The sequence below is a fragment of the Simochromis diagramma genome, unplaced genomic scaffold (assembly GCF_900408965.1).
Source record: "Simochromis diagramma unplaced genomic scaffold, fSimDia1.1 OVJJ01000433.1, whole genome shotgun sequence".
Lineage (NCBI taxonomy): Eukaryota > Metazoa > Chordata > Actinopteri > Cichliformes > Cichlidae > Simochromis > Simochromis diagramma.
The window spans coordinates 946,585-1,018,673 of record NW_024387031.1 but is presented as its reverse complement, the minus strand read 5'-3'; the positions used below and the strand labels follow the sequence as shown (position 1 = coordinate 1,018,673).

The 72,089-nt window shown below is 41.2% G+C and overlaps 1 long non-coding RNA gene across 1 annotated transcript; it reads left to right on the top strand.

Annotated features, from left to right (window-relative positions):
- Positions 1–44,806: 44,806 nt before the first annotated feature.
- LOC120740634 lies at positions 44,807–46,991 on the top strand. The gene is made up of 3 exons (XR_005697419.1): positions 44,807–44,841; positions 45,648–45,651; positions 46,797–46,991. It is a non-coding gene; the product is annotated as an uncharacterized LOC120740634 (long non-coding RNA).
- The last annotated feature ends 25,098 nt before the right edge of the window (positions 46,992–72,089 follow it).

The following is a 72,089-nucleotide window of genomic DNA, read 5'->3' as shown; positions in this document are numbered from 1 at the left end:
TTGTTAGTAACTGGTAGTATTCTGGCTTTGTTGTTAAATGAAGGTGCCTATGTTGTTCTGCATCTAAATCAGTGTCCTGCTTCAACTACAACATCATTAAAAGTGGATGAATATGCTAGGAGGTTCTGGCTGAATGTAACTAATCAATGTAGTTTTTTTTTTTTTTTATGTGAATTTCTGTGTAATGAGATGGTAACGGATTGGCAACAGATGGTAATAGATTTGTGATTTCACCAATTTATCACAGTTAATCGCTGTATAATCACAAATAGATTGCATATAATTGCCAACTTGACCCCATTCAATCACAAACTGAAAGCACACTGACTCCATCTTATAGCTGTCTTATCACCATACTCATGTTCTCTGTCTTCAAAGCAACCATTTCAAAGGCAATGAGACTGCAGTTTCATTGCACACAGTGGCAATAATTTTGGTTGTGCCACATGCATCCCACAGTTTTTTTGGAGCATTATGTTTAAATAAAGGGCTGCACTAAGCGCCAGTATAACCATATGTATTATTTTGAACTGTAAATCATGATATGCTACTTTGGCAAAGTTTAAGAAATCAAATATGTTGATGAAAATAAGGAATATACATCAACTTGAAGTACCATGTTTGAGTAGTATAGTAGTAATAGCAGTGTTGTTTTTCTGTTGACACCTTGCATTAGTCTCTCACACTGCAGTCTGTTCCTGTAAGGAGAAATCAGCGATTGTAGTGAGGCCATTTTAACGGCTAAATTTAAAAAATGCAGGATCAGAGCTACAAAATGATGAATGCTGCATTTTCACCAAAGGATAAATGAAAGTGGAATGAGTGAATGTTTTTCTTTAGTACAATTTTAATCAGCATATTTCATATTCCTTGAGGAGGGCTGTTCAGTTTTAAAGTCACAGCAGATTGATTTCTCTGTTTTAGGACCTCTGTCATGTATTGATTGGGGGCCACTGAAGTCTCTTACCCAGAGTTTTCATCACAGCGAGCAGAAGTCAGCTCTGAAAAATGCCTGAATCTCAGACAAAATGCAGTTAGGTCTCAGAGAGCCGAGCTGTGCATGTATACAGAGTGGTCCACTCATTTTTCAGTAAGCTCAATACAAGTTAAAACCCTATTTGGAGAGAGCTTGTCCTATTGATTATGCATCAGACCGGTAACATGGGCTCTCTGTTGCACTGGAGTCATGAATAGCTATAGTCAGCATGTGAAGCAGTGACAGGATGAGAGAGACACCAGGCCAGATTTTGAAAAGCAGGGGCCTATGATGATTTAGTCATTGGTTTGTCTAGATTTATCACCATCAACTTCTTTTCAGAGGCTTTTATTTATATATATTTTTTTATTAAAGTCACTGCTGTGAACCACAGCCCACAATTTTAGTCATGTTCAAGTCATGTGTTTGCTTTCTTTTTGTGACCAAAGACAAGCGTGTCAACTGATTCATGAAAATGAAGAATAGAATAGTGTCAGAATGATAATTGTTTTTATTAAAATTTGAGCTAAATGTGGCAGGAATTGATGTCCCTCTCCATCTTATGAATTTTCTTCATAAATGCATTTTTTGATATGCTAGGACTGCTTGCTTACTATGAGTTATGTTTTAATCATTTTTCAGAGGTATGAGGTATTGTCTCTCCCACATTAAACAAATAACCAAGATGTCCATCGTTCACGAATGTAACATTTTCAAATGAAGGAACATATTGTGAGTGTTGCTAAAAAGCTAATCCATGCATTTGCCCCTCTGGGATGGACTGTTGTAACTCTTTATTATTAGACTTTTCTAGAATCTCCATAAAAGATTTCAGTTGATTAAAAAAGCCACAGCAGGAGTACAAAAAGGCACCAAAAAAGAAAGATAAAATTTCTTCCATATTTGTTTAAAGGGTAGTTCTTCCTTCCCACTATTGTCAAGTGCTTGTTAATAGCAAACGGTCTAAATGTTGGGCCTCTCTGTCTAATAGTGTGGGGTCTTTAAGTAAAAGTAAAGGTTAGGTATAAAGTGCTTTTCATAGACAAGTAGTCACAAAGTTGTGCATAAAAAAATAGAGTAAAGAAAATAAAAATTGCTGTACAAATGTGACAGATAAAGTACAGTTACTGATAGTGGGAACAGCTACTGTATCTGAGCCTGTAATTGATTATCACTGTGTTTAATAGAGGATGGGATAAATAGTCTAGCTTGTCTGTTTAGTGGTCTGTATGTAAATACAAGAATTTTAAATCAAAAAAGTATTGGGAGCCAGTGTCATGTGAGCCTTCTTAGTAGTGTGGCGGAGGTGTGGTACCTGGCTCGGCTGCAGGGGAGGGGTGGTGCAGTGAGCTGGTGGTGTGCCCGGCGGCTGCTCAGTGGCCCTCCTCCAGTGAGCAGGAACGGGTGCAGGCCCCTGCCAGGCACCAACCACCCAAGGAGTGGGGACAGGTGCGGGAACAGTCCGGACCTCAATTCCCGTGCAGTCACAGGTGGGGGTGGCATCGGCGTCCAACACAAACTGACCCGAGCTGCCAGACTTTCAATCAGCTGCATCCAGTGCTCGGATCGGTCCTGCAGCTCTTCCCACACCACAACACAACTACCACAAAAGCTATATTGTTTGCCAAATAATTCTATTAAAATTGCTCCAAAAGGCACCAAAGCCCCAAACATTGTCGATAGGTCCATTTCAGTGAACAAGAGATTCATCACAGTGGATGAGTTTTAAAAGAAAATGAGCCTCAGTAGAGTTGCTGAGAAAGGAAGAAATTAGCTATAGAGACCAAAACTATTTTTTATAGCAGGCTGTAATCAACCTGGAAGTGGTTCCAAGTTGATGGAGGGATTCACTTACTCAGCAGGGAGCAGTCAGACTGACACTGATATTTATCCAGTACAGCAGATGATATCTGTAAAGCCAATATTAGCTTTTTAGTGTCAGTATAACCTAATCTCTGTCTCCATCTTCATCTGTTTGCGCCTCTATTTTCTTTCACCACACATTAAACTAATCCTCTTAATGGCTACTTGGTGGGGCTATCGTGAAGCCTGATCCAGCCACCCACACAAGTTAATGATCCTCATGCTCATTTCCTCTCCACACATTCTCTGTCCCATCTGTTTACCTAATTGGCTGTAATTAATTATGTCACACCAAATTAGCAACCTGGTTAGTCATTCAATAAAAAGAACAATTTAAAGTGGCCATACGTATTTATCAACTTCAGTCCGAATCTTAATCTGTGTCTGATGGTGCATGACTTTATCTATGTGTGTGTACGTGTCTGTGTGTGTGCTCGTCCACAGTAGCACGGTTGATTTGACAATATGTTTAACGCAGGGTGAGCAGTGTTTTAGATTTAGGTTTAATGGAAATAAGCAGCTCAGAGCTCAGTGCCTGTCCTCCCTCTTTACTACGCTTCAGCTAAACTTAATCAGTAGTCGGGACCTTTCATTAATTACTCAGGAGCTAAGAGGGAAAAATGTTTTGTGATTGTTTCATGAATTAAAATGAAGTGAATCGTTAAAACAAGCCAATTTGCAAAGCTTACAAGTCAGCTTTAGGCTCTTCATTTTGTTTTTCTATTCTTCTGACTTGCTAACGTCTTTTTCAATGCATTTAAAATGAAAGCATAAAACTACACTTGAAATAAAATGCAGAAAGAGATGCAGAAATTTAAGAAAACATAGCCAATATTAGACAAAACTATAAAACAATATATCAGCTGAACACATTTTATCTTCTAATCTTTGTTTTTTTATGTTAACACAAAGTTGGACAGATGTATTTTGACTCTGACAAGCAGTGTTTGGGTGTAAACACTACACTCTGAGAATAAAAGGAGGCCAGAACCTTTCATAATGATTCAAAGGAAGTAAATAGAGCAGAATTATATAACTGCTGCTGTATATTTTGTGAACAAGGTTGAAGTGAAGTGAACTGAAAATTGATAAGTCTCTGGAACTCGAAACACAATTTATCAAAAAAATATTTCCTCATTTTTGATAATATAGGACCCAAACTCCCAAACCACACCAGCTAAGCAAACCTGACCTCTTAAACAGAGGAACCAAGTCACCTAATAATATGGGTCAAGGGCTCAAGACCTCAATACTCAAGTAAGAGAAACCGTAAAAAAAAAAGGTTTAAGTCACAGAATAATTTCTTTAAGGGGAAAACTGGAAGATATTCCCCTTGGTTTTCTCACTCAAATCTGTCACTACAATAAACAAACGATCAGCTCCCAGTGTAATACAAACTGAACTAAAAAAAGTGCTATTTTCCATCTCTCCACACTGTTCGTTCTGTCACCTCAGTCATTCTCATCCCTTGATTCAGGCAGATGGGTCTCCCTGATCGCGCGAATGGTTCTCCCTGTTATAAGATAGGCAATGGTAGGATGGATGAACTATCTACCAGTTCTAGGTATTTAACTATGAGATGGTGCAATATAAAAAAACATCAAATAATTAAGCTCATAATCACGATAGAGAAGAATCCTTATAAAAGAAACAAAGGTTGTAACTACACTGACCATATATTATCAGGACTCTTTCTTTGTTGGTCAGAACACTCAACTAAAACAACACTTTGACAGCTGTGCATTATTGAATACAACAATTTAAATTAATTATTGTTCGACAATCATTCCTTGTCCTTTACTATTCCTTGACTCATACACACAAGCTCACAATGTTGTTGAAGAAGATGAATGCACCATGAGACAGGAAAAACCCCCGAGTAGAAAAACTGACTCTTACATATTCTGACATTTATAAAGGAGGCTTCACACTGTCATGATTTAATCATAGCTACAGCACACACACACACACCTACACACACACACATAAACAAACACCCCCTGTTATTTAATTATCACCAGTGTACACACACGGGTGGAATCAACACAAACACTAACATTGCTTCATCATGGCTCACTTTAATTTACGGTCTTGCATACTCATGCACACAAAAACACATCATGGAAATAGATATTAAGTTACTCTGAAAACACAGCAGAAATAAACACACGCATCTGAACCAATATGCAATTCACTATTCTAAAGTCCTTGGGGATCTGACTTGAAAATACGTCATCACAGAGGAAGTATCAGAACTTCAGTCTAAGGAGCTTGGAAAGAAAAGCGTCTGGACCGTCTGTCTTCTCTGTCCAAATTGTGAACATTGGCATCCTCGAAAGACTGACCTTTGTCCTTTAGATGCAGATGGACAGCCGAATCTTTGTCTAAAGGACAAAGGTCACTCTTTCGAGGATGCCGTTGTTCACTTTTTGGACAGAGAAGACAGATGTTTGAAAGAGGAGTGAAAAAAGCCACCACTGCGAATGACCATCTTTGAACAGAGGCGGTGGCTTATGACACCAGCTATCTGCCATCTATAATCCAGTTTTGAGATCCTTCCCAACGCCTTAACGCCCACTCACATCCTGGGCCTTTTGACCTCAGGAAATCACATGATAGTGTGGGGCTAGGTTTCACAACCCAGAACTGTTTACACACCTTGGCTCATGTGATTAGGTAGAGGATCAATAAGGGGGTCCATGACCCCCTTGGGGGACACTTCCATAGGGCATAAAATCTGGGACTCTCCACCATTTGCTCTTAGAACTGAAGAAGCATCTCGGATGAGAGGTGAATTGTCTTCAAGAAAATTAAAGAAGTCCAGATGCTTTTCTTTCAAAGCTCCTTACTCCTTACTCTACGATGACCTAGATGACTGAGAACCTTCACAGATATATAAGAACTTCACTCACAGAAAATCCAGATCTGCTTAGAATATCTGCACACAGATGGAGGCTATAATGCATGAAATTATTAAAGAAGGTTACATTATAGTGTATTTAGTATTTAGTGCTAAATTTACAGTATTACACGGTTGCTCTCCTTCATGTAATACTACAAAAATATAAAGCAGCGGTCTCCAACCTTTTTTGCGCCATGGACTGGTTTATGCCCGACAATATTTTCAATACAACAAAATAAAACTAGTACCGGTACCAAAAAAAAGAAGATTTATTCATAACACACGTGAAAAGACCCAGGAAAACCGAGTTAACGATCAAAACGATAACAAAATAATGCTGAAACCGATAAAAACCCTGAAAACCATACATTTCACACCTGAGCCTCAACTCTCGTGGCCCGGTACCAAACGACTCACGGACCGGTACCGGTCCGAGGCCCGGGGGTTGGGGACCGCTGATATAAAGGACATGGCATGTTTTATAACAAAAATGTGATTGTTATAGTACAAATTAATGTATTGATTTGGATGATGGTTTAATTTCAAGTCCCTTGGTTTGCCTGTTGAAATGTTATTGGAAAGGATAGTGGACTGACTGCATGAGTGTAAAAGTACTTTACAGAGTCAATGTTACTAGAGCAACACTATAAAATTACTACTCCATTAACCATTTACCAAAAGCTGATGAATTGTTTATCTGGAGGTTTTCAGTCTATAGGTTAGTTGGGCACCCTCTAGTGGTTGTCAAAAAAAAGGTAAATGTTCAATAAATAAAATAAAATCAATTTTTTTGGTAAGCATTGTCTTTTATTATCAGTAGTCAGAATGATCAATAATTAAGGTTCTTTACTATGACTTTTTATCAACCTGCACTCATTCTAATTCTTCATTTTCCACTTCTTAAGTAAGTAAGTAAAGTTTATTTATATAGCACCTTTCACAGACATATGTCACAAAGTGCTTTACAAGGTAAAAATATAATACAGTCATAAAATACACCATGACAACCCTGGTCTAATTAAAAGCTTTTTGAAATAAAAATGTCTTTAGCTGCTTTTTGAAGGTCTCCACTGAGTCCAAACCTCGTAGAAATAGGGGAAGTGCATTCCACAATCTGGGTGCAACAGCTTGGAAAGATCGGTCCCCTCGGGTTTTAAAACGAGTGTGGGGGACCACTAAAAGGTTTTGGTTTGCTGACCTCAGGTTACGAGTGGAGGTATGTGTATGAATCAGATCAGCAATGGGGGGGGGGCTGTCTCTGTAATGCTCTAAAAGTTAAAACTAGAATTTTAAAATGGAACCTGAATCTGATTGGTAGCCAGTGCAGTGACTTTAAAACAGGGGTCATATGAGCACCCTTGTTCGAGCGGATCAGTAGCCTCGCTGCAGAGTTTTGAACAACCTGTAGGCGGGCCCGTTCATGTTTAGACAAGTAAACAGGCTGTTACAGTAGTCAAGTCTTGTAGAGATAAAAGCATGTATTATCATCTCGAGTTCACTTGTTGACACGATGGCACTAAGTTTAGAAATGTTCCTCAAGTGAAAAAAGCAGGTTCTTACTGTCTGATTTAAATGTCCCTCCAAAGAAAAAGCTTCATCAAAAATGACACCCAAGTTTCTAAGGTTATGTTTCTGTGAGGAACCTAAGTCACCCAGTCGCCGTTTAATATCAGGTATTGCACTGCCTGGTGCAATAATCAAAGTTTCTGTTTTGGCCGGGTTTAGCTCTAAGCAGAGTAGGTAAACCAAGCTATTTGTGAACCAAGCAAATAGTGGCTTGTCTTAATTGGAGAAGTTGGCTTTGTAACATGCTTAATGTTGTGTCCCTTAGAGATATAGTGCCAAATATTCATCATTTCATTTCACAGTGTTTATTTGATCAGTGTAGGTCAAATTATGAAAACCACTGAAATTCAGAACCGCCATTCATCTGGATTCTGTCTTTAATTGCCCCATCAGAGAACTACACAATTAAGCAACAAGTAACAAGATGCGAGTTACAGGGAGGAGGAGAAGACTTGACTGTATTCTCTAGTTGTAGTTATCACTTTGTCGTTAGTTTAGTTGTTTAAATAAAGCAGCTACCGGTTCAGGAGTTAGCAAGATGTTGTTATGTCTTAGTATAATGATCATGATGATCTGCTATGCTTAATTTTAATTCAGTAAGGATTGGAAAGGGCCATGTGCAACACAATGATAAAACACCTATTTATATGACTCAACCATCCTCATTTATCCAGGCTTGGGATTGGCACTAGGGGTACATGGCATGTGGACAGCAATGTTCACAGATGGCATTGTGATCTGTAGTGAGAGTAGGGAGTGGGTAGAGTGGTGGAGGTACGCATTGGAGAGAAGAGGAATAAGAATCAATAGACCCAAGACAGAATACATGTACAATGAGAGGGGAAAAAGTTGAAAAGGTGAACATACAAGGAGTAGCAATAGTGAAGGTAGATATGCTTAAACACTTCAGCTCAACCATCCAAAAAAACAAACAGTGCACAAGAGAGGTGAAGATGGGGGAGTGCAGGTAGGGTGGAGTTTCAGTTTCACTAAACTTACTCAGGCCTCATTACTGGGAGATCTGTTGAATCAAAAAATAGACTGGCAAGACAAAAGTTAAACTTTTTGTGTGTCCAATTACATCTCACGTAAACGCAACACACTTTTAAGGAAAATGAACATCATACCATCAGTAAAATATGTGTGATGGTCTGGAGCTGTTTAGCTGCCTCAAGACCTGGAAGACTTGCTATGGTAAATGTAACCATGAATTCTGCTGTCTACCAAAACATCCTGAAGGCCATCTGTTCATGGCCTCAAGCTGAAGCACACTTGGGTTCTGCAGCAGGATAATAATCCAAACTACACCAGCATGTCCACCTCTGAATGACTTAAGAATAACTGAAGACTTTGAAGTGGCCTAGTCAAAGTCCTGACTGAATCTGATTGAGATGCTGTGGCATGACCTTAAAAAGGCGGTCCATGTTCAAAGCCTCCAATGTGGCTGAATTACAACAATTCTGCAAAGAAGAGTCAAAATTCCTCTACGGCTGTAAAAGACTCACTGACAGTTATTGCAGATGCTTGATTGCAATTGTTGCTGTTTAATGACTTTTTCACACAGGGAAGGGCCATGTAGGTTTGGTTTTTGTCCCCACTACAGGGAGTGCAGAATTATTAGGCAAGTTGTATTTTTGAGGAATGATTTTATTATTGAACAACAACCATGTACTCAATGAACCCAAAAAACACATTAATATCAAAGCTGAATGTTTTTGGAACTAGTTTTTAGTTTGTTTTTAGTTTTAGCTATTTTAGGGGGATAACTGTGTGTGCAGGTGACTATTACTGTGCATAATTATTAGGCAACTTAACAAAAAACAAATATATACCCATTTCAATTATTTATTTTTACCAGTGAAACCAATATAACATCTCCACATTCACAAATATACATTTCTGACATTCAGAAACAAAACAAAAACAAATCAGCGACCAATATAGCCACCTTTCTTTGCAAGGACACTCAAAAGCCTGCCATCCATGGATTCTGTCAGTGTTTTGATCTGTTCACCATCAACATTGCATGCAGCAGCAACCACAGCCTCCCAGACACTGTTCAGAGAGGTGTACTGTTTTCCCTCCTTGTAAATCTCACATTTGATGATGGACCACAGGTTCTCAATGGGGTTCAGATCAGGTGAACAAGGTGGCCATGTCATTAGTTTTTCTTCTTTTATACCCTTTCTTGCCAGCCACGCTGTGGAGTACTTGGACGCGTGTGATGGAGCATTGTCCTGCATGAAAATCATGTTTTTCTTGAAGGATGCAGACTTCTTCCTGTACCACTGCTTGAAGAAGGTGTCTTCCAGAAACTGGCAGTAGGACTGGGAGTTGAGCTTGACTCCATCCTCAACCCGAAAAGGCCCCACAAGCTCATCTTTGATGATACCAGCCCAAACCAGTACTCCACCTCCACCTTGCTGGCGTCTGAGTCGGACTGGAGCTCTCTGCCCTTTACCAATCCAGCCACGGGCCCATCCATCTGGCCCATCAAGACTCACTCTCATTTCATCAGTCCATAAAACCTTAGAAAAACCAGTCTTGAGATATTTCTTGGCCCATTCTTGACGTTTCAGCTTGTGTGTCTTGTTCAGTGGTGGTCGTCTTTCAGCCTTTCTTACCTTGGCCATGTCTCTGAGTATTGCACACCTTGTGCTTTTGGGCACTCCAGTGATGTTGCAGCTCTGAAATATGGCCAAACTGGTGGCAAGTGGCATCTTGGCAGCTGCACGCTTGACTTTTCTCAGTTCATGGGTAGTTATTTTGCGCCTTGGTTTTTCCACACGCTTCTTGCGACCCTGTTGACTATTTTGAATGAAACGCTTGATTGTTCGATGATCACGCTTCAGAAGCTTTGCAATTTTGAGACTGCTGCATCCCTCTGCAAGATATCTCACTATTTTTGACTTTTCTGAGCCTGTCAAGTCCTTCTTTTGACCCGTTTTGCCAAAGGAAAGGACGTTGCCTAATAATTATGCACACCTGATATAGGGTGTTGATGTCATTAGACCACACCCCTTCTCATTACAGAGATGCACATCACCTAATATGCTTAATTGGTAGTAGGCTTTCGAGCCTATACAGCTTGGAGTAAGACAACATGCATGAAGAGGATGATGTGGACACAATACTCATTTGCCTAATAATTCTGCACTCCCTGTATGAAACAGAGACTGGAACTCCTCAATTTAACAGTGGTGATTATGGCTGTTTAATTGCATGATATTTCATGGTGTTTCTGTCTCTGACTATTAAAGGAAGAGGAAATAAACACAAGAATGCCAAATAATGTGAAACAATGCTCCAGTTTGGATTTAAATTTTACATGTCCAAAGGCACTTCACTCTAAAGGTGTAAATTGATTTTAAGAGTGTCTCAGACTAAGTTGCCATTTTCTTCTCAAATATAAGCCCAACAGCATATGACATCATCTTCATGTTCCCAGATGATGTCACTTTCCTCTCTCTTAATGGCTATGAATGTGAGCAACATCCATCCTAAAACTCAACTGTTATCCAGGTGAACAGTTGTTGGAAGGAAAACACACACCTTCTGATGGACACTGCTGGGATATAATTGCTGTCGCAGTGGTTCACAACTTGTTAAAGTTCAAAAACGTAACTGGCATGCCCTAAAAACTGTTTGTGTGTGTTGCAACAAGTGTGTTTCAGCCATGTTCATCGCTTTATTTTTTTACTGTGTTCAGATATGATGACTGACTTAAGTCAATGAGTAACTAAAGCTGCAATCCTGTTGTAATGTTTAATTTCTTTGTTGTATTTTACAATGAACATTCACCATTAAACCCACCAATCTGCAATACTGTTGTACATTTACTGGTAACAAAGTCCTGCACACTGCAAACATGAATCTGCATGTAACAATTTGTGTAAATGTATGAGCTGGTTTTACCATGTAAGACAGTAAAACATAGTAAACAGATCTTCCTCTCTGGAGACTTACTGACTCCTACATGCAGCCCACCAAACTGTGCCATCTGACCTGTAATTAGTGGGATAAATCACACTCTGCCAGTGCAATCTTTCTGTTGATCAAAACAAGATTTGAAACAATGTATCAGGTCATGAAAAGACATTAAAATAAATGCACTGTGCTTCTTCAGAAAGATAATTTTCTCATGTGCAAATGTGTTTACTTGAGGAGAGAGATGATGAAGAATGATGAAACAAAAGGGAAGGAATTAAGCAGTAGTGAAGCCGGGACGTGGGGGGGGGGCACAAAAGGAAGAAAGAATGAAAAAATGGAGGAGTAGTGTGTCACAGAAGTGAAGGATGAGCAGAGGAGGAGACAGAAAGGCTGCAGACAGGCATTAAATAGTTTGATGGGTGCCAGCGTCAGAACAGACATGTCACGGCTTAGTCATCCCAGGACACACAGCAGGCCAGTGTGGTATACACGCACTCACAGCCACAATTAAGACTTCCTGTCACCCAAGGCATGCTTGTGACTTCATCTGATTTCACAATGACAAACACACTGAGTTCAACTCAGATAGCTGTGTGTGTGAGTGTGTCTATGTCTGTATGTATGCATCAGGGCATGTGAGTTCATCACAAGAGCTGGCACTTATACCTCAGCATGTCCTCCTTCACTCACTTCATTGTAGTCTTTCCTCAACCTGAAATTTTTGAAGTGTGAAAGAGCACTTTTCCCTGCAGGAGGGGTCATAGGGCATCTGGTTGGAAGATGTTTAGATGGGTTCTGGTGCCAAAGTAACATCCACATAAATGCCAGAAGCCAAGGTTTTCCAGCAGAGCATTTTATTGTAATCATTTGATCAGTGTTATTTGCTTCACCTGTCTCATTTTAATGTTGTCTGATTGGTTTACATTGTGTATTGTGTAATTTGAGAAATCCATTATAAAATCAATGCAGATATAACCCTGAGAGTACTGACTAATCTAATTTGGTTTTGGAGGCCAGTATTTCCTGATTTCAATGAGGAAAAACAGTGCAACATTAAACACAACATTACGCAACACTGCAGAGAGTGCTGTGGTTTAAGTAGTTCTTGCATATTATATCATTATTTGCTGTCAGCATTTTGCAGTGTTGAATTTCATCATAAGAAAGTTCAGGTTCAAATTCTGTTAGTGCAGTTTCATTGTTCCAAAAATAACTGTCTCCCCCTCCCTCCCAGGCTTTGTAAAGTTCATCCCTGTGTACTATTTTAGTATTCATTGGGCCACTTAACATAGGGAAATATTGATCAATGTGCTTTTCTCTAACTGGGACATACACTGTACACTCTCCTCCTCCCTTTAACTCCCCTCAACTGACTGCCTCCCATCTTCCCCAGGCCACCACCTTCCTTCTTGCATCCCCTTTTCATTCCTCATCATGACAGAATACTGCAGGCCATAAGAGAGTAAGTAGACAGAAAAAAAAATAGTGTGTGTGTGTGATAGAGAGAGAGAGAGAGAGAGAGAGAGAGAGAACGATAATGAGTTGATGTCCTGTAAGGTGCTTTTATAAAAACCATCTATCCAGAATAACGTAATAACTGTAATAATCAAGATAGGGTGAAAACAGCACTTTTCGTGAAAGAGTTATAGAGGCGCACCCATGCACTTTGTCACTTTTTAGCACTGCAGAGAGAGAAAATGAGTTCAGAAAATCAACCTTTGGATTTACCTACATTTATGTTTAAACATGCTGTAAAATATGCTCAGACCTTCACTTAAGGAAAAGTTATAAACAAAGACAATCAATTTGAAGTACTTATACATATAATGATTATCCATTCGCAAGTGAACAGTGTAGGATGGGAAGTATGTAAGCCGCTAGTTACTGAAGTTGGAGTCCTTTCAATGAAACATGATTAAAGCTATTTACATGCCCTCATTTTAGGTTTGCTGTTCAGAAGAGGTATTACTTGATATTAAGCACATTATATATGGGGTGACCGTGGCTCAGGGGGTTGGAAATCGCATCTGTAACCGGAAGGTCGCCGGTTCGATCCCTGGACTCTCTGTCCTGGTCGTTGTGTCCTTGGGCAAGACACTTTACCCTACTTGCCTACTGGTGTTGGCCAGAGGGGCCGATGGCACGATATGGCAGCCTCGCTTCTGTCAGTCTGCCCCAGGGCAGCTGTGGCTACAACTGTAGCTGCCTCCACCAGTGTCTGAATGTGAGAGTGAATGAATAGTGGTATTGTAAAGCGCTTTGGGTGCCTTGAAAAGTGCTATATAAATCCAATCCATTATCATTATTATTATATTTGTACTGATCTGGAAGTTTACTTAGCAATTTCAGAGGGTTACCCACTCAATCCACAGTTAGACAACAAATTATTCATTACAAGTCCATACCATCAAATGGGATATCTGTTCATAGATATCTTTGGGATGCAGAGAGAAGACAGATAGTACTGTGACTAGTTTACCTAGAAGTTGGCATACAGCTAAAATAATTCCAAATGTGTACCGTAGACAGCCGATGGAATGAAAAACTAAAAGCAAAAATGAAATCTGAAGACTTACATGCAGTCACCATGACCGTAACCTGTGCTATTTAATTAGCAATTTTTGACTTTTACTGAAATAGTTCTCGAAATTCATGGCAATTAGGAGTCAAAGAATGTAGTCATTCAAAGGTGTACAAAAAACTGTTTTCTTTTTCCAAAAAGTATTTTTGTTGTTCTTTAAAAAAAGTTGGGGGAAAATGTTAGGATTCAGAGCAAGAGCTGGGATCATCACCACTGATGACTTCAAGAACTCTTTTAGCTGATTATATTCATTTTGTTTTTTCAGATGACGTCCTTGGACCATGATGTACAGGTGTGGCAGGTGTGATAGCACTCTGCCTTGGCCAGCCCCTGCTGTGACTTCCCTTGGCTGTCCCTCTCTGTTGTCTTGCAGGCTCCTGATAGATGGGGTTAAATAATGCATCTGGGAGCTCTGGCTTAACCCTAGTTATTTTATGATTTACCCTACACAACACTACATACCTAACATTTGATCACTGACACACTGACTTATAGACCTCATGAAGTTAATTGTGGTTTTTGTTTTATCTCGTTAATAAATTTATAAACTTTGGTTGAAGTTGTGTCTCTTCCATTCACACTGAATTTAAAGGTACTGATATCCTGTTTTTTTTTCCTGTTTTGATGCAATATATAATGTACAGTGGGGCAAAAAAGTATTTAGTCAGCCACCGATTGTGCAAGTTCCCCCACTTAAAATGATGACAGAGGTCAGTAATTTGCACCAGAGGTACACTTCAACTGTGAGAGACAGAATGTGAAAAAAAAATCCATGAATTCACATGGTAGGATTTGTAAAGAATTTATTCGTAAATTAGGGTGGAAAATAAGTATTTGGTCACCTCAAACAAGGAAAATCTCTGGCTCTCACAGACCTATAATGTCTTCTGTAAGAAGCTTTTCTGTCCCCCACTCGTTACCTGTATGAATGGCACCTGTTTGAACTCATCATCTGTATAAACGACACCTGTCCACAGCCTCAAACAGTCAGACTCCAAACTCCGCCATGGCCAAGACCAAAGAGCTTTCGAAGGACACCAGGAAAAGTATTGTAGACCTGCACCAGACTGGGCAGAGTGAATCTACAATAGGCAAGCAACTTGGTGTGAAAAAATCAACTGTGGGAGCAATCATCAGAAAATGGAAGACATACAAGACCACTGATAATCTCCCTCGATCTGGGGCTCCACGCAAGATCTCATCCCGTGGGGTCAAAATGATCATGAGAACGGTGAGCAAAGATCCCAGAACCACACAGGGGGACCTGGTGAATGACCTGCAGAGAGCTGGGACCAAAGTAACAAAGGTCACCATCAGTAACACACTACAACGGCAGGGAATCAAATCCCGCAGTGCCAGACGTGTTCCGCTGCTGAAGCCAGTGCATGTCCAGGCCCGTCTGAAGTTTGCCAAAGAGCACATGGATGATACAGCAGAGGATTGGGAGAATGTCATGTGGTCAGATGAAACCAAAGTAGAACTTTTTGGTATAAACTCAACTCGTCGTGTTTGGAGGAAGAAGAATACTGAGTTGTATCCCAAGAACACCATACCTACTGTGAAGCATGGGGGTGGAAACATCATGCTATGGGGCTGTTTTTCTGCCAAGGGGACAGGACGACTGATCCGTGTTAAGGACAGAATGAATGGGGCCATGTATCGTGAGATTTTGAGCCAAAACCTCCTTCCATCAGTGAGAACCTTGAAGATGAAATGAGGCTGGGTCTTCCAACATGACAATGATCCAGAACACACCGCCCGGGCAACAAAGGAGTGGCTCCGTAACAAGCATTTGAAAGTCCTGGAGTGGCCGAGCCAGTCTCCAGACCTCAACCCCATAGAAAATCTGTGGTGGGAGTTGAAAGTCCGTGTTGCTCGGCGACAGCCCCAAAACATCACTGCTCTCGAGAAGATCTGCATGGAGGAATGGGCCAAAATACCAGCTACTGTGTGTGCAAACCTGGTAAAGACCTATAGTAAACGTTTGACCTCTGTTATTGCCAACAAAGGTTATGTTACAAAGTATTGAGTTGTATTTTTGTTATTGACCAAATACTTATTTTCCACCCTGATTTACGAATAAATTCTTTACAAATCCTACCATGTGGATTCATGGATTTTTTTTTCACATTCTGTCTCTCACAGTTGAAGTGTACCTCTGGTGCAAATTACTGACCTCTGTCATCATTTTAGGTGGGGGAACTTGCACAATCGGTGGCTGACTAAATACTTTTTTGCCCCACTGTATATCAGTAAAATGTTCAGCAGGTCACACACATCTACATAACTAAATGTTCCAATGGCTGATTTTTAACAAGCGGATAATCTGGTGTAACTAACACAGTGGCTTACGAACACAATGTTTAAGCCTTGTCTTTTTGTTTAAGTGTAAAGTTTACATGAGAGCTGAGTGTTACTCCTCTGTGGCAGTCTAATTAGACATTATTTTAACTACCCAAAGAGACTTCCATGCCAGGACCATTCACTAATTCATTCACAGAGGCTATTTCAAGTCTCAGATCAAACTGTTTTAAGTACATGTAAGTGTTGCAATGTTCCCAATACATCAAAGACTGGGTCTGACATGATCTGAATAAATCTTTTGTCTTTAAGGTGAAATGCACCATGAATAATGAATAAAGGAAGAAGCTATCTTACTGTGAAAATTAAAAAAGAAAAATCAACTCAAGCCAGAATTTTAATGCATATGTATAAAACAAGCATCAAATATGGTAGGTTAAATACAATGTAATAAGAAATGGCTATTCTACATCTTAAAGTATACTGAAAAAACATGGACCTTAAGTTAAATTAATGTCATTAACTATAAGTAGTTATGACTAACTTGTGGTATCTGAGACAAACCCATTTCAAATCCATTATAGACACCCAAAAACCCCCAGTTTGCTTTAGTTATCTATTCTTTCCTTAGGTTTAGAAAAAAAATGTGAAACATCCAGAAAATTCTCTGATGACTAGTATTTCCTAAGGTGATTTGGTAGAAAAGCAGAGCCTATCTAACAGCACTTGAAGATCAAATACAAAAATCTCTGTCAGAGCCTTCCAAAAAGTGATGAAATCATGATGAAATGACACAGGAAGGCAGTGGAAGTGATTAAACAGCCACAGACCCTAGGCGAGTTCTGCAGTATAGGCTGAGCCTCCCATGACAGAGAATAACATGAGCAGAACTCGGCTTCTTATTTAAAACAGCAGGCTAAGTATTGCCCATAAATGTCTTATTCCAATGCATACATTAAGAGTTCCCATGGAAGTCTAATATTCATGTTTAATGGAGCTTTGTCCTACCACCAGGCTCTGTAGGGGCTATCAGTTTATTGCAGCCATAAATCTGCTTGGCCTCTGACAGGTGACACCATTCTATAACTCTGACCTGACTAACCTTTTACGAAGCCATCAACTGTTAGCAGAGTTTGCAGCTTGACCAGAACTTTTATCTGAATTGCATACATATTTATTTATTCTTAACATAGTTTCTGTAAAGCATTTAACACAGCCTTCAACCTATTTTTAAAGGCTCTTTCTTAAAGATGGATAGATAGAAGATAGATTAGGTTAAGTTTTCTACTGAACTGTAAGATCAGTTAACCCACTATTAGCTCAAACTTCCACTGCAAATGGCTGGAAGGTTGGGTTTTCCAGGTGGATGAATTGCATGCTGCTCTTCCTCTCCACCTCTGGAGTGGAGCACCTCCATCGCACATTTGGGCATCATCTACTCATCTGAGGGATGTGTATTTAGTCTTGGCTGTGACTCCACCAGATAATCACATCATACTTGATGGTAAAGTGCCTCTCCTCATTTTTTCTGTCTCTCATACTTCCATGGATTCCACTCCACATCTGCAGTCACCTCTGATATAATTATATCTGGCCTGTGAACCTTGAGTTTGACATGTCTGCTCTAAAGCTAACTTGATGGTTACTAATTCCCGGTTTCCCCCATTATAGTTCCTTTCAGCAAGAGTTCATAAAATATAAGCTGAGGTTAGATGCCGGTTAGGTGTAGAGCAATCTGACTGTAGTTTTACTCATTTCTAAATTACTGCTCAAAATTAGCAAAGCCAAGAAAGCACTGCAGCTGCTTTCTTGTGGACAGTGTGTAGGCCAGTCTAAGATGGCTTTGACTTTCTCTGGGTCAGTCTTCACTTTGCCCATTCTTGAGACAGAAACCGAAAAGGTTACATACTTTTTACATACAAACTTTGAATTACTTCCCATAGGATGTTTGTCAACATCCCTGGAGAAAATTATAATGTTGTCTAGATAGACAAACACAAAAAAGATTCAAAAAATGGCTGAAACACTGCTGGGGCGTTTGTGAGGCCGAGAGGCATGACCAGGTATTCAAAGTTGCCAAGGGGGTGTTGAAGGCTCTTTTCCATTCATCCCTCTCTCTAATACAAAAGTGATATGTTTTACGGAGGTGAGGTTTAGCTTAACCTCCTAAGACCCGAACTCTTCCACGGCATGCATTTTTAATTTCTCTTTGATATTTGGGCTGGTTGGGACGCAATGAATGTAAAAACAAAGAATTACCAGATTTTTTTTTACCAGATTTTTTGTTTCTGAGAAAAATGAGAGTGACATAAGAGGATATTCGTTTAAAATTTCAATAGAACAATAGCAGTATAATGTCCTCGTAAGTGGATATCAGGCCCTTGTAGAGCAAAATTGAGTATTTTGGTCTAAATAACCCAAAATGTGATGTCCACATATGTGGACGCCAGGTCCTAGGAGGTTAATACAGGGGTTCAAAGGCAGAAGAGGACATTTATTATTCACAGTGATTGTGTTGACACCCCTGCAATCAATACATGGGTGGGGTGTTTTGTCTTTTTTGTCAACAAAACAGAACCCAACACCTACTGGGGATGAGGAGGGATGGTTGATGTCAGTGTCAAGGGACTCGTTTATACACTTTGCCATTTATTGGCACTCAGGACCAAAGAGATTGTAAAGGTGGCTGGCGTCAAGAGGCTCTCCTGGGAGAAGATTGCAGCTCCACTTACAGTAACAGAGCTCAGAGCAAACTTTAGGTCCACTGCTTCACTTCTGAGTCCAGTTCAGATGGAACAGTTGAGGATTTACTATACTGTACTATTTTAAAGCAAGTAATAAATAGGGCGGGGTATTGATTTTGGTTTCTAGAACTGAGTCAGGAATTTCAGACACAAAAGACAGTTGAGCTCACAATCCTGGAGTGTAGGACAAAACTGAATCAAGGTGATGTCCACTGTCATACAGAAATTGCAAGACAAGAGCCCATCAAAGTATTCCCCAGTAAGGCAGGTGGCCTTTTTTGGACAGGATGTACTCTGCACCAATTTTGTTGTATTACTGTGGCACCAGTCTGGGTCAGAGGGATCTGCAAAACCAACACTTATCAGGAGGTATCTCTGCTGGTAGACGAAAAAACAGCTGTAATTTACATTAAAAATATGACAAAAATAACTTTATTGATAAATGTAAAGGAAATATGGTTTATACACAGAATCTGGTTTATGGAAATAATTAATTATAGTGATATGTATATTTTTTTCTGGTTATGTAATTATTGACCACTTTAGTAAGGTCTCATCTGTTGAAGAGGTAAAACCATTCAGGCCCAGACAGCAGGCTGAAAGTAATTCTTTGCTGTCAGGAGCTGCTTCTCCTCTCCCATGGGAAAACAGCAGTGGAGAGAGGAATCTCTGTCAGCCAAGAGGTGGAAATCTGCAGTGCAGAGAGACACAATGATTACCCAGCAACTAGTCTGGGATTACATCAGCATTTGTGGGCGAGTCCTCAAAGTCCGTATCTCAAACGTGCTCCTTTCTTCTCCTGCCTGGTCCAGACACAGAGTGCATATAAATGTGTGAAAGAGGAGGGGAAAAGTGTCCACCAGTCTATACAGAGATTCTGATCAGCTTGTTGAGGAGAAGAAGCTGAAGGGAAAAACAGAACCTTGATGCCCATTTCAAAGGTCACAGGTCATCACATGATCAAACACACTGAGGAAGAGATACAAAGAAAAATGTGTGAATTAGAACTGAAGTGGAAGCAGAGCTGGATGCTAGTGGTGGGAGCAGTCGCAGCACAGTTCACTTGTATGTTCCGTTCACAGCCTCTTGTTTTTAATTTACACATTCACTGAAATTTCAATTCCTTATTTTACCTAAATTCAGTTTACAGAAGTTGCTCAATTCAATTTTCAATTCAATTCAATTTTATTTATATAGCGCCAAATCACAACAACAGTCGCATCAAGGCGCTTTATATTGTAAGGTAGATCCTACAAGAATACTTACAAAGAAAAAACCCAACAATCATATGACCCCCTATGAGCAAGCACTTTGGCGACAATAACCTTTGTCGCCAAGACCTTTTAACAGGAAGAAACCTCCGGCAAAACCAGGCTCAGGGAGTGGCGGCCATCTGCTGTGACCGGTTGGGGTGAGAGAAGGAAGACAAGATAAAGACATGCTGTGGAAGAGTGACAGAGATTAATAGAAGGTACGATTCAGTGCAGTGCAGTACTTCTGACTGACTGGTGTCATGGCAGGGTGTATGTCAACCAGATGTGGGCCAGGTCTGGCAATGATGGCACCATTTATGTTCCTATTTTCCTATTTTAGTTAGAAGACACAAATGCCATGTTGGAATACTATACTGCTATGGTAGCCAACGTTTCAAATGCAGGTTTAACAGATTTGTGACTGTACACTTTATCCGAAACCTAGTGAGGGTTTACTCATGTATGCCACTGGGTGGCTGTAGCACATCATCTACTGATTGCAAGGTTAGTGGTTCGATCCCTGGTTCCACCACTTTGCACCTCCAGAGTCTGAATGCGTATGAATGTAGTTAGGAAGCACTCAGCTTGGAGAAAGTGTGTGACTGGGTGAAGATGGCATGTTGTATAGAGCACTTTGAGTAATCTTAGAGAGTAGAAAAGTGCTATATAAGAATCAGTCTGAACAGAGTTTACTGTTGCACTATTATGTTCTGGCACATGTTGTTATTACATGGTTTGATTAAGGTACACATTAGGCTGACATCTGGGGCCAGAGCTGAAACTGTTCTGGGCCAGCACAGGACCACCAGTGTGTCTGCAACTGGCCTTGTGCTGGCCCATGTGTCGGCAACCTCTGGCAAACCCCTTTGGGCCACTAAAGGGCCGTCATTCTTTGCGGTAGGTGGGCCATGTGTAAGCACATTGTGTGGGCCAGATCCGGGGCATAGTAATTTTGCTATGTGGGTTCAGGGCTACGTGATCCAGCCCTAACTATATGCTTTAGCAAAAAGGAACGTTTTAAGCCTAATCTTAAAAGTAGAGATAGTAGCTGTGTCCCAAAACATCGGCTGCATCCTTCGGAGGCCGCATTTGAAGGCCGATTACGTCACAGCCAGGCGACGAAGGCTGTCCCAATTCGTCGACTCCTTCAAATGCGGCCAACAAATGCGTCCTTCATTTCCCCGAATTTGAAGGATGGGTTGGGTGTGTCCTTCGTGGCCCACCATATCCCAGAATTCGTAGTTTTAAAATTACTCTTATCAATCTTTCTGGGTCACAAAATAAACTTTTAACATATTTTCAGGCGAGAAAGTAGCTGTATAAACTTCAAACATCTGCTTGGTTTATCAAGACATCGCATATTTACATAACTGCGCCGACGTTTTCGGAGATGTCTGAGCTGGCGAGAGCAGAGGACTCCCGGCTTCATCGTTTTCAGAGCCCCGCTGTCTTTTGCTACTCAGGTTAAACATGATATATAAGTCACTTGGATAACTTAAAAATGTAGTTGTTTGGCTTTTTTCTGTGTTTTATTTGTTCCGGAGCAAATCGGTTTGGCTAAGATCAAAGTTATTAGATTATTAGATTAAATAAAACTTTATTAATCCAGCGGATGGGTTCCTCCAGGATTTTCACACAGCTGAATAAATGTCAAACAGAAGACTGATTAAACAGAAGTGTGAGACAGTCGAGAATTTACGGCAGTGTCCTGTTATATTTTAGATGGCAAGGAGCACACGGCTGAGTTTATTCAACTCCACCGAGACAGCGGTGACGCAAATCTGAAGGCTAGACTGTCCCATTTCACAGCCTCGCACTTCTGGCCTTCTCAGTCTTCGGAGGACCCGGCATCCGAAGGATGCAGCCTACGTTTTGGGACACAGATAGTGTCTGTCTCCCGAATCCAAACTAGGAGCTGAAAACTGAAGGCTCTCCCTCTCACTCTACTTTTAAATACTCTAGGTACAACAAGTAAGCCTGCAGTGCGAGAGCAAAGTGCTCTAATGGGGTGATATGGTACTATAAGGTCATTAAGATATGATGGGGCCTGATTAGTCAAGACCTTGTATGTGAGGAGCAGGAGTTTGAATTAGATTTTGGATTTAACAGGGAGCCAATGAAGGGAAGCCAATATATGAGAAATCTGCCCTCTCTTTCTAGTCCCTGTCAGTACTCTTGCTGCAGCATTTTGAATTAACTGAAGGCTTTTCAGGGAGTTTTTAGGACATCCTGATAATAATGAATTACAGTAGTCCACCCTAAAAGTAATAAATGCAATAATGAAATAATGATACAATAAATTATCAACGACCCCTCACATTCTTCACCCCTCATTTCAATGGCTCCCCTCTGGGCGACGCCTCCGTTGCATTTCCTGCAGGACTGAGAGGAGGAGAGCCACCTTTGTCCCCAAAGCAACTCTGCTTTTTAACACCAGCAGATAAGACCATTTCCCACACCAGAAACATAAACTACTCTACACTCTTTTTATACTACCAACACTTTATTCACTTTTAGTCACTTACAGTTATTTATTCTGTATATTCTGTGTATTTATTATCTCACTGTTATTGCCTGTTCTTATTGTCCTTATCTTCAATGTTATGCTGATCTATTGTATGTTAATTGCCCCTTGGGGATAAATCAAGTCTTTCTGATTCTGATTCTGAAATAATGATAATGAAGCATACATTAAGCACCATTAATTATTCTATTCTCAAACATATTTCTGTAATCTCATCTCATGAAAGCATGTTATAAAGAGAATTTAGCTCAGCTATTTGTTTGTACTAATTGAAAATAGATGTAAACAGCCAAAAAAAAATCAGACAATTGGGTTAAGTCGTACACTGTGTAGTAAGATGCAAACTAGAAGTTATCAGATAGCTGCACAATACTGCTGTCGGTTTTCTCTGATAATTTGCGCTAATCAATCGGCAATCAAACCCAAAGATGCTTTCCTAGAATCCAGGCTCTGAACTCTGTGCTTTAACGTTCACTCTGTTCTTGAAACATTTCTAGTAAAAATGGAAGACGACAAGCAGAGGATTCCTACTGCCACATACATTTAGCCCAGTAATGATTCAGTTCAAGCTCCTTTCTGTGCACAACTTCACCTCCCTGTGTCTTCTGAATGAAAAGGTCATTAGATATAACCAGACACAGAATGTGTAACATACTCTCTCTAAACAACTGCTGTCAAAGTGCCCTTGAGCAAGCACTAAAGGTCCATCTGCTCTGACAGGTTTGCTGAGTGTAGACAACAGTTGTGCATTCTGTTGTGCATTCAGCCATAAATGTACGATATATGAACATTTTTGTAACCTTTAATAAATAATGCTTACATGCAAACAGAAAGGAGATTGTGATGGGTAGCGGGTGCAGGACAGTTCTGAGTATGAATTTGAATTTGTACTAAAAGATTACTACTTTTTGTATTATTACTACTTTCATATTCTGTGTCACCGGAAGGTTGCACCTTATCACTCAGTGAGCAATATCGATGTGGTTTCCTAATGTAAGCTCATTTTTGATCTGACTCGTTGTCCTTTAGATAAATTGATCCTGTTTCCACAAAGTGTTTCAGACCTCAATGCTCTGCTTCCTTAGAAATCTTAAGTCAATCAACCAGTGAAAGCCCATCCCTGCCTGAACAATTGGACACTCTGGTTTCAGAAGAGTTCTCCCATATCCTATATCCATTTACATATTTATTTAAATTCCTAAAAGTCTAAATATTATGTGCTCAATAATAATAGTAGATTAACTAGCAAAACTTTCAACAATTTTCACCTAGTCAGGTACACTAATTCTAACTTCCCTACCTTGACTACTCCAATCTTCACCTTTCTACCTGTGTCCCATTCATTCACACACATGTATTCTGTTTTGCTTCTATTGGCTTATATTCCTTTTTTCTCCAGTGCATGGCTCCATTGCTCCATGCTCCCTTCCAACTGCCCCCTACTCTCACTTAAGATCACAGTGTTGTCTGCAAGGATCATAGTCCACTGAGAGTCCTGCCTGACCTCATCTGTCTATCTGTCCTCACCATTGCAAACAAGGATTGGCTCAGAGTTAAATCTTGATATAATCCGACTTGTGCTTTGAACCCATCTGTCACTCCGACTGCACTGTCTCCCTGTCCTAATCATGTTCTACACCACTGCTCTTGGCACCCTATTGTTGCTTTAATTAGATCCACAAAGAGACCTTGCATGTACTTCTGGCCTTCTCTGGACTTCTCCATCAACACTCTCAAAGCAAACATCACAGCCGTAGTGCTCTTTTCTACTGCTAACTCATTGTGTCCGCTCTCTAATGTCTTCTTAAAAAAAATCTAGCTTCCACAACTCTTTCCCATTTCTTTGTTGTATGGCTAATTCACCAACTTTCCACCATCAGTCCTCCCCTCTATGTTCCTCAAAGAACTTCTTCCACCTTCTTGGCATATTCTCTTCATTTATTAGAACATTTTCTAGTCATGAAGGTGATGAAGGTGATCCTTCATCACCCTAACCTGCTGCACATACTTTCAATCTCAAAATCTCTGCTTACCCAGTAAATACAAGTCCTTTTGTCTTAGTGTCCTACTTCACATACAAGTCCTCGCTGTATACCTAACATACCAATATTCTCGTCTTTCTGCATCTCCCGAACTATCCCACCTATTCTTTGCAAGCCTCTTCCTTTCAATACTTTCCTGTACTTCCCAATTCCACTTTCAAGTTTCCTTGTCCTTTCTCCTCTGTCCTCTGAGGATACACCAAACACCTTCTTTGTAGTTTTCCTTTGTACTACAGCTGCACCTTTCTAGTCATCTGATAACTCTTCCCTACCAACCAGCACCTGTCTCAACTCCTCCCTAAATTCTGAGCAGTTTTTTAATCTTTCCACCATTTAATCCTTCTTAATAGCTCTACCTTGAGTGTGTCTTCTTCTTGATTTCAAAGCTCATCCTATGGACTACCATCTGATGGTGCCTAGCTAAATTGTCCCCTGAAGAAGTTGCAGTCTCCTGTGTCTTTCAAACTGCACCATCTGAATAAGATAAAGTCACCACTGTGTACCTTTAATTTAGATCATCTTATGTTCTTCCCTCTTTTTCAAATATATGTTTACCACAACTATTTCTAGCATCTTTTTTTGTGAAAAATTTATTTTCTGCTTGTTTGTGACACTGCACTATCTTGTGCTGTTGTTGTGAGATCGAATGAGCCATCACTGAAATGAACCAGCTTACTGTATCTGTGGATATAACAGTTTATTTGATAGATCACCCATTACTACTCCATCCAACTTTTTCCTCCACATTAATTTGCTCTGCTTTAAATCTTCTGACGTTATTCACCAGCACCAGCAATATGGCAAACTAACAGCTGTTGTCAATCATGCACTGATACACCTTGTCAGCTTCTGCCAAACAACACACGCACCAAAATAGGCAGTTGGGAAGAAAAGGAGGGTTTCTTTTATTTTGGCATATGAGTAAACTGTATTTACTTTGAGCAAATAAAGACTTTATTAGGTATTCTACCTACATAAAATAAAAAGAATAAAGTCAGTATTTCTTTTGCTGTATAAAAGCTGAAGGCATATGATGACAATGAGGCTACCCAAACTCACCACAAAACACTAAAACACTTCTTCATGCCTGGAGGAAACTGCTAGGTGGGAAGAGTCTTTCAGAGCATCTTAGCATCAAAACATGTCATGCACAGCTGGAGACTTAGTGCTTCAGCTTTACATGTTATGACAATGACACACACACACACACGCACACACACACCATTGCATTCTGAAAACCCACTAAGACATTGTATATATCTATGCATGGTTGAGTACACGACCATCCGTACTAATATTATTATGCAACAGAATGCGACAGATTTTTTTTTTTACATCTTGAGGGAGTCCTGGCTTGAATTTGGGGCTATTTTCTAATCTCCTTTCTTATTTGTTGCTTATATGTAACATATTAACATCTACTACAGCAGTTATGCTTAAAGTTAAAAACTATGATAAATGTACTGATTTGTTAGCATACAAAAAAAGCCACATTATGTTGTAACAAACAGTTTGTAAGCTGTTCGGGGTCTTCTAAAAACCTGGGACCAAACTGGGGTCTGTCTGTTGATAAAAAACTGACTTTTGTGAAAGGACTGTCAAAAATAACTTCTTTCCAAATATTATGACAGTTTTATCTTCAAAACTGCACTTGGGTCATCAGCGAAAATGCCACACATTTGCAGGTTTCTTCATTTATCAGAAAGAGTTCTGGACAAATGTATTTTCTAAAACTGTCAGCTGCTTCCATCCACTCTGCTTTGCTTTTAGCTGGAATACCCTGCATTACCCACAGTCTAGGACATGAGAAGTTCAACCATTCTGTGTTGGAACTACAGTCATTCAAATTAGATAGTGACTGTAATGTAGTTAAATGCTCACAGTAAATTCTGGAAAGCCATTGTTTTTAGTTTTTAGTAAAAAGGTCATGGCTTGAAAAGAAGGCAGAGAAACTTTTTTTAAGGTTTTTAAAAATGCTTCACCTCTCATCCAAGAGGTGCCTTCAGTTCTAAAACCAAAAGGTGGAGAGCCCCAGGTATATACATTACTGTTCAATCAACACCTATGCCCTGCTGTTCATCAGATAGGATGATAAGCTGCCCAAAGACATCAAGACAATGACGCTCCTTACCATGCACAGAAGGTTTGACACTCACTATTACTCTGCCCCCATCCGTCCACTCAGTGCATGGTCTCAGGGTGCTGCACTTGGGGTAAAACCCTGAAATGCTGTATCTATGAAGTCCAAGATCTTTGTCTAGAAGAGCGTGTGTAGATACATAGCAAGCATATTTCACACACATTCTGCTCTCTTCACTCTTTCTCTTTCTATTTGAGTACTTAAAGCGCGTTCCTACTGCAAGCCTCATTCACTCACACACACTTGGGCAGGATGGCTGCTGTGTTTGCTTCGGATTACTCCTCACCTCCCCACCCGACCCTGTGGCTTGTCACATGTTCCATACTGTTGTGCTGTGGACATTTATGCGCTTTTTTGTGCAGAGGAGTTTTTTTGTTTCCTGTTCTCATGCTGTCCTCCCAGGAGCCCAGCATGAGTAGAGGTCTCTTTTTTTCCTCTTGTACTTTCCCATTGTAGTGTATATTTCAGTGTTTTTTTTTTCTGTAACGCTACCAATCTCCCCATGTGATGTCTGTGTTGTGTGTGTAAGGTCGGGGGGTGGGGGGGTGTCCTATTTCACTGCAGGGCAACCTGCATGTGGCGAATAAAGCCTTGATTGATTGATTGGTTGATTGATTGAAGGACATGCAGTCACAGCTATGTATCAAAATGTTTCTATGAATGTGCCTTAAATTGCTGCTGAAGAATAAAATATCTGCTGTCAGGAAATGCTAATGGTAACCTAAAAATTAAATATTATGCTGCTGTGATCAGACAGGTCGTCTTCATATGCAGTGTTACTTTAGAAAATGTGGCAACAGCCGTGTACTGTGTTCCATTTCTGCCAGCTTTGCCCAGCCTTCTGTCAAACATCTTTGTGTGTTTCCAAACCTGATGCAACTGTAAACATGCAGCTTTGCATTTGTGATCTGTTGTACTATGAGAATTTTCAGATGTGTGAATGGCTGTGAGAGAAAAGTGTGAGAGTGTGCTTGGTGGCCTTTGGTGGTCTGTGCTTGCTCAGCTCTCTTTGCTCCCAGGCGAGGTGAAGCTGCGGTCAGCAAGGTCTACTCACCCTGAGGACAGTGAAGAGCCCAGTGAGAGATTCAACTAACACCACTGCAGCAAGAGAGGGGGATTTGTGGAAGAGAGCCACACAATCCTACGCACATAGATGCCTGTACTCACACACTCAGGGTCACTGGTTGTAACAATGTTGCACTAATGTAATCGGTAGAAAATGGGCTTCCAGCAGGCTTAGTGTCACATTTACTCCCAAAACATGAGCAAAATAAAATATCTCTAAACAAATTTAAATGAAGTCAAATGTGTTGTCTGTCTTTGGTATTAATATTATTTAGCATTAATAAAAATTTAGCTGTAAATGAATTTCAGTATATTTCACTTTATGTTACTTTTTGTTTTGTTTGTGAAACTCATTAAGCTAACAAAACACAAGAAATGGCAGATGGTTGCACTGGCTCATTTGAAGGGAAGTGGCAGAAAATGGATGAAAGGAAAGATGGATGGCATCTCAGTATACATTGTTCTCTGAAAAACTGTTGTTAATATATGTCATTATATAGTTGCAGTTATTTGTGTCTCATGTAGGATATTCTGTCTGTGGCATTGATGGTGCCTGTCTAAAAATGTGTATTTGGGTATTTTGCCTTGTGTCATTTTGAAGTAATGTCAATTGGACATAGTTTGATATTGCTGGTGGACAAATTGTCATCGCTTAGTGAAGGCTTTTTGTGTTTGTGACCTTGTTTGTTAAAGCATGGTTAAAGCTTGTAATAATCAGGCCAGTGGGAGTAGCTTTATTTTGAAGTGGATTTTTTAATATTCAGGTTAATGCTGCAATGCTGGACCTGTGTCACTATTGAATTGTGTAGCTATGAGCCATTAGCCATTAGTTTCACTTCTGTTAGCCTTTTGTGGAAATGTATTGTTAGCGTGCACACAGGTTAATAAATAAAGTTGTGTATAAATTTGTTTTTAATTTCAGTAACTTGTCCTGTTCATTTCTGGGTTAATCCTTTTGAAGAGAATATTAGAGAATTGGAGACTATCCCCTAAAAGAGCCAATCAACAGTCAAAATGGGAAATATTAGCCACTCGTGCTATATTGGCACATATTGACATTTAATAAAGTGCACAGTTTAGTTTCATCAATGTGTCATGGCAGGCATCTCTGTATTTACTATCAAAGCACAGCTATAAAACACTGTTCTTTTGATTGTTTTTTTGGTGTGTGCGTAACCCCTATAGACATGGTTACTAGTATTTTCTTGTTTTTTACCTTGTATTATTATTTCTGACACCCCTTGAACACACTTTGATTTTCCGTAGTTCAGTGAATGCAACAGAAGCACGTTGCTGCATTAAGCTAGGCAAAACGGAGCAAGACACCCGAGAGGAAATAACAAGCTACACAAGGCCTTTATGTGTTTTACTCTCGACCAAAACCAGGCAGAGCGTGCATTTGTTTCTTAGGAATTCCAACTGGTTTTTTGTGATACTGGATCTGAAGTGGTTCTGGATATGGATGGCGAGCCAGACCCTGTGAAAACTCTTGGCGAATCCAAAAGATGTGTGGCCAGCTGTTCTGGATGCAGGAGTAGAGCTACAGTCTGAATTACTTTGAATCGCAGGATTTCAGATAAGCAAGAGCAAAAACTGCTTACTTCATACGGATTGTTACTCTGGGAAACTATTGAACTCCCAATATCCTGCTCATCAGGAGTCAGGTCTAAAGAGACTACTTATTTTATTTTATTTTATTTTGTTGTTATTTTCATAAGAGCGCTCTTCTCTGTTGATCTTCTGTTAATTTTCTATGCTGTTTACATTGGGTTATTGCACCACTTTAACATTGTAATAAATCTGCCGGCTGTTCAACACTCAATTCTCTCAAATTTATTTTACTCCTCTCGAATCTAGTCTATAAGTTTAACCCTACTATACTAAGCAGGTGTTACATAAAAGTGGCGAGCCAGCCAGGAGGAGTTTGGCTATTTAATGCCTTTAATCCAATCATTGGTACACAGTTGGCAGTTTTATGACAATTTTTGCACATTTTTCCAATGAAGTAACATGGATGTCATTGAACGTGAACGTATCAAGGTACCAAATGCTGTACTAATCAGTGGGTTTTCTGGTACAGAGACTGATGAAGAAGTTGTTAAGTTTTTGCAACACTATGGTTCTATTGCACGAACAGTGGAAATTGCTAGTTCGGACCCTGACTTTAAAGATACAGTTATAGTTGAGTTTGAGTATGGCACAGCCATTGAGTCGATTCAGGATGAACTACCCTGTCAAAGAACAACATCTGACTCAAATGTAGTTCACAGCATCCAACTCTTATCCCCAATTTACAGTGCTAAGCTAACGGCTAGTACTACAGAGTCTTACCTTTCTAATTTAAAGGGTATTGCTAAGGTGAGTGGGGTAGATTATGAGAAAATGCTACTCAGTAAACTTAACAAACTTCAGGCCTCTGCTGGGGAAAGGGAGGGTACAGCCCCCTCTAAGGTCATTTCAGTAGATGACCCAGTCCCTTTAATACCTGGTTCCGTTTTGAGATGACCAAGCAGTGAAACTATCCCACCCACTCTAACCACTAATACCATCAATCCTTCCCTTACTGGCAGACCAGCTCCTATTTTGAACCCTGAACACTTGACCACACCTGAAGTCCAGAGGGTCATTGTGGAGCACATTGTCAAAAGTACTGACATGTCCCAATCCTATCCAAGCTCTGCAAAATTCAGGTCCTTTTCTGGAAAAACTCCATGCCCTAATACAGAGGTTGACTATGACACTTGGCGAAGTCATGTTGAGTTTTATCTTGCAGATTCTTCTGTTCCTGAAAGACAAGTAGTACGGAAGATCATTGACAGCCTCTTACCACCAGCTGCAAACATTGTTAAACAATTGGGTCCCTTGTCCAGCCCCAAAGACTTTTTGAGCTTTCTTGATTCTGCATATGGAACTGTAGATGATGTTGATGAGCTGTTCGCAAAATTCTTGAGTACAAACCAAAATGCTGCCGAAAAACCTTCAGCCTATGTGCAGAGGCTGCAGACTACCCTTGACAAAGTTGTAAAAGGGGGAGGAGTCCCAGTTAGTGATTTCGATCGGCAGCTTTTGAAGCAGTTCTGTAGGGGATGCTGGGATGATAACCTAATCGCTAGCCTCCATCTAGAGCAAAAGAAATCCAGTCCACCCTCCTTTTCTGAGCTGCTTTTACTCTTGCGAACAGAGGAAGATAAGCAGGCAGCCAAGTCAACTCGCATGAAGCAGCATTTGGGAATTTCAAAAGTAAAGGTGCAGTCCAATCCTTTAAATGTTTACCCAAACACTGAGTTTCAAGCTTCTGCTGCTGACAGCTCAGGTAAGCATCTGCCAAGAAACTGCAAAAGCAAATTGCTCAGCTGCAAGAACAGTTAACTTCCTTAAAAGCTTCAATGGAAACCATGTTTGCAAAGAAACCTCAGGCAAAGTTCCCAAAAGCTGTAAAGAAACAGCAACTAAAGCAGGCACAAACACAGAACTCTCCGTTGAAAAGTGAAGGCTTTGGCAAAAACAAAAAGCCTCGCCCATGGTTCTGCTTTAACTGTGGCGAGGATGGCCATATAGCTCCCTCTTGTGACAATGAGCCGAATCCCAGTACTGTTGAAGCCAAGCAGAAAGAGCTAAGGGCAAAACAAAAAGCTTGGGAAAACCAATGTGACTCTGATTTAAACTAGTTCCTGTTTCAGTTGAGGGACAAACTGGAACTAGAAGTGACAAAAGTCCCACTCAAAACCCCCAACAAAACAGTCTTGTGCACAAGCAAGTATGCGTCATCCCAGCTTTCCAAAGGGCTTAATTGGCAAGAAGTGCACAGCCAATGTCAACATAGCTGGAGTGTGTTGCAATTCTTTGTTAGACTCTGGGTCGCAAGTAACGACTATTTCACACTCATTTTACCAGAGACATTTGTCTGATCTTCCCATCCAGCCAATCAGTGACTTAGATGTTGAGGGTGCAAATGGACAAGTTGTACCTTATCTAGAGTATGTAGAAGTTCCAACTGGCTTTCCAAAAGAGTTTGTTGAGTCTGAGCCCCAAATTTCTACATTAGCTCTCATTGTCCCTGATTTACGTTCCAGCACAGACTTACCAGTTTTAATTGGTACAAATGCCCTTGATGTTTTATATGAAGAACACTGTAGGGATATTCCCATTTCATCAGCTGTCTATGGCTATAGTCAGATTTTAAAAATCCTTGAACATAGACATGAAACAAAAAGCACAGGAAAGCTTGGACTAATGACACTGAGGGGCAACACACCTTACGTAATACCAGCTCATGAAAGGGTTTGCCTAGAGAGTTACGCCCACCTAAATTCACCACCCACTGACAGATGGGCAGTTGTAGAGCAGCCAACTTCCTCAGCCCTTCCAGGAGGAATCTTTGTAGATTGCTGCCTTATCACAGTGCCACGTCAAAGTCCTTACAAGCATCCTATTTGGATCAGAAACGAAACCGATCATGACATCATCCTTCCTGGCAACTGCGTTCTTGCTGAACTACACATTGCAGACCAAGTTCTTGAAACTCAAACCACATCGAGTGCAAACACTGCAGGCTGTTGCAGCCTGTCTGCAGACTCATGTTCATTACCCAGTGACCAGTTGACCTTTGATTTTGGCGATTCACCTCTGCCCAAGGAATGGAAAAGTTGGGTCACACAGAGCCTTAGTGCCTACCGTGACGTTTTTGCATGCCACAATCTCGACTTTGGCCATGCCACTAAAGTTAAGCATAAGATCAAGCTTAAAGACGAAACGCCTATAAAACAGAGATCGCGGCCCATTCATCCAAATGACTACGAAGCAGTCAGGAAACACCTTAAAATGCTTCTCGATGCTGGGGTAATAAGACAGTCAGAATCTCCCTTCTCATTCCCCATCATTGTAATCAAGAAAAAGAATGGTGAGGTACGCCTCTGTGTGGATTACCGTAAGCTTAATGTGCAAACGGTAAAAGATGCTTACGCGTTGCCAAACCTCGAAGAGACCTTCTCCGCCCTATCTGGTTCAAACTGGTTCTCTGTCATGGACTTTAAGTCAGGCTATTACCAGATAGAGATGGAGGAGGAGGATAAAGCCAAAATAGCCTTCGTATGCCCACTGGGGTTTTATGAGTTCAATCGAATGTCCCAAGGCATCACAAATGCTCCCAGCACCTTTCAGAGGTTAATGGAGAGGTGTATGGGAGACATTAATCTCAAGGAGGTACTCATCTTCCTAGACGATTTGATTGTTTTCTCAGACTCCCTCGAGCAACATGAACAGAGGCTAAAGCATGTTTTGGACCGTCTTCGTGAATATGGCTTAAAGTTCTCCCCGAAAAAATGTCGCTTTTTCCAGACATCAGTTAAATATTTGGGCCATATTGTCTCCAAAAATGGTGTGCAGACCGATCCTGAAAAGGTTGCTGCTATCAAGACCTGGCCAGTGCCACAAAACTTGAAACAGCTGAAGTCATTTTTAGGGTTCACAGGCTATTATCGCCGATTTGTTAAGGACTATTCAAAGATAGTCCGGCCCTTAAACGATCTCACATGTGGCTATCCACCTCTCAGAAAAGGCCAGAAGCAAACAGGCACTTCCAAATATCTCAATCCTCGAGAACCCTTTGCAGACAGATGGACACGTGTTTGTCAGTCAGCCTTTGAATGCATTAAGAAGAAGTTAACATCATCCCCTGTACTGGGGTTTGCAGATCCAAAGCTCCAATATGTTCTGCACACTGATGCTAGTACCACGGGCCTGGGTGCCGCTCTTTATCAGGAGCAGGATGGTAAAATGCACGTCATTGCCTATGCTAGTAGGGGATTGACACCAAGCGAGACCAGATATCCAGTTCATAAGTTAGAATTTCTAGCTCTGAAATGGTCCATTGTCGAAAAATTCCATGATTACCTTTACGGTAACGAGTTCATCGTTGTAACGGATAACAATTCGCTTGCATATATTCTGACCACGGCAAAAATTTACGCAGCGAGTTATCGCTGGTTAGCAGCGTTGTCTACCTTCAACTTCCAAATCAAATACAGAGCTGGGAAGACTAACCAGGATGCCAACGGCCTATCACGGAGGCCTCATCAAACTCTGGCTGCAGACAGTGTGACATTGGAAGAGGAAAACAGGATTCAACAACTCACCTCACGTCTTCTCGGATCCCTTTCAAGCTCTAACTGTGTATGCCCTGATACTGTAGCAGCTATATGTAATAAGCATCTTCTCAATGAGAAAAGTGAAAACTCACCTTATGTCACTTTGGTTGAGTCCTTGGCTATGAGTGCTGATGCCATTCCTGATGCATACAGTGATGCTGAAACATCTGGTCAAGTAGCTGCTCCCTTGTTTTCTGAGCATGAGCTTAAAGAACACCAAAGATCTGACCCAAGCATAAACCACGTCATTCAGTTACTAGAATCTGGTGCTGATGTTCCACGTGAAAACAGGTCTGAAACATTTGACATAAAACTGATGCTCAGAGAATGGAAACGTTTTGAAATGAGAAATGGCCTTCTGTATAGGAAACGACAGTGTGACTCAGTTACAACTTACCAGCTTGTACTCCCTGTCTCTCTTAGGTCTACTGTTCTCAAGCTGCTCCATGATGATATGGGTCATATGGGGTGGGAGAGGACTCATGATCTAGTGAGGGCAAGATTTTATTGGCCTAAGATGGGTGCTGATATTGAGACCAGAATAAAGAACTGTGGTCATTGTGTTAGAAGGAAGTCCTTGTCTGAAAAAGCAGCACCACTGGTTAACATCAAAACCACACGCCCAATGGATTGGTGTGTATGGACTTTCTTTCTATTGAACCCGACAGTAAGAGTACCAAAGATGTGTTGGTCATCACAGATCATTTCACGAGATATGCAGTGGCCTTGCCCACCCGAGACCAAAAGGCAACCACTGTGGCCAAAAAGCTTTGGGAAAACTTTTTAGTTCACTATGGGTTCCCCAAACGCCTCCATGGTGACCAGGGGAGGGATTTTGAGTCACATGTGATTAGGGAATTGTGCTCAACCACAGGCATTAAAAAAGTAAGGACCAGTCCTTATCACCCGAGAGGTAACCCCGTTGAGCGATTCAATCGCACCCTGCTTGGTATGCTGGGCACTCTGAAGGATGAGCAAAAGATTCATTGACGTGATTTTGTCAAGCCTCTTACCCACGCCTACAACTGTTCAAAGAGTGAGGTTACCGGTTTTATCCCTTACGAGCTAATGTTTGGTCGAAAACCCAAGCTACCAGTCGACCTTGCCTTTGGGTTGCCAGTTACAGGGGACTCACCAACATCCCATTCCCAGTATGTGCGCAATCTGAAAGCTAGGCTTGAGGAAAGTTACCAGATTGCACTCGAAAACTCCAAGAGAGTTGCTGAGCAAAACAAGAACAGGTTTGATAAAAAAGTCAGAGAGTCCACACTTCAAGCTGGGGACAGAGTCTTAGTCAAGAACGTTCGCTTGCGCAGTAAACACAAACTTGGCGATAAATGGGAACACATGGTGTACTGTGTTGTTAAGAAACTGGAAAATGTTCCTGTGTATGTGGTCCAACCACAGAAGGGTGGTGGTCCGAGCAGGACTCTTCATCGAGACCTTTTACTTGCATGTGGTGATCTCTCAGACATTGAGGATGAGGTTGAGACAAAGCCCAAAACTCCACGTCAACCTAAGACTTGGCAGAGCCCTTCTGAACCTAAAGATACAGAAATGTCAGAGTCTGAGGAGGAGTGTGAATGCATTTCAGGTCATCCCTCAATCCAAACCGAGACATTTATCAGGATTTGTGACCAAACTCAAAACCATTCCAATGTGCAAAATGAGACAACAAGCTCCGAAATTCAAAATGATCCATGTACGCTCAAAAGTGACAACTCTTTGCTTCAACCAATAGAGACAATCTCGGACGAGACTGACCATGGACAGGGAAATCAAACTGAACCTGAACTGCTGAATGAGGAATCTCACTCCAACATCATGGGAGAGAATCATATTGTCCAAGTTCAAGGAGAACCAGATGTTGAGATAGAAAACACAGAGCAGAGTGAAAATATCACTGAGCAACATGCTGAACAAACACCTGAAATAACTCCTTGATTGTTTTTTTGGTGTGTGCGTAACCCCTATAGACATGGTTACTAGTATTTTCTTGTTTTTTACCTTGTATTATTATTTCTGACACCCCTTGAACACACTTTGATTTTCCGTAGTTCAGTGAATGCAACAGAAGCACGTTGCTGCATTAAGCTAGGCAAAATGGAGCAAGACACCCGAGAGCAATTAACAAGCTACACAAGGCCTTTATGTGTTTTACTCTCGACCAAAACCAGGCAGAGCGTGCATTTGTTTCTTAGGAATTCCAACTGGTTTTTTGTGATACTGGATCTGAAGTGGTTCTGGATATGGATGGCGAGCCAGACCCTGTGAAAACTCTTGGCGAATCCAAAAGATGTGTGGCCAGCTGTTCTGGATGCAGGAGTAGAGCTACAGTCTGAATTACTTTGAATCGCAGGATTTCAGATAAGCAAGAGCAAAAACTGCTTACTTCATACGGATTGTTTCTCTGGGAAACTACTGAACTCCCAATATCCTGCTCATCAGGAGTCAGGTCTAAAGAGACAACTTATTTTATTTTATTTTATTTTGTTGTTATTTTCAAAAGAGCGCTCTTCTCTGTTGATCTTCTGTTAATTTTCTATGCTGTTTACATTGGGTTATTGCACCACTGTAACAATGTAATAAATCTGCCGGCTGTTCAACACTCAATTCTCTCAAATTTATTTTACTCCTCTCGAATCTAGTCTATAAGTTTAACCCTACTATACTAAGCAGGTGTTACATGTGTAAAACATGAATTAAAATAGGACCTGTTTAGTGCTATTGTGGAATGAGCAATTAAACTAATCATAATCACACTCGGGATCATACAGTTAATAAAGACAGTTTTGGGAAGGTTACTTTTAAAATGTATTCCACTACAGAATACATGGCCCAAAATGTAGTTTTTAACGTAATCTATTAAATTTCAATTTAACTTATTCTGAATACATTGGATTACTTAATATATTGTCATGCTTTTTACAACCACGTGAATGTGCTATTGCTGTGGAATTTATTTCTATTACTAAAGACTACTCGCCACCAAGCTAACATTCGTAGCTGGCATTAGCTGAGGTTAGTTCATAGACTGCTTTCAGAACTGCACATGATTATTTGCACCTAGCAGGTTGTTAATCCTATCCATCAAATCTAACAGTCTGCAGTCTATGAACTAATCTCAGCTAAAGCCAGCTACCAATGTTAGCTCAGTGGCGAGTAGCCTTCAGTAATAGTAATAAATCACACAGCAATAGTGCATTGAACATACTGAAGTGGCACATAAGGTAGCTACCACAATTAAAACAAGGTAGTTGCAGTAGGTAGGCTAACATTAGTTTTTAGAAAATAACTTACTTCCAGATGTTTCTTTAGGTTGGAGGTGGAATCTTTTGACGCTGAGAGCAGCTTGGTTGCTGGCAAACAGTTTGCATTGCACGGTCAGATTTTGCCCCTCCCTTTCTTCTTTAAATGTCAAGTGGTGTTTGAATTTCCAAGTAAGAAATGCATTCCTGCCCGTGCACTGCTGGCTCTGTTGTGCTGGCTCCGGGTTCATTGTGTAACTGACGCCACCAACATTAACAGGACGCTTACATTAGAGCCTCTTTTTGTGTGATTTGTTTGGGTTTCCGGCAATGGTGGAAATACCAAAATTAAAGAGGAGACAGAGAGGGGATAGCCCAACATATGAAACAGGAAAAGACAGTAACTTTTTTTTTTTAATTATTATTTTCATGATCATCATTACAATTACAATTTATTCCAAAATGTCAGTAACTGTAATGAGATCAAATTAAGTATGATTTATGATAGTAGCCCTACAGATCTCAACTGATGTGCTCAGTGAACAACAAATTCTGTATATGTTGGTAAATACGGGGCGCCGTTTGTAACGTGAAACATGCTGAAATTAAAGGCAACATTTTTCCACATTTAGCTCAAAACCTTACAAAAACATGTTTTTTCAGAGTCTTTTTTTAAAAAAAATTCAATTCAATTCAATTTTATTTATATAGCGCCAAATCACAACAACAGTTGCCTCAAGGTACAGTAGATCTTACAATAATAGATACAGAGAAAAACCCAACAATCATATGACCCCCTATGAGCAAGCACTTTGGCGACAGTGGGAAGGAAAAACTTCCTTTTAACAGGAAGAAACCTCTGGCAGAACCAGGTTCAGGGAGGGGCGGCCATCTGCTGCGACCGGTTGGGGTGAGAGAAGGAAGACTGGATAAAAGACATGCTGTGGAAGAGAGACAGAGATTAATAGAAGGTACGATTCATTGCAGATAGGTCTATTAACACATAGTGAGTGAGAAAGGTGACCAGAAAGGAAAAACTCAATGCATCATGGGAATCCCCCAGCAGCCTATGACTGTTGCAGCATAACTAAGGGGGGATTCAGGGTCACCAACCCTAACTATATGCTTTGGTAAAAAAAGAAAAGCTGTTTACAACATTTAGTAAAATATTTGTAACCTATTTATATTTAAAACACAATTTTAAATATTAAATCTAAATGTTAAATATTAAATCTAAATGTTAAATCTACATATTATATTTAAATCTAAATGTTAAATCTAAATATTACAGGAAACAAAATATTTAGCTAATACTTAGCTTGTATGGATCAATGGAAACACCAAAACAAAAGCTTTACGAATCCTCCGGCGCGAAAGTGTGCTGGTGGTCAGGTTGTGTCTGCTCTCCCCTGACAGTCCCTTCTCTGGGCATGCTGGTAAACTGAAGCAGCTCATGGCGGTGAGAAGCTGAAAACATCGGAAGATCCGTTTTGTTGGCCATCCAAAGATTCAGCAGTAGTGCACCCTCAGCAGCTGCAATCTCCACTTCACAATCGTCGCACCCCATGGCCGACAAAACGGATCTTCAGATGTTGAGCCGTACAAGCTAAGCAAATAAATTTGCATGTTAGCTAAATATTTAGTTTCCTGTAACATTTAGATTTAACATTTAACATTTAGATTTAAATATAATATTTAGATTTAACATTTAGATTTAGATTAAATATAATATTTAGATTTAACATTTAACATTTAAATGTAACATTTAAAATTGTTTTTTAAATATAAAAAGTTACAAATATTTTACTAAATGTTTTGAAAAATGACTCAAAAAAACATTTTGGTAAGGTTTTGAGCTAAATGTGGAAAAATATTGCCGTTAATTTCAGCATGTTTCACTTTACAAACGGCACCCCATAGTTAAATGTACTGATTCTTATATAGCGCTTTTCTACTTTCCCGGCACACTCAAAGCGCTTTATACAACATGCCACATTCACACAAGAACTTTCTACTATACTTTAAGTGTTTTCTAGCTAACATTCACATGGATGCATCTGAGTGTTAGTATGCCCAAGGGTATTTGGCATGTAAATATGGGGGAGCCAAGGGATCGGACCACCAATCCAAGTAAATTTGAAGTAAACTTATGAAGATGTGGCCAAATTTGGTTTTCACATTCCTATGATTTATTAGCTTGTTGCCACTTAAAAATTGCATTCTCATAGATTCTTAACTCGTGGCCATGAGTTATTAAATTTGTGGCACCGCACAACAAACAAAAAACCTCCCCACTGGGATGGTGCCTAATATGCCAGATTACCAGCCCAGCCCTGGCTACAGTAATGCTGATGCTAAAGAGCCTTTTCCAGCTGCGTTATGATCTTACACTATACCTGTCAATGAAGGTGGAAAACACCAACATTATACAACCCACCAGCCTTTGTACTTCAGAAGAATGGAGTGTGTACCAAACAGCATGCCATATCTTTTTCCCAGCTGTTTTAATGTTAAGCCCTTTTAAAAAAGCACCTATTGCACAAACAAAGTCACATTCACTGATCAAACAAGCTGTGAGTAAAACAGACAACAACTGTCCAAGACTAAAACTGAATTAACATCATGCACTAAATTTTAAACCTGTAATCTGATCTACATACATACAGGTTAGTTATTCAAGAAGCAGTTATAAGTAACCTGTGCATGAAGGTTCTGATATAGCTGACCCTTTTGTGCTGTATTTGCTCTGCAGTACTGCTTAAAATGTCCCTCAAATCTGTAGCACTTACAACATGCACATTTATTATTTAAGACAGATAAACATTTTGCTTTCTTCCTCTCCTGTCCTGAAAAACCCTCACTTTCATTCATGCTGTCTGCATTTGATCACCTAATCAATGTCCCAGTGGGAATTTTGCAAGAACATTGCTCTGGGATAATTATTGTTCTTACTTTAAAGTTTCAACTGTCCAAAGATAAAATAGAAGCAGTTGGATTGAGATAGGTGCTCTGTAGTTTGAGCCGTAACAGACAAGCAACCATGATGATGAGATGATTAGTGATGCGTGTGATGTTGATGGACTCTGGACCTCTACTGTGAGACACAAGCTATAAGCTAGATGACAGTGGCTGGCTGAGAGTGAAATGGCTATCATCCTGTTAGTAAAGTGATGGCTCACCCATGCCGTCTGACAGAAAGTATTATTTCAGTTCAGTTCAATACAGTTTTATTTATATAACACCAATTCACTACAACAGTTGCCTCAAGGTGCTTTATATTGTAAGACCTTACAATATTAGAAAGAAGCCCCAACAATCACACTATGAGCAAGCACTGGCGACAGTGGGAAGGAAAAACTTCCTTTTAACTGGCAGACCATGCTCAGGCAGGGGTGTGACCAGTTGGGGGAGAGGGAATAGGATTATGCAAGAAAGTAATTAAAAAAAGGTAAAAAGTGAATAATAGACACCAGAAACCAGCTCCTATGCCAAAGCATATGAGTTTTAGTATACAGGCCTGAATTTAATGATAACGTACAAATACTGAACAGCTCTTTTTCACCAGCTATAATTAAATATTAGACAGAGGCCACATCATTGTCCCAAGACACGATATTCAGCTGGGTGACTGCTGACAAGTGCTGGGACTAACGCATTATTAAGTAACGCGTTACAGTAACTACGTTACTATTGTAGTAATGAGCACGGTAACTAGTTATTATGCCAAAATCAGGAACACGTTAATCATTACTGGGATTTAGATAGCGTCGTTATTTGTTACTTCGTGTGGCGGCTATCGCGGACCTTCCACTGAGTCAGTAACATTAGCAAGTAGTGGAGGCCAGCAGGTGGATGAGGGAAAGGGGAGGCAGGAGGAGGAGAGACCCGAGGCGGCTGCCGTCCGAGTGTCAGGTGAACTGAACTTCAGGTAAGAAGTTATGACCTGCAGTCTATCTGGGTCAGATATAAAACAAGTTTAGGTCGAGTTTATTTTCGTTGTGCTGACTTTTTCGTACTGGGTACTCGCTAGCATGATGTTCAGAAGGTTAATTATTAAAAAACGGAATCGTCTCGTATTCAGAGAAAATATTTCAGATTGAAGTGTAAAGGAACACAGTTTGTCCCGTACTTCAGCTACAATGGAAAAAGACACAAAGCTGGAGTTATTCTGTGTCTTCTTCTCTCATTCTCTCCCCCTCCCTCTCCTGTTGCTACTTCAATCATGAAACTGATCAATGATCAGCTGATCGGCTTTTCTCTCTTGTTTGTTTATCGCCCACTTTGCGCCAGAAAGAAGAAATCAGCGGATGTCGCGTTAAACAAGAGCAACACGTTTAAGCTTGATAAACTGTTGGTAGAATTTATTTAATATTAATCTAGTATCAGCTGATGTTTGCTGGAGCCACGGCTGTAAAAATTGCTGGTCATGATATCGGTTTGGATATGTGGTGAGAGGGAAACATGAAGATGAAACCAGGAGATGTCCTTACTGAACCACCAGAGCTGAACAGGTGATGGAGAAACAGGTTTACCTTTTAGGTGACATGAATGAGTTGAAGGGAAGTTATGAACTGTTTCTGAGAGGCAAATAACACCAGGATCCTTTTCTAAGTAGCTGACAGCTGGTAACTGTGCAGGGGCGGGTCTAGCAAAGTTTTGCCATGGGGGCAGGTAGGGCATTAACAGGGAAAGGAGGGCACAAAGAAATACTTTTCTTTCTTATTCTCATTTAAAATGTCTAGCTTTTAATAAATAATTATCTTACAACCAAAGTTTGTATCTGATGTAAAATGTATAGAAATCATACATATACCAACAAGACAGTGTACATCACTGTCACAACAGCGTCTGTTTTCATTCAAAGGCTATATGGCTTTTCCTATACCTATATATCCAATACCTGGTGAGCCGGTCTGTAGTCAAAATGCCCCGGCTGATTTTTTGTCACAGTCCAGCCCTGTATGCAGCTCATCTGCAGTCCGGTGTTAACTACATCTTCCTACTCGGAAGGCAGAATTTCCGAGTTCTGAGTACAATCGAAAGCACCACGACTGCAGTTTTTGTGTTGGATGTAAAAAGCGCACATGACGCTGTGACATAGGCTAGAATCATGGCGGCGGTCAACGATGGTCCAGGCGTGGGATTTCTCTTCTGGAAATATGCACATTATTTTTTCCTTTCTATTGGTAGGTGGCACAGTGCGCTTGTGGCAAGTAAGCAAGCTAGAAGACTGGCAGTCTTGCTGGGTATCCAGTTATGGAAGCAACACATTAACAAGAGAATTCTGAGTAAAACCAAAGTTACTTTCCTGAGTAACTAGTTACTTTGAAAGTAACGAGTAACTTGAAGTAACTGAATTACTTTTGATAGGAGTAACTAGTAATGTAACTAAGTTACTAATTTAAAGTAAATTACCCAACACTGCTGCTGACTCATGCAGGTGCAATCCTAAATACAGAGCAAAATAAAGCAGTGCAAGAGTCAAACGCTGTTTAGCAGCAGCAACAAGATATACGTATGTTCAGTATACTGTTTTGATACATGAATACAGTGATGACAGAAACTCAGTAAATGATTACATACCAGTCAGCAACAACATTAAAAACCAACTACCTAATATTGTGCACTTATCCCTGTCAGCGGTCCCCGACCCCCGGGCCTCGGACCGGTACCGGTCCGTGAGTCGTTTAGTACCGGGTCGCGAGAGTTGAGGCTCAGGTGTGAAATGTATGGTTTTCAGGGTTTTTATCGGTTTTCAGCGTTATTTTGTTATTGTTTTTATCATTAACTCGGTTTTCCTGGGTCTTTTCACGTGTGTTATGAATAAATATTTTTTTTCGGCACCAGTACTAGTTTTATTTTGTTGTATTCATCCGCGACATCTTAAAGGCCGGCCTGTGAAAATATTGTCGGGCATAAACCAGTCCGTGGCACAAATAAGGTTGGAGACTGCTGCCTTATGTGACCAAGACAGTTATGTGTGATAGGCCACATTATACAGGGAGTGCAGAATTATTAGGCAAGTTGTATTTTTGAGGAATAATTTTACTATTGAACAACAACCATGTTCTCAATGAACCCAAAAAACTCATTAATATCAAAGCTGAATGTTTTTGGAAGTAGTTTTTAGTTTGTTTTTAGTTTTAGCTATTTTAGGGGGATATCTGTGTGTGCAGGTGACTATTACTGTGCATAATTATTAGGCAACTTAACAAAAAACAAATATATACCCATTTCAATTATTTATTTTTACCAGTGAAACCAATATAACATCTCCACATTCACAAATATACATTTCTGACATTCAAAAACAAAACAAAAACAAATCAGTGACCAATATAGCCACCTTTCTTTGCAAGGACACTCAAAAGCCTGCCATCCATGGATTCTGTCAGTGTTTTGATCTGTTCACCATCAACATTGCGTGCAGCAGCAACCACAGCCTCCCAGACACTGTTCAGAGAGGTGTACTGTTTTCCCTCCTTGTAAATCTCACATTTGATGATGGACCACAGGTTCTCAATGGGGTTCAGATCAAGTGAACAAGGTGGCTATGTCATTAGTTTTTCTTCTTTTATACCCTTTCTTGCCAGCCACGCTGTGGAGTACTTGGACGCATGTGATGGAGCATTGTCCTGCATGAAAATCATGTTTTTCTTGAAGGATGCAGACTTCTTCCTGTACCACTGCTTGAAGAAGGTGTCTTCCAGAAACTGGCAGTAGGACTGGGAGTTGAGCTTGACTCCATCCTCAACCCGAAAAGGCCCCACAAGCTCATCTTTGATGATACCAGCCCAAACCAGTACTCCACCTCCACCTTGCTGGTGTCTGAGTCGGACTGGAGCTCTCTGCCCTTTACCAATCCAGCCACGGGCCCATCCATCTGGCCCATCAAGACTCACTCTCATTTCATCAGTCCATAAAACCTTAGAAAAATCAGTCTTGAGATATTTCTTGGCCCAGTCTTGACGTTTCAGCTTGTGTGTCTTGTTCAGTGGTGGTCGTCTTTCAGCCTTTCTTACCTTGGCCATGTCTCTGAGTATTGCACACCTTGTGCTTTTGGGCACTCCAGTGATGTTGCAGCTCTGAAATATGGCAAAACTGGTGGCAAGTGGCATCTTGGCAGCTGCACGCTTGACTTTTCTCAGTTCATGGGCAGTTATTTTGCGCCTTGGTTTTTCCACACGCTTCTTGCGACCCTGTTGACTATTTTGAATGAAACGCTTGATTGGTCGATGATCACGCTTCAGAAGCTTTGCAATTTTGAGACTGCTGCATCCCTCTGCAAGATATCTCACTATTTTTGACTTTTCTGAGCCTGTCAAGTCCTTCTTTTGACCCATTTTGCCAAAGGAAAGGACGTTGCCTAATAATTATGCACACCTGATATAGGGTGTTGATGTCATTAGACCACACCCCTTCTCATTACAGAGATGCACATCACCTAATATGCTTAATTGGTAGTAGGCTTTCGAGCCTATACAGCTTGGAGTAAGACAACATGCATGAAGAGGATGATGTGGACAAAATACTCATTTGCCTAATAATTCTGCACTCCCTGTATAGCAGAGACCATTGCTATTGTTGCGTGTCACTTTGATCTCACTTTGTGAACGTGGCTTGCTTGATGCAACTACAAAAAGTGTATTTACAAGTGACTATGAGAGTATAAAATACATACAACGCTTATGCTGCTACACACATACACTCAAACACAGTTGATCTGGGGCAAGTGTGCTTTGTCTTGTCCAGGGTTCCAAGCAATCCAAACAGGTACTAAAATGTGACATCATGAGACTGTATGCGACTGATTGGCTGGTCAGTGGCGTCACTCAATGAGTCATGAGAGCTTCTTGTTCACGAAAATGAAAATGGTGTCCTGCCTTAATTCCTGAGATTCTGTTCTGCTGGGTTGGGCCACTGGAATCACGAAAGAGCATAAATGAATTCTGTATATCTACAAATCCTGTTAGCTTCCCTTAATGAGCTCAGCTAAAGCTATTCTTTTCATAAGAACACTGAACTTGAGAGCATATAATGCTTACTTGAGAGCTGGCAAGCTGTCACTTTCTTTTCAAACCCTCAGGAAGATAGAAAACTGTTACATTATAAAATAAAAAGTACAACAAAGGAGACTGAGTGACTGAAGGAAGCATAGCACTTCAGCTTCAAAATGACAGCAGCTGGTCTCTTCAGTTTTAGTGTTTTAAGTAAAGGTGATGTAATCCAGTAGGGTAATGTGCTCAAATCCCAACATGGTGTAGGCATCAGCTTATGTCAACCAGTTATTTCACCTACTAAAACAACAAGTCTCATTCTTCTTCAGCCACACAGGCTTTATATCCGTCCTGTATACCAACAGTCAGGTAAGTCAAGATTAGCTTTACTATGACTTGACTGCTGATAAACTGAATGGGAATTACTTACAGGCTTCTTGAAAAGTACTTCTTGAAACATTAATAAAAGCAAAATTTTCTCTTAGACTGCATAAACTGCTAGCTACATAACAGATGATCTCTCATATATCATCATATATAGATTCTTTTGTAAATTTAAAGAAATTTACAATCTGTGATGTTGTTTTATGTGTGTGTGCAGGGCTGGACTGGGACAAGAGCCATATAGCCTTTGAATGAAAACAAACACTGTTGTGACAGTGATGTACTCTGTCTTGTTGGTATATGTCTGATTTCTATAGATTTTACATCAGATACAAACTTTGGTTGTAAGATTCAGATAATTATTTATTAAAAGCTAGACATTTTAAATGAGAATAAGAAAGAAAAGTATTTCTTTGTGCCCCCCTTTCTCTGTTAATGCCCTACCTGGCCCCCTGGCAAAACTTTGCTAGACCCGCCCCTGCACAGTTACCAGCTGTCAGCTACTTAGAAAAGGATCCTGGTGTTATTTGCCTCTCAGAAACAGTTCATAACTTCCCTTCAACTCATTCATGTCACCTAAAAGGTAAACCTGTTTCTCCATCACCTGTTCAGCTCTGGTGGTTCAGTAAGGACATCTCCTGGTTTCATCTTCATGTTTCCCTCTCACCACATATCCAAACCGATATCATGACCAGCAGTTTTTACAGCTGTGGCTCCAGCAAACATCAGTTGATACTAGAAATTAATATTAAATAAATTCTAACAACAGCTGACCAAGCTTAAACGTGCTGCTGTTGTTTAGCGCAACATCCGCTTATTTCCTCTTTCTGCCGCAAAGTGGGCGACAAACAAACAAGAGCGACGGGACTTGCGTCAGAAAAGCCGATCAGCTGATCATTGATCAGTTTCATGATTGAATTTGCAACAGGAGAGGGAGGGGGAGGGAATGAGAAAAAAAGAGGCAGCTGACAGCGTAAAGATGCTGAATAACTCCAGCTTTGTGTCTTTTTCCATTGTAGCTGAAGTACGGGACAAACTGTGTTCCTTTTCACCTCAATACAAAATGCGTAATATTTTCTCTTAATACGGGATGATTCCGTTTTTAATGGGACAGTTGGCAACTCTACTAACTAGCCTTAGGAATAAAATAAAGTTCACTATCAGTAACATCATAGCATCCGCCCAGCTGTGTAGAAACTCCGTCATACTAGCTATTACACAGTACGAGTTATTGTAACTGACTGTAAAAAGTGAGCACAGCGAAAATAAACTCCACCTAAACTTGGTTTATATCTGACCCAGATAGACTGCAGGTCATAACTTCTTACCTGAAGTTCAGTTCACCTGACACTCGGACCGGCGGCCACCTCAGGTCTCTCCTCCTCCTGCCTCCCCTTTCCCTCATCCACCTGCTGGCCTCCGTGGAAGCTCCGCCATAGCCACCACCAAATAACTGAGTTATTTTTGCACATTGGCCATCCACCAGCTTTCATTGTTTATACCGTTACAAAAAACAAAAACAAAAAAAAAAACACGCATTGGCCCATAAAAACGAAAAATCACCCTCGGCCCACCAGGCAAATGCCCGGTAGGCCCGATGGCCAGTCCAGCTCTGTGTGTGTAGAGATAGAGAGAGAGAGAAAGAAAGAGACACCGCGGCTGGAGTTTCTTCAAAATGGCTACAGAGAAGGAAATACAGAGATACTGTGTCTCAGTTTCGGCAGCAACTATCCAAACTGAGTCTCTGTGTGTGTGTGTGTGTGTGTGTGTGTGTGTGTGTGTGTGTGTGTGTGTGTGTGTGTGTGTGTGTGTGTGTTTGTAACCCATCCATTCCCCCTAAAATGTGATTAATGATAAGTGATGCCAGAGGCATTATCCTGATCATGACAGAGCAACACGACACCTCTGTCCTCCAAATGAGCTCCAACTCCAATGTCTGTGTTAGTGTGTGTGTGTGTATGCAAAGAGCTATAGCAATGAAGGGATAGGAGAGGAACAGGGGTGAAGAAGTGGCAAAAAGATGGACTGACAGCAACAGAGTGATGCAGAGGAAAACAGAGAAATGATATAAAGGCACTGCTAAAAGAAAGGAAGGTTAAATGAAGAAGCATGAGGAGTAAAAACGATAAGCAGGATACTGAGACAAATCTTCACCAGATTTCAGCTAAAGAGCTCCCTGTTTGTTAAAAGTATGTGACTGTTTTTTTTTGTTTTTTGGTTCTTTTGGTTTTTTTGGGGGGTGGGGGTGTTTGTTTGGGTTTTTTTGCTTTAACCCTTAATTGTATGCCTCAGGTATTATCCTCCCCCAATCCATTTCATCCAACCAACACTCCATTCTTCAACCTCTTTTGTTTGTATAAAAAAAAATCTGGAAAAATATCTGAAATAATTTTTCATGCTATCATTCAAACAACAAACATATATCGAACTCTGACCAAGACAGAAAGTGTTTGTGGCATGTTTAAATCAAGTTTCGTAAGGCCCTGGAAAAGACAACAATAAGAAAAAGTTGTTGAAGGCTACAGAATGATTTCTAAAGACTTTTTCTGACTGTGGAGTAGTGATGCGCGAATCATGAACGAATCGTTCAATACTCGAGAATCACTTTACTGACTCATGAATCATGATTCACAAGCCCAACTGACTCAGTGACTCATCCCTGTTGCTGTTAGCAGCAATGTATCTAGCTTATAATTAAAATTGTGGAAAAAAAACACAACATCCAGTATCTTAACAAAAAAATTTCTGCTCTGAACTGGAAGAAAAAACCTTGAATAGAAGCTCACATCAAGAAAATAGCTCCTCGGTTCACAGTAGCATCGCTCTGCTAACATGCTAACATTTGAGCTACTCACCCCCTCCATTCCTGTGCTGAATCCTAAGCGTAAGCGAATCACTCACGACTCGCTCACCCCCTCCCTCCTGTGCTGAATCATAGAGCGAACGAATCACTCACTCACTCACTCACACCCTCCCTTCTGTGCTAAATCTTAAGCGAATCACTCAGGACTCACTAACCCCCTCCCTCCTGTGCTGAATCATAGAGCGAACGAATTACTCACTCACCCCCTCCCTCCTGTGCTGAATCATAGAGCGAACGAATCACTCACTCACTCACTCACTCACCCCCTCCCTCCTGGCTTACAGCTTCTTCTTCTTCTTGGTTGGTAACCAATGTTAAGGCGCATTACCGCCCCCTGGCTCACAGCTCAGTGGACATTTAGATGAGAAAATATATATTTAACACATTTAAGGAAAATACTAATAAAATAAAAATAAACAAAATAAATGTTCATTAAGCAATTTTGATAGGAAATTGCTTAATTTTAGAAATGTTTTTGCTCTTTTTTTGCTCTATAAAATAGTTTTTTTTTTTTTTTTTAGAATCATTCATCTTAGCAGTAGGATTTACATGAAAAGAGAAACAAATTAAGTTTGAGTGAAAATGTACATTTTTTGCACTCTCTGGTCAACTGACTCAGTGAATCAAATGACTCAAAAAAGCCGATTCACTTTGGTGAGTGACTCATTAAAACTCGATTCAGTAAAAATAATCAAATTTACCATCACTACTGTGGAGACAGTGGTGGAGTGCAAATAAGAAATAGAAAAAATACTATTTTTAGCATGGCGAGGCAGACAGCATGGTTTATGGTGGATAAGGCCATCCTATAATTAATGAGATGGCCTATCTGACCTATCAGCACAAATAACAAGTTGCAGATCATGTAAATGTTCATAGTGTGTTTTCCATTTGATGCCATAGACTGCTAAAATATTGCACATTAAATGTATATCTTTAACTACAATTTTGAACATGATAAAATCAGTTTCTTTACAGGTCCTATATAAAAACTGGACATATCCACTGCTGCATTTATGCATGCTAACAAGGTTGGTTAGCATGGTTGGTATCTCACAACAGTCCATATTATTTGTCAGACTCATTAAAATGCTCTCAAAGATAAGATCTCAAAGAAACACAGTCAATGACTTCAGTTCAGTGACTCCACTTTAGCAGTTTCCGATAGCTCTGTGTGTCATCAGGGAGATGTCAGCACATCTGTCAATTAAAGTGGCCACACATCTCATCCCATTGTTCAAAACGATGGCCAAACTTGAAACCTAGTTCAACTCTGTGTGGAGCCAGCCTCAGCTGATTCCCACATTCTGGGACTTCAGTCATGGCATTAAAAAAACAATAAATGCTAACGTGTTTATTGGCCAAGTATATGCGCAAACACAGGAACCAGGGCACCCTGACGAGAAGTGGGCTACTGGAACAAGAAGGCATCGGTGGGCAAGACACGAAAATAGGGCATTGTTGGAATGCTATTACACAAGTAACCCTGGTGGAAGGGGATACATGAATAGGATGAGGGGCCTATGGTTTCTTCGATACCCAATATCTACAATGACGGCGAAACTACTAGTAGCTCAGTGTTCCAACATTTGAAAGAAGGGACTGCTCTCACAGCTAGAGAATGATGAGGTACAACATAAATGCTACGGCAAGGGGGAGTCAGGTGGGAGATATTATCACCCCCACCTGAGATTGGGTACCAAGCCCCAAGTGCAAGAGGAGAAGGATTGTGCAAGAGGAACTGACCTGAAAGATAGGATCATGGCCAAGTTTGAAACCTGGATCCCCCATTGCCATTTACCAAGACTATGTGAAGTACCCTCAGAAGGTCTGCTAGATGATGTTAATGCAGCACTACGGACGATACCTACAGCCACCATTACCAAGACTAATAAGCTGATCTACAATATGGCAACAGTGATCAGTGAGATGCTTGGCTACAAGTTGAACAGCCACAAGGGGCAGTACCCTCATGGAGAAGGAGGCTAGAGGCTAAGATCAAGATAGCACGGAGGGAGGTTAGCCAACTATCGGAGTTGCAGAAAGGTGCAATGAAGAAGGTGCCTAAAAAGTAAAGGAAGCTGTCCATACCTGAGGCCTTGGAAACTGCCAAGCAATGACTCACAGCCTTGGCAACCCCCTTGAAGAGGTACACCAGAGAGATCGAAGGCAGGAGAATAAAACAGCTGTTCTCCACAGAACCAGCCAAGGTGTACTCAGTGGCAGGGGAACAATATGAGGACAGCACCACCAAGGCTGGAGACGGAACAATACTGGAAGAGCATATGGGAGAAGGACGCAACCCATAACAGCAATGCTCAGTGGCTAGTGGAACTGAGGGGAGACCACAGGAACCTCCCTGAACAGGGTCCAGCAACCATCACAGTGGCAGACATCCAAGAAAGGGTCTCCAATATGAAGAGCTGGACAGCACCAGGCCCTGACATGGTTCACGCCTACTGGTTGAAGAAGCTGACTGCACTCCAAGAGCGTCTGGCACCACAAATGAACCAGCTGCTAGTTGACGAGAGGCATCCAGAATGGCTAACCAAAGACCGCCAGTCCTGATCCTCAAGGATCCCCAGAAGGGACAGGTCCCCTCCAACTACCGACCAGCCGAGACTGCAAGACAGCAAAATCATGGTTTCCAGCACCGGTTATCATTAGTTCTGCAGTTTTAATCCATACTTGCATTTTATTTGCCCCAAAAACAGTTATGTACAAAACGAAGGACAACACGGCAGGTCCGTGCAAAGACAGAGCAAAAAAAAAGTATGACGAAAAAATCAAAGGAGTGAAAGGGCATACCCATACGAGCATACAGAGTGGACTGAAGACGTTAGCGTGCTGCCCAACTTGCATTACGCACATATTTATAATTATATGGTTCTAAGTGTGAGTGCATACACTCACAAAATGTTTAGTAACTTCAGATCCCTGCAACAGGCCCAGGTCCAGTTTACTTTGGTGATTTGGACTATTCCATTTCACAGCTGTTGTTACATTTTTTTTTCTTTATCTCCTGTACAGGTCAATACAATCTATTTGTCTTTTCAGGTTGTAGTATTACACAACATTTTCAGATCCAGTAGAAATAAAATAAGTGTTTCATAATTCATTCAATTTATTGTCTTTATTTATAACTGGCATTACTGTTTCATTCTATTATAGAATCTTACAAGAAAGAGGCAAAATTGCATTCTATTATGCTTTATTAGCTGCTTCGGTGAAAAACAAATCAACAATGCAAAAAACCCAAAAATCATTTTCAAAACAACATACTGGAAAACAGTTATTCATCACTTGACTGCCACAAAGCCACAGTAAACAAAGCAGCATAGCGCAACAAATTCAATTCAAATCAATATAAGACTTATTTGTAACCTACATCAACAATTATGTTATGATAAATTACATAATAACTACAACAGAAGACTTGGAGCAGACTAACATGTGAGCTGGAGTGAGCTAGAGTGATCTGGAACGTTGTATTTGGTCTTTGAATGGCTGCAATCCAGGCCATCCGTTGGCTCTTTGTTACTTCGGAAACATGGCTTGAACAATTTCTCTTCCACGACGGAATCCGATTAACCGATCTCTTTACCCGCCGGCTTCCCATGGCTGTCATGCGACCGGCTATTGCAGTTAATAATACAACAGCTTCTTGCCATTCTTTGTGTTTCTTTTTATCGCTGTGTGACTGTTTTCTTGTGAAAGCCTGCGTGCCATAGTACCACCTGCCACTCTTACCTACAATCCTTTGTGGTTTTACCCCAGAAATGACGTCACATTTTCAATCTCTATTCTGAGTTCCAGGGGGTAGAATAAGGGGATGAGAGGTGTGATGGATGTCATTGAGTCTGGACTGGGGGGGTTAGGGGAGAGGGTGGAGGGTCAGAAGCCATCTATGTCCACTGTGAACGACCCTCAGTTGGTGTCATAGGCCACCAACTGTCTGTCATCCATTATCTAGTTCTGAGATCCATTCCCAGACGCCGTGAGAGTCTGTCCATCTCAAACCTACAGTAGAATGTATTCAACTCGTCTGCCAGGACCAAGTGTGTTCAACAGGGGGTGGGGTGCGTCTGTAGCTGGTGATGTCCTGCAGGCCCTTCCAGACTGATGCAGGGTTGTTGGCTGAGAGCCGTTCTTTCACCTTCTGAGAGTAGGTCCTTTTACATATTTACACTATGCCCAGCTGGCTGTGCATTGTGCTTCCGGCATGCCAGAGTGTCCCTTATTTGATAGTTTAAAAGTTGGCAACTCTACATACAAGGCATGCAGGTTTCCAAAGAAGTTCTGAAGTTTTTCAGTTTTGACTTCAGTATTATCATGCACAGGATATCAGTTATGAAGTTAAACTATTAAATAGGAAGTCTGAAAGTTATAAACAGGAAAAACTTGGACTTGATGTTTGAAAGTGAAACAGCATGTTTGAGCTACGTGGAACCAGCCACAGATTAGAGTGAAAAAGAGTGCTGTTTACTGAAGAGAATGTGGCAAACAGAGGGGAAGACACACAGAGCTAATGTGAATGTCTTGTTGTGACTAGCAGCTATTTCTTTGTCTAGGTATCAGGTAGTAATTAGTGAGCAGTGTTGGGTAATTATTAGGGCCTCTGGCTGACAAATGAAGCACGGCTGTCACCTGGATGAGATTTATACTGACAACCAGAGCCCAAGTGGGTGTGTGTACTTCAGTGAGGTTGTATTTAAAACCTTCTATGTGACAAGATTTTATAAAATAACAGCATTTATACACAGTCAGGACCTTTCTGCTCGGTCCCAATCTTTCAAATAAGAAAAGGAGAAAACATAACTGCAGCCATTTGTGACCATTTGAGTGAGAGCATTTTGGAAGTAAAAGGACATTTTTTGTGAAGGGAATAGAAGTTGTTATGAGGCCAATGTGTCTGTTAAAAAGTAAGAAACAAGTTCTAAACAAGCATTGAACAAGCTTTTATTGAGTGAAGAAGCAGTTGTTAACTGAGAACATTTTCTTCATTTATCTTGTTTACTGTTTCAGTTTTTTCACGGTTACTATTTTGAGTATTATTTAAAATGTATAAAAGTAATGCTGAACACTATCTAACATTGATTAAATATTACAGATAATAGTATTTTCATATTATGCAGTGTAAAAATATCTGCTTCTGCTCTCTTGAACTTACCATAAATACACTATATTGCCAAAACAGTACAGGTTCATCTATCTCTACACTCATAATGTTGGCCGACCCCTTGCAGCTATAACAGCTTTGACTCTGCTGGGAAAGCTTTCCACGATGTTTACAAACATGTTCACGAGAATTTTTGACTGTTCTTCCAGAAGCACACTTGTGAGGTCAGACACTGATGTTGGATGAGAAGGCCTGGCTCACAGTCTCTGCTTCAATTCATTCCAAAGGTGTTCTTTCAGGTTGAGCACAGGACTCTGTGCAGGCCAGTCAAGTTTTTCTACACCAAATTCATTCATGTCTTCACGGACCTTGGTTTGTGCACTGGTGTGCAGCCACGTTTGAACAGGAAGGCATAATCCCCAAACTGTTCCCACAAAGTTGGGAGCTTGAAATTGTCCAAAATGTCTCGGTATGCTGAAGCAATAAGAGTTTGTTTCACTGGAACTAAAGGACTGACCCTGCTCTGTGATTCTACATGACCTACAAGTTTGTGGCCGAGTTGCTGTTGTTCCCAATCAATCACTTCCATTTCCCGACTGGACTTGTTGCACAGGGGCCATCATATCATATGAATGTTATGTTGAGTTCTGCTGGAAAAGGCTTTGACCTGCTAAGTGCTATGTCTTGAATTACAAGTATATTTAGGTTTGAGTTTTATTTTAATTTTATTTTAAATAATTTAGGTAAACTTGAGTTTTTGTTTTATCTTATTTTTAATAGAGCCAGCTACACAGGCTATACTGGTCTCTGAAGTAGTCTTAGCATTAACCCTCAACAAATATGTTTTGGAAAAAGAAAAAAAACAAACAAGAATTGTAACAAGGATAGAAAGAGAGGCCATATTTCCTTCATATAAACTTCTCTGCATTGGGTCTCTGTTTAATTCAGAATTAAATTTTAAATGTTTGTCACATATATATTACTGAGTGATTTAAAGATCATGTTATACAAATCGAACACTTCACTCTATGCAGCCTTATTTGTAATTCCCAGAGTTTCCAAAAAAAGAATGGGATGCAGAGACTTCCAGCTATCAAACTCCTCTCCTGTGAAACCACCCATTTTGGATTCAGGAGAAAGATTATAAAGATTAAGCTTCAAACTTTCATTTTTGATAAAGCTCATAGTAAGAGTTGGATCACGTGACCAAGAACCATCACTTAGTTTTACTGTTAGAGGCCTAAGCTGTCTATGATGCACTGATCTCTTATTTTCACTTTATATATGACATTATTACATTTATTATATTACATAATTAGTTTTACAAAACTCCACATTTTAGAAGATTTAACACTAATTCATGAGCTACAGCGTGGAGGCTCACTAGGTTTTTCCTCTGGTGGAACTCCCATCCTTCTTTCAGGCCCTCAAGCTAGAGTAACAGTAAACATGCAACATTCCCAGTGATGTGAATTTTGGCTAGCACCAGAGAATGAGCAATTCGTCCTTCAGCAGTCCAACCTATGACAGCCAAAATGCTTGAGCATGATGCCAGCCAGTAAAAGTCGCCCACACTGACATGACTGACATGAACAGAATGTTCTCCTATTATGGGCTTGTGCAGCACAGTTTCACAGTTGGAAATGGGCATCCATCAACAGCACAGACATTATTAAGAAATTCTGCAGCATGAAATCTAAACACTGAGGCATTTCAGGGCCTGCCCTGCAGACCTAAAGTGTGGGGTGATTTTTTTTTTTTTTTGTAGAAACACCAGATTCATTTGTGTGCAGATTCATCTAGATAGTGTGGCAAACATATCTGCATCCTTCCTGTATCAACTGAGAATGTCTGAGAGTCTATAGCAGGGGTAGGCAACCTTTCTGATGATGAGTGCCATCTAAAATTTCCTCAGAAGTCAATGTGCCATATAATTGTGTTAGCAATAAATTTTATAACGCTCTATATTAACAGTTACAAACTAAATAGAACAACTTTATAGAATTATATTTGTTCGCAGATGTTGGCAGCTATCAGCGAATAGTTATCAGCTATTTTGAAACAAAAAAGGACACTTTTTCTCCATAACAAGAACTCCATAACAGCAAATGAACTGTACAACAGAAAATGGAAATGCTATTTAAGGTTTCCTCACAACAATGATAAGAAAAATAAACTGGGCCAATATGGCATGATTGTTAAGACAAGGATACACATGTTAATCTGATCTTTGGTCTCCCACTCAGAGACACAGGTCTCTGACTGTCCAGCATTCAGACGGCTACCTGAGGACACTCATGTGAGAGAAAATCTGCTCACACAGATTTGTAGAGCCAAATACTGTCAATAAGGCCTCTGCAATGTTCTGAAGACAGTTAAACTTGTCAGGTAGTGATGTCCAGCAGGTAAAAATGCAAGCTCCATGAACACGCACAACTATGGATTCAATTCAATTCAATTTTATTTATATAGCGCCAAATCACAACATAAGTTGCCTCAAGGTGCTTCATAGATACAGAGAAAAAAAAAACCCCAACAATCATATGACCCCCTATGAGCAAGCACTTTGGCAACAGTGGGAAGGAAAAACTCCCTTTTAACAGGAAGAAACCTCCGGCAGAACCAGGCTCAGGGAGGGGCGGCCATCTGCTGCGACCGGTTGGGGTGAGAGAAGGAAGACAGGATAAAAGACATGCTGTGGAAGAGAGACAGAGGTTCCAGCTGCGTTCGTAGTTCTGCAAACTTCGACCCCCACAGAGTCGAGCTTTTCAGTTCAATCAGCTGCATTTCGATGTCCTCTGTGTCCAGGCAGTTAATGCGAGACAAACCCAGGTGGTCATTAAAGCTTTCTGGTTTGATCAAAAAAGAAAACATTGGTCCATACATCTGAAAATCCCGAAAACACATTGTGAATTCTGTCTACAGATGTATCCTGTATTTCTGCGGTGCTGATGCTGCGCTGAGAGGACAGCTCCTGAAACATTTGAAGTGTTGGAATGTGGAAATTTCAACATGGCTTGAAAAAACTGCCAGCTCGCAATGTCCCTCTTACCAGAAGGCGAAGTTATTTTTAGCCAATTACAAGTTGAATCTGGTAGTTAAGATACCATGATTAATCCTTTAAGACCTACCATAGAACCAAGTCCGCCAGAGATTATATTATATTTATACATGCTGTAGTGCAATTTTTGGGAGTATGTCAAGTTGCTATACATCAATACAACCATAATAGCCCAAATTTTAATAACATGTATGCATTAAGTGCATAGTAATTAAATACATTGCAAAAAAGTGCAATAAACTACAAAAAAAGATTGAAAATCATTTTTGTTTTAACATATATTTAACATATATTTTAACATATATTTCTAGTTAAAGAAATTTAAGAGATTTATCCCTCAAAACTGTAAATACAAAAAAGTTGCATAAAATAGTTTACCACCAAAGGAAATTTATTTTGAGTGTCTTCATAGTTTCATTTTTGAAATACACCAATTTTTATATACTGCAGGAAAAACGAAAAATAAATATTATAATGCAAATTTGCAAAAAAAAACAGCATATGCATCAAAATAAACTATTTCCAGCAGTGCAATTTGAGTTCTAAGCATCCCAGCAACTATTCAGAAAAGCATAAAGTCAAACACAACTTTTAAAAACACCAGTATAGGCTTATAAAGCCCTGAAGGTAAGAAACTACATTTCTGCGAAAATGACATCACTTCCGGTTCCGGGCAGGTAATTGCGGACATTCAAGTGGTTTTTATGCAGTTTTTGCAAAGCTATATGTGGAAGGAAACCGTGACCTAGGGCAAGCTGATGGCATAAGATTTAAGTACAACTCCTCCGGTTTCATATGCAAAAAAATGTATTGCCCTAGCTTACGTGGTTCCGGTTCTACAGGGATTTTAAAATAGTTACGCAAAACGGGCCGTGCCCACTCGGACCGGTTTTAAAGGGTTAAAAAGTGGCACAACTAATGGGTCTATGCGAGCTAATTTGCAATGTGCACTGCTGGCCGGCCATTTTTTTTTTTTCCTCAGATATTTTTATTAAAGTTTCTGCATCCATTTTTACAAAAGACAAATTGAACAATATGCCGTTTTCTTTTTGAAGAACATAAAACAATATGAAACATACACTCCCACCTCATAATTATAGGAGTACCAGTGGGTGTACAAAAAGAAAAAAGAAAGGGTCCAATCTAATAATACGAGTAGCAAACCCTGGAGTACAAGATAACAGTTCCTGAGTGTACAAGAGAGATGTGGAGAGTTTCAAAGCCCACACCCCCACACAGACACAGAAAAAACAAAACACACACCAAAAAAAAAAAAACCAAATAAACAAACAAAACAAAACAAACAAAACAAAACAAAAAAACATAAACATAATGAGTGGTCAGCTTAGTTGTAGAGATAAGTCAATTCTGTAAGAGAAAAGAAATATGTATAAAGTAGGTAAGTAAATGCCATCATAAGGCGAAGGCACAATAGAGTCCATATACTCAAACATAAGATAAAATAAAATAGAATAAAGTCTGAGCTGGCTAATTGGGAGCGTTGCGAGACCGCAAAGTCTGAACATGGTCAAAAAAGGGTTGCCAGGTCTTAAAAAATTTGGCCATAGACCCACGCAGGGTGAATTTAATCTTTTCGAGTTTGCTAAAATGCAAAGCGTCTCTGATCCAGATTTCCCAGGATGGGGGAGAAGGGGACTTCCAAAATAACAATATTCTGCGTCTTGCCAATAAGGTGAGAAATGCTACCAGATCCGCTTGGGGCGTCGGCAAGACAACTGTATCAGGAAGAACCCCAAACAAAGCAGTTAAGGGCACAGGTTGGAGGGTTAGCTGGATGATCTTTGATAAAGTCAGAAAAATATTAACCCAGTATTGTTTGAGGGATGGACATGACCAAAACATATGTATTAGAGAGGCAGGTGTTTGATGGCAACGGTCGCAATCAGGGCTAAGGTTGGGGTATATTTGAGCTAGTCTGGCTTTAGTCCAGTGTACACGGTGCAAAATCTTACATTGAATCAGCCCGTGTTTGACACATAATGAGGAGCCATGGACCCGGTAAAGAATTTTATCCCAAGAGTCATCCTGAATCACACACCCCAAATCCTCCTCCCATGCCATTTTAATAGCAGAGGTTGAGGAGTTGCCAAAGGAACATATTCTCCCACACAGACAAGAGATCAGGCCCTGTGATGAAGGGGGAGGCGATAGAAGGTTATCAAAGTCATGACAAGGAGGTCTAGATGGGAACTGAGAGAATTTCTCCTTAACAAAACTCCGGATTTGTAAGTAGTGAAAAAAGTGACTTTTTGGAAGGCCAAATTTCAATGAGAGCTGTTCAAAGGAGGCAAATGTATTCTGAATATATAGATCAGAAAAAGACCTGATACCCAAGGAGGCCCACAAATAAAAAGCACCATCAACTAACGAAGGCTGAAAAGAGGGATTTTTCAAAATGGGTGACTGAAGGGAAAAAAAGGTCAACTTAAAATAACGACGAAATTGATACCATATTTTCAATACTCTATTTTCAACTTTGACAATAGAGTTATTATAAGAACCTGCACTCGGAGGCTGCTTTTGGGCATAAATCAGGGCTGGTAAAGAGGATGAGGCACAAGAAGAAGTCTCCAAACTCAGCCAGGCCGGGGCATTATTCATGCCTTCCCCCTGTAGCCAGTGTGACAAAGTGGCTAGGACAGAATTCATTTGCCATTTGTCACTTGCGCATATTGTTATTCTGTGTTCTGTTATTTTACAGTCAGCCATAATGCTTTAATTTAGACATTGCTGGTGTAACTTCTCTTAACACACAATATCCCGGGTTTTGTTTGTGGTAGCAGTAGTTACATTCTTTACATCCATGCATGTGTTTTAAAGCAAACACTACTAACCATCAGATCATCTGAATTCTCTTCTGTTTACAGGCACATGTCTAGTAAATTATGTTTCTTTATGTTGCTTTGGTTATACTTACCATGGTGTCCATGTTGTGCTTGCAGGTCCTATATGTGAGACAGGTGTGTGGGAAGGGCCGCCCACTACTTCCTGTTTATATAGGGTCATGAGGTCAATGATTGGATCACTGGGTGTAACCAAATGGAGGGTTTTTCATTTTGTATAGTATTGTTTGTTTTCTTTAAAGTAGCCTTTTGAGTTATATTGTATGCAGTGTTTTACTTTACAAACTATTTAGTTGAGTAAATGAGTTTGTCAGTTTCATGCATGACTTTATTCCTGTTCTTTGTTTAGAATTGTATTATTTGGTTTGACCTATTTTGTTCAATGGTAGGGACTAACGAGGTCAGGTGTGGGCAAAGTCTTGTATAAAGCCAGTGGGATTTTTGCATGCCTGATTGATTGTTTTATGGTAAAAGGGAGATGCTAGCAATAAAGTATGCTTAAAAAGAACGTCAATTGTCTGCTAATGCTATTTACTTATCACCTTCCTTGCTGCTTAAGTTATGCTACATCACAAATGGTGGCAGCAGTGGCTCCAGGCCAATAGGTTATAGCAATGCAGAAATCAGCCAAGTCAAGGAAACCTCAAGGGCCAACAGATTTTCCCCCAGAGGAGGCCCAAGATGATGGCAACCTGCCAGAAGCTACGGGTGAGCACAGCACGGAAGCACAAAGTCTCTCAGAGCTCTCAACTTTATTAAAAGGCCTGATGCAACAGCATGAGGCAAAATGGGAGCAGGACAGACAACGCCAGGATGAACGGTGGCATAGAATGCAACACCAGTTCAGCCAACTGCAGCAGGAGGTCCAGTCGGAGCGCCGGGAGCATCAGATGCTGTGGGAAGGTGCAGTAGCTGATTCCGGAGTGCCTCTGAGTTCCTCAGTGCGGCAAAAGGTGCAGCAACCTGTTCAACAGCGAGGAAACCCCCCTGAATCTTCCGCAGCACCACATTCATCCAATCTGGGCAGAGTAAGCGGTTGGAAAGGCCCGAAGATGCAGCCCTATGGTGAGGATGAAGATATTGAACATTATTTAACCACTTTTGAGAGGATTGCAACTGGATGTCAGTGGCCACAAGAAGAATGGGCACTGCATCTGGCTCCACTTCTTAGTGGTAAAGCACGTGCGGCACATGTTGCTATGGACACTGAAGAGACAATGGACTATGATAAGGTAAAAACCGCCGTTCTTGAAAAATTTGAAATAAGTGCTGAGACTTACCGAATCAGATTCCGCAACATGACGGTGAAGGACGATGAGACACCCAAAGAGCTGCGAACCCGCCTTAAAGACCTATATGAAAAGTGGATGCTTCCAAAGGAGAAGACAAAGGACCAAATAGGAGATGTCATAGTGATGGAGCAGTTTCTCAGAGTTCTTAACCCAGAGCTGAGGACCTGGGTGAAAGAGCGCAACCCCACCACTTCAAAAGAAGCTGCAGAGATGGCAGAGGCTTTTCTTGCAGCCCGACGCCCACAAAAAGGGTACATGGTAGGAAAACCCAGTTCAGCCAATGTTTTTGTGGGTAGGTCAGGGGGTGGGAATGGGTACAAAGCTAAAAGCCCTAAACAAAGTTCCCCAATCACTAGCAGTAGCCGCGCTAGAGAAGTAAAGCAGAGAGGCCCGTTGGTGTGTCATGCCTGTGGTCAAGCAGGTCACTTTAAGGCAGATTGCCCAGGTCAGCAAGTCAGTAAGACTTACATGTGTCTTTCACCACAGTGTTTTGACTTGCTAGAGGAAGAAACAGAGTCTCTAGTACCCTCCAGTGATCAGGAGCACACCATCTGTGTTTTCATTGAGGGAAAACCGTGTGTTGCCCTCTTGGATTCAGGCAGTAGCCGCACACTTGTCAGGCAAGATTGCCTCCCTAGCGACACCACATTTTGTGGTAAAGTTAAAGTCTGGTGTGTTCATGGTGATAATGTTGATTATCCTATTGCCAATGTTTGCCTGCAAGTTAATGAAAAGGAGTACGTACTTACAGTTGGAGTAATGGATATATGTGAGACTGGTGTGTGGGAAGGGCCGCCCACTACTTCCTGTTTATATAGGGTCATGAGGTCAATGATTGGATCACTGGGTGTAACCAAATGGAGGGTTTTTCATTTTGTATAGTATTGTTTGTTTTCTTTAAAGTAGCCTTTTGAGTTATATTGTATGCAGTGTTTTACTTTACAAACTATTTAGTTGAGTAAATGAGTTTGTCAGTTTCATGCATGACTTTATTCCTGTTCTTTGTTTAGAATTGTATTATTTGGTTTGACCTATTTTGTTCAATGGTAGGGACTAACGAGGTCAGGTGTGGGCAAAGTCTTGTATAAAGCCAGTGGGATTTTTGCATGCCGGATTGATTGTTTTATGGTAAAAGGGAGATGCTAGCAATAAAGTATGCTTAAAAAGAACTTCAATTGTCTGCTAATGCTATTTACTTATCACCTTCCTTGCTGCTTAAGTTATGCTACATCACAGCTAGTACCTGAGAATACAAATATTACATGCCCAATAATAGAACATAAGGTTTGGTAAAGCCATCCCCCCCATCTTTTTCGGTCTTTGAAGATATGTCTTGCGTATTCTAGGGTTTTTTTTGTTCCAAATGAACCCAGAGAGAATCTTGTCTAATTTAACAAAAAAGAAAATTGGGATAAATACAGGGACACACTGAAAAAGAAAAGAAAATCTGGGGAGGATATTCATTTTAATTGTATTTATGCACCCTGCTACAGACAGATGGAGTAGAGACCATCTGTCCAAATCCTGCCTAACTTTCTCCACAAGTGGGTCGAAATTAAGCTTGAAAAGAGCATGTTGTACTTGTAATTTTAACCCCTAAATATGTGAAGTTGTCCGATACAACTCGAAAAGGCAGTGCTGTGCACTGATATTTCTGTGCAGCAGCATTCAGGGGGAACAGTTCACTCTTAGCGAGATTCAGCTTATAGCCAGAAATAAGGCTAAACTGTTCAAGTATTGAGAGCACCAAAGGAAATGAGGATGCTGGTTCTGAGATATAAAGAAGCAAATCACCTGCGTATAAGGAGAGCCTTTGTTCTATATCATTTTTAGTAACCCCGGTGATACCTGGGTTTGATCTCAGCGATATGGCCAGGGGCTCAATTGCAATTGCAAAGAGCAACGGCGACATGGGACAGCCCTGCCTAGTCCCCCTAAACAGAGGAAAAAAGTCAGAACATGTGCCATTTGTTTTGACAGCGGCAAGTGGGGAAGTATAAAGAAGTTTCAACCAGGAGATGATTATTTTACCAAAGCCGAATTTATCCAAAACAGAAAAAAGGTATCCCCACTCAACCCTGTCAAAAGCCTTCTCAGCATCTAAACTGATCCCAAACTCAGGGCTGTTGGAGTCTGAGGGATTGTAAAGAACATTAAACAAACGTCTAAGGTTAGAGAAGGCATATCTCCCTTTAATAAAGCCTGTTTGATCCGGGTTAATTACAGATGGCGAGACTGCTTCCACACGCATCGCTAAAAGTTTAGCAAGGATTTTATAGTCCACATTTAACAAAGAAATGGGACGGTATGAGCCACATTGTAATGGATCCTTATCCTTTTTTAAGATCAAGGACATAGATGCCTGCAGTAGAGAGGGTGGGAGGGATCCAACTTCCAGTGAATGCTTATACATATTTATCATGAGCGGGGCCAGTTTAGGCATAAATTTACGATAGAACTCAACAGGAAACCCGTCCTGTACGGGACACTTAGAACACTGCAATTTGCTGATAGCTTGCAGGATCTCTTCTACAGTTACTGGCCCCTCCAACTGAAGGCTGTGTCTGATCAATTGATGGGAGCTTAAGATGATTGAAAAAGGAGTCCAAAGCCTCAGTGCTAAATGCATATTCAGACGCATAGAGAGATGAATAAAAGTCTCGAAATTGGTCATTAATTATTTTAGGATCTGTAGAAACACCGCTTGATGTCTGAATCCGAGGAATGGAATGTGCAGCTGCTGCACTACGAAGCTGATGGGAGAGCAGTTTACTGACCTTATCCCCATACTCATACTGGGAGTACTGACACTTCAACAACATCTCTTCAGCCCGAGCAGAGGACAGGTGATCAAACTCAGTCTGCAAAGACAGCCTGTCATTATAGACCTCTGGTGCCAGGCAGACAGCATACAACTCATCTAATTGCGATATGTGTATTATGAGCTCGGACAACTTTGCTTTCCTTTGATTTGCCTCAAAACCTGTCATGGTCCTGGGTCGTTGACCCAGCGTTTTGTGTTTTGTGATTATTTTCCTCTGTTCTAGTTATTCTGTGTCCTCCCCCCTTGTGTCCGGTTCGGGTCCTAGATTTCCTGTTTTGTTCTGAAAGTCTGTGTCTGTTGTCATTGTGTTCAGCTTGTCTCCTCCGGTCCTCATGTGTATTAGGTTCAGCTGTTCTTCCCTCCTGTGTGTGATTACCTGATTACCTTGTGTGTGTATATTTAGTGGGTGTCGGTCTGTGTTCGTTGTCGGCTCGTCTGCATTCATCCGTATATCTCTGCGTTCTATGGTGTTCCTGTCTCTGCGTCTCTCTGCCCCGCACCCCTTTTGTATGGTCTCAGGTTTGTCACTTAGTTTCTCCCAGTTTAGGTTTCCGTTTGTAATTACTCATGCTTCGTTGCCTGTTTCTGCCACTGCCACCTTGTAAATAAACATCACTCGTATCATCAGTCACTGCTGCATTTTGGGTCCTCCTTTTCCTCCACACCACACGGCTCTCCCCGCCAGCCGTGACAAAACCAGCATAAGATATAATATGTCCCCTGATAAAAGCCTTAAACGTTTCCCACAAAATGGAGGGTGATATTCCGGGTGTAATGTTTGTCTCTATAAATAAGTCTATCTTGGAATTCACAAATGTGATGAACTTATCGTCTGACAGCAAGCGTGTATTCAAACGCCATGGAGCTGGTGGAGAACTTTGGCCCACTGCCAAATCTAGAGTCAACGGAGCATGATCTGAAATGACAATAGCACTATGAGAGCAAGAGCGGATCTGTGAAGTAAGTCGACTGTCCAGTAGAAAGTAATCAATACTAGTGTATGTATGATGAACAGGGGAGAAAAAGGTGTACTCTCTACGTGTGGGGTTGAGAAAACGCCAGGCATCAATAACAGAAAATTCTTTAAGGAACATATTAATAATTTTGGAAGAGTTGGATTGCCTACCAGGCTTATTTGAGGATCGATCCAACGGCCCGAGCCAACAATTAAAATCGCCACCAAGAACCAAATAGTGGGAAGACAAGTCAGGAATTTTAGTGAAAAAAGTGCTAAAAAAATTTGGATCGTCCCAATTGCGAGCATAGACATTGGCAAAAATGAATTTAGTGTTCAAAATACTACCACTCACAACAATGAATCTACCATTCTGGTCCGCTATAACATTAGAAGAAACAAATGGCACTGATTTGTGTATTAAAATAGCAACACCACGAACTTTGGATTTAAATGTAGAGTGATAGAGTTAGCCCACCCACCCCTTACGAAGTCTAAAATGATCTGAAATTTTTAGGTGTGTTTCTTGTAAAAAAACACAACCTGGGCACCCAAAAATTGCAAATGATGGAGGACCTTGCTCCTTTTAATAGGTTGGTTCAGACCTTTACAATTCCAGCTACAGAACTTAAACGAGTGACCTGCTTGTTGATTATTAATATTTAATTGCGATACCATGTTAGAACATAGGTTGAAAAAAACCAAAGCTGACCGATGAAAAACACAGAAAGAACAAAGTCAGTGAACAGAACAGTACAACATAAAAGACAAAGAGCACCCAAACTTCCCCCTAAATGCTGAAGCATCTTCCCTAACAAGATGCACGCACCCCCCACCAAACACACCCCTGAGCACTTCCTACCAACCATTCGAAGTCCCAGTTGAGTTCGAGCTCCTTGCAATACAAGGCAGAGACAAATCAAGGATTGTATGAAAATATATTAGAACAAGACACATCCTATAAATCAAGCTCACCTCTAATAAACATAAGTATGTTGCTTAAAAAAAAATACAATAAGATACAATAAAAAATAAAAAACAGTGAAGAGAGAGAGAAAAACAGAATAGAATATTTCACAGAAATTAACCAAGATGGACATATCAGCCCAATGGGCTAAGACACTTATGTGCCCTGAGAGGCAGGGCCCCCCAGGATCTTATTAGCAAAGTCCGTGGCAGACGCAAGATCAGTAAACTTACGTACAACTCCATCTGGAAGTGTCACCCTCAGTTCCGCAGGATAGAACAGGCCGAACTTGATCCCAGGACAAGAGTGCAGAAGGTGCTTGGCACCAGTAAACTGTGAACGTTTTTTAGCCACTGCAGGTGTGAAGTCTGGAAAGATGGAGATCCTTCTGCCCTGGTAAAGTAGAGGAGAATTTGCCCCTGCAAGATGTAGCAGCTGTTCCTTGACATGGAAATAGTGGACTCTAATGAGGAGTGGGCGAGGAGGCGCTCCCTCTCTGGGCTTTGGTCCAAGGGACCTGTGAACCCGATCTAACAGAGGTGCTTCATTCAGTTTCAGAAGATCTTGCAGGAAATGGGAAATAAACTCCCTAGGGTTAGAAGTCTCCAAACCCTCGGGGATGCCAATAAGGCGAATATTATTGCGCCTTGATCTTCCTTCTAGATCCTCACATTTAGCTTGCAGTTGTCTGACCTCCTCCGTTAGGACACTTACAGCAGATTGAAGAGAAGTCAGGTCGTCACTGCAGGTTGTAGCTGAAAGCTCCAAATCTTTAATGGTAGTCCCTTGAGCATTAACGGTGGCCTGTAGGGTGGTTATAGCAGCTTTAAACTCAGCCTTCACAGATGATATGTCTGACCGCAGTGTATGGGTAACCATATCAATCTTGCATTCAAGCTTGTCGCAGATGTCCCGTTTCAGAACCTCCAATGCTCTGGTAAATGTGACTTCGCCGAGCGGTGCGCCCGCACCCTGCTCGTAGCTGCTCTCCGTGATAGCCGCGTCACGTTGAGATTCGCGACCCAGCTCCGGGCTCTGTGAACCACCCGCGCCGGCCTGACCCCGTTTTCGACGTTGCTCCCTCTTATCTGCCATTGTGCAGAGAAAGAATAAAGAGCAAATGGTGAGACTTTTTTTAGTGAGAGAACTTGATTGTCCGGACGCAGCCGCTACGGTCACCACAGCCAACCAGGAAAGAAACTCCTGCGGCCTTTCCCAGAAGTTGTCAAAAGTAGGTTTCCCGACCTCAGAGAGTGAAAAAGTGAAAATAAATGTATGTATGCACCAATGTCCTGTAGGTGTACAGGTCCTGCAAAGATTGGAGTCTGCAGCCAATCACCTTCTCAGCAGAGCGCACAACACGCTGCAGTCTCTGTTTGTCCCTGATAGTGGCTCCAGCGTACCACACGGTGATGGAGGAGGTGAGGATGGACTCGATGATTGCAGTGTAGAACTGCATCATCGTCCGTGTTGGCAGGTTGAATTTCTTCAGCTGCCTCAGGAAGTACATCCTCTGCTGGGCTTTCTTGATGACGGAGGTGATGGTGGGCTCCCACTTCAGGTCCTGGGTGATGGTGGTACCCAGGAAGCGGAATGAGTCCACAGAGGTGATGGGGGGTGTCAGTCAGGATGATGGGGGGGAGTGGGGCTGTGTGCTTCCTGAAGTCCACAATAATCTCCACTGTCTTCTGGGCATTCAGCACCAGGTTGTTGTGGCTGCACCAGGACACCAGACGTTCAACCTCCCTCCTGTAGGCAGACTCATCCCCGTCCGAGATGAGCCCAATAACGGTGGTGTCATCTGCAAACTTGATTAGCTTGACAGACTGGTGGGTGGAGGTGCAGCAGTTGGTGTACAGGGAGAAGAGCAGAGGAGAAAGAACACAGCCCTGAGGGGAGCCGGTGCTGATGGTCCGGGAGTCCGAGACATTCTTTCCCAGCCTCACATGCTGCTTCCTGTCCGTCAGGAAGTCAGTGATCCACCGGCAGATGGGATCAGGCACATTCATCTGGGAAAGCTTGCCTCGGAGATGGTCTGGAAGGATGGTGTTGAAGGCAGAGCTGAAGTCCACAAACAGGATCCTGGCGTAGGTTCCTGGGGAGTCCAGATGCTGCAGGATGAAGTGTAGGGCCATGTTGATGGCGTCGTCTACAGACCTGTTGGCTCTATATGCAAACTGCAGGGGGTCCAGGAGGGGGGGCCGTGAGGGTCTTGAGATGGGAGAGAACTAGGCGCTCAAATGACTTCATGACCACAGAAGTCAGAGCCACGGGTCTGTAGTCATTTAGTCCAGTGATCCTAGGTTTCTTGGGGACAGGGATTATGGTAGAGGACTTGAAGCAGGCAGGCACATGACATGTCTGCAGTGAGGAGTTGAAAATGCCAGAGAACACTGGGGCCAGCTCGTTTGCACAGTGTCTGAGGGTGGCAGGAGACACGCCGTCTGGGCCGGGAGCTTTCCGAGCATTCAGGTTCTTAAACTGCTTCCTCACATCTGCTTCATGAATATGAAGAGTTGTGGTGGGAGGAGGTGGTGTGAAATCCTCTTTTGTGTGGGGTGAGGAGGGGGGTGTTGTAGGTGAACAGTTTGAAGGTGGTGATGGCTCTATGGAGGGGGGAGAGGTGGGGGAATGAGTGTCCAAAGTGCCTCTATTGTTGGGGCCGTTGGAGGTGTGAAGGCTGCCTGATGGCTCGTCAAAACGGCAGTAGAAGTCGTTGAGGGTGTTGGCCAAGAGCAAGTCGTCAGTGGAGTGGGGGGTTTTAGGCTTGTAGTTGGTGATATTCTTAAAAAACCTTTCCACACAGAGGCCGAGTCATTCTCTGAGATCTGCTGCTGCATCTTCTCAGAGTGCTGGCGTTTAGCAATGTCCACTTCTTTAGTGAACTTGTACTTGGCCTCTCTGTAGCAGTCCCTGTCTCCGCTTCTGAACGCCTTTCTCTTTTCCAGCCACAGCTTTTTGAGTTTAGGAGTAAACCAGGGTTTGTCATTGTTATAACTCACCCTGGTGCGTGATGGCACAATGCTGTCCTCACAGAAGTGGATATAGGAGGTGACAGTGTCCGTAAACTCGTCCAAGCTGTTAGAAGCAGCCTTCATTGTGTCCCAGTCTGTTGTCTCCAAACACGTGCGAAGCTCCTCCACAGCCTCGTTGCTCCACAGTTTTTTAGTCCTCACGACAGGTTTGGAGAGCTTCAGCCTCTGTCTGTACGCGGGGATCAGGTGGATCATGACGTGGTCAGAAAGTCCGAGTGAAGCGCGGGGCACCGCACGATAGGCCCCGCTAATCGTGCTGTAACAGTGGTCTAATGTCCTCTCCTCTCTGGTCGGGCATTTAATATACTGCTTATATTTCGGAAGCTCATGGCTCAGATTGGCTTTGTTAAAGTCCCCAAGAGCAATGATGAGAGAGTCCGGGAATGTCCGCTCCATGTGGAGAATCTGCTCCGCGAGTGCGCACTGAGCTGCCTGCGCATCTGCGTCTGGCGGGATGTAAACAGCGGCCAGGATGAATGAAGCAAACTCCCGCGGAGAATAAAACGGTTTGCAGTGGATAAAAAGATATTCCAGAGAGGAAGAGCAGTGCTGAGCAATCACTGTCACATCTGTGCACCAGCCACTATTGATGTAGAAGCAGACACCTCCACCTTTGGACTTACCGGAGAGAGCGGCCTGCCGGTCCGCGCGCAGCAGATGGAAGCCCTCCAGCTTGAGCGCGCAGTCTGGGATGTTCTCACTGAGCCACGACTCCGTAAAACATAAGACACAGGAGGAGGCAAAGTCTCTGTTCATGCTTCTCATCAGGGCCAGTTCGTCAATCTTATTCCCGAGTGAGCGTACATTAGAAAGGAAGATCCCAGGAAGAGCAGTTCGCAGTCCGCGTCTCCTCAAACGCACGAGTGCGCCGGCTCGCTTCCCTCTCTTTCGGCGTCTCGCTTTCCTGGTCAGAGTCAGCAGTAAATCTGCCGCAGATGCGACAAATATTGGAAATAAATCCACAGGCGTTGTAGTCCTGTAGTTAAGGAGCTCTTCTCTGGTGTAAGAGTATCCAGAGGAGTGCCCAGACACAGAAGAAATGCACAAAAACAAAACAAAAGTAACGCACTGAAGCACCAGGGCATCCATACGCGGCGCCATCTTGGTTATCAATACAATACAAAACAATATTTTTGTCACTGCTTTGCGGAGCCCCGGGAGACACGTCTTCACACCATAGTGTCTAACCCCGGCCATTTATTTTTTAATGCATCTTCTCACATTAACCCTTTAAACGTTAACCCTTTAACTTACATCTGATGCCATCAGCTTGTCCTAGGTCACAGTTTCCTTCCACATATAGCTTTGCAAAAACTGCATAAAAAGCACTTGCAGCAACAAAAACATAATATTCCAGAAACACGCTTTGCCGATCCGATCAGCTGTTTGTAACACTTCCTACGTCCATCAGCGTGAACTATCACATGACTGCATGACCTGCCCGGAACCGGAAGTGACGTCATTTTGCGGAAATGAAGTTTTTTACCATCGTGGCTTTATGAGCCTATACTTGTGTTTTTAAAAGTTATGTTTGACTTTATGACTTTCTGTGTCGTTTCTGGGATGCTGAGGACTCATATTGCACTGCTGGAAATATTTTATTTTGATGCATATGCTGTTATTTTGCAAATTTGCACTATAATATATCTTTTCGTTTTTCCTGCAGTATATGAAAATTGGTGTATCTCAAAAATAAAACTATGAAGACACTTAAAATAAATTTCCTTTGGTGGGAAACTAGTTTGTGCAACTTTTTTGTATTTACAGTTTTGAGGGATAAGCCTCTTAAATTTCTCTAACTAGAAATATATGTTAAAAAAAATCAAAAATGATTTTCAATTTTTTTGTAGTTTATTGCACTTTTTTGCAATTTATGTAATTACTATGCACTTAATGCTGACATATTAAAATTTGGGCTATAATGGTTGTATTGATGTATAGCAACTTGAAATGCTCCAAAAAATGGCACCACAGCATGTAAAAATATACTATAAGCTCTGTCGGACTTGGTTCTATGGTAGGTCTTAAAGGGTTAATTCACTGCATGTCGTGCCCAGAGCTGGACTGTGAAAAAAAATCAGCCGGGGCATTTTGACTACAGACCAGCTCACCAGGTATTGGATATATAGGTATAGGAAAAGCCATAAAGCCTTTGAATGAAAACAGACACTGTTGTGACAGTGATGTACACTGTCTTGTTGGTATATGTATGATTTCTATACATTTTACATCAGATAAAAACTTTGGTTGTAAGATTCAGATAATTATTTATTAAAAGCTAGACATTTTAAATGAGAATAAGAAAGAAAAGTATTTCTTTGTACCCCCCTTTCCCTGTTAATGCCCTACCTGGCCCCCTGGCAAAACTTTGCTAGACCCGCCCCTGCACAGTTACCAGCTGTCAGCTACTTAGAAAAGGATCCTGGTGTTATTTGCCTCTCAGAAATAGTTCATAACTTCCCTTCAACTCATTCATGTCACCTAAAAGGTAAACCTGTTTCTCAATCACCTGTTTAGCCCTGATGATTCAGTAAGGACATCTCCTGGTTTCATCTTCCCCTCTCACCACATATCCAAACCGATATCATGACCAGCAGCGTTTACTGTGGTTCCAGCAAACATCAGCTGATACTAGATATTATTAAATGGTAAATGGACTAATTCTTATATAGCACTTTTCTACTCTCCCGGAGTACTCAAAGCGCTTTATACAACATGCCTCATTCACCCATTCACACAAGCACTTCTAAACATTCATAAACATTCACACTCCGATGAACGCATCGGAGAGCAATTTGGGGTTAATATTCGGCATGCAGACTGGGGAAGCCAGGAATCAAACCACCAACCTTCCAATCAGTAGCTGACCTGCTCTACTGCCTGAGCCACAGCCACCCCCATAAATTCTAACAACAGCTGATCAATCTTAAACATGCTGCTGTTGTTTAGCGCGACATCCGCTGATTTCCTCTTTCTGCCGCAAAGTGGGAGATAAACAAACAAGAGAGATGGGACTTGCGACAGAAAAGCTGATCAGCTGATCATTGATCAGTTTCATGATTGAAGTTGCAACAGGAGAGGGAGGGGGAGGGAATGAGAAAAAAAAGAGGCAGCTGACAGCGTAAAGACGCTGAATAACTCCAGCTTTGTGTCTTTTTCCATTGTAGCTGAAGTACGGGACAAACTGTTCCTTTTCACCTCAATACAAAACGCGTAATATTTTCTCTGACTACGGGACGATTCCGTTTTTTACGGGATGGTTGGCAACTGTACTAACTAACCTTATGAATAAAATAAAGTTCACTATCAGTAACATCATAGCATCCGCCCAGCAGTATATAAACTCCGTCATGCTAGCTATTACACAGTACGAGTTATTGTAACTTACAGTAAAAAGTCAGCACAACCAAAATAAACTCCACCTAAACTTGGTTTATATCTGACCCA